Below are 72,089 nucleotides of genomic sequence, written 5' to 3' on the forward strand. Positions count from 1 at the left end.
CAGGTTGATGTGTCTAGACTCAAAGAACCGCCATGCTATTCTCAGATCAGATCTTGGCACTTGGAGTGACTGTTGTCTATTTTGGGATCTTCTTAGATTGCTGTTGTATCACACTGCCTCACATAGGCTTTGAAATCCTTCTTTCTCTGTCACTGTCACCCCACCACCGGTGGATTAGAATCCATAAATATAAACATGATGGCAGTGACAGTTACCAAGTCACAATTATGTCCACAAGAGATTTTGATAGGACTGACCTGGAATAGCACCTAACTCATTGAGTTCATGGTCTTCAAAAGTGTTGTATAGCCTGAAAAGTCTGCTTTTCTTGCATTGTGTGTTAATGACAAAAATAATTCTACCCTCCCCCGTGTGTGTGTGTGTGTGTGTGTGAGAGAGAGAGAGAGAGAGAGAGAGAGAGATAGAGAGAGAGAGAGAAAGAGAGAGAGAGAGAGAGAGAGAGAAGTTGAGTAACACTCCTCCGGCTAGACTCTGACATCAAAGTGCTTCTCCTATCATGCCTCTTAAAAACAAAATTATATTCCCCTCTCAGGCACACAGTAATCTTTTCATTTCTATTACAATGTGCCATTAATTTGCTTACCTTATTGCATTGTAGCTTTGAAGAAACATAGAAGTGGAAAACACTTGAATTCACAATAACCCCTGCCAGGGAGGATTTGCTCCTCCAAATATTTCAGCCATTTCCTCCCGGCTAGCTTACCACCTTGCCCAGGTCCTGCAAGGAGAAGATAGCAATCCAAGCCCTCCCACCTTAGGCACCAACCATATCTTTCAGCTGATAGATAATTCACCTGATCTTATACTTTCTTGTGCACTTAAGAGATTCTCAGTGTGATTTGAAGTATTGCAGGATTTTATAGGGGTGCTAAATTAAATTTTTGTAATGGTGGGGGAACTAAAACCATTTCCCATTTCCTAATGTCAGTTTTATCTCCTCTTCCCCAACCTCAAGAAAACAAAACAAACAAACAAACAAAAAAAAAAAAAAAACCTTAAAATGCTATTGTACTTGCTAAGCAGCCACATTCCCTGCTTGTAGCCTGGGTTTGTGATATTGGAGCAATGACTGTGTGTAGGAAGCACAGACTGTGTGAAAGCAGGTAAGTACAAGAATATGTTTACTTTCAGAGAGAACTGTGACCTGCAGCCCATCCTCTTTGATATGCACTGGAGATGTATATAAAGATACTAGGGTCTAGTTTAGTAGGCTTAATCTCACCCTCAGAGGCTGACCTGTCAGTGGTATCTTTTTCTATAAGATACTGCCTTCAAATATGGTTATTTCTATCAGCCTTATCTCTTGTCTCCTCTGTCCAATCCCTATTCCTTCTGTGCCTTGAATTCTAGATTCCTCCCATGCTAGCCAGGCATTTTTATGGTGTACACCTGTTAGACTATTTTGCCACAGAGGTCATTTAAATATTATCTTGCCTTGACTTCCCTGAATACAAGGTGAGGCTAAGGCTCAATACACATAGTTTATTTGGGAGGGGATGTTGGCAAGCAATACTGAGAAAGAGGGGGTTAGTCAGAGAAGGGAGGAAAGCCCATAAAGTATGTGTTAATGAGCTGATTACTGTTGTGGGCAATGGGGCTCCATTGCTCTGGGGATCCCCTGAGAAATCATGTGGAACATGCCTCAAAATCCTTCCATTGCTGTTAGGGATGCTGAGGTAAACATCCACCCATAGTCATCCTTTACTAGAGGGTTGCACAAGGAAGTATTAACACTTACCAAGTCTTTGGGCTTTCCCACAGAATAAGCATAAAGGGACTGGAGGAAAAAACTCAAAGTAGGGCAGAGAGAATCTTTTGAAATGGGAGCTACAAACTTGCTGCAAAGGGTCCACCTTGGCATCATAGCATTTAGGTGAACTGGGCAAACATCAGAAGAGACTACTTACTGAAAGGCTTGACTCATACAGAGAAACATCAGTAAAACACCAAAAATCACCTTAGTAATTTAGAGGCTATGACAATCAAGAAAAATATGTCTTCCCATTTGTAATCTTTGTAACTAGGAGGAGCATGAATATTCTAAGAGAGCCTGTTGTTCCTAGGCTCCTCAATCATTACCATTCAGGAATTCAGGACAATGAGCAGTGCTGTTGCAGTGTTTAATGCTTTTTTCTTTTCTTTCTTCTTTTCTTTTTCCTTTCTTCCTTTCTTTCTTTCTTTCTTTTTGTTCTTTGGTTTTTTTTTTTTTTTTTTTTTTGTTTTTTTTTGGTTTTTTTCTTATTATTTTTTTTCTTATTTTACATATCAATCCCAATTTCCTCTCCTTCCCATCCTCCCATACCCCAGATCCCCCCTCCCATCCCATTTCCCAACTCAATCCACAGGGAGGATGAAGCCATCTAGAGGGGATCATCAATCATCAAAATCTGTCAAGTCATTTGGAGTAGGGACTAGGCCCTCCCTCCTGCCGCTAGGCTAAGAAAGTATCCCTCCATGTGGAATGCGCTCCCAAAGTCCTTTTGTGCACCAATGATACATCTTGGTTCCAATGTCAGAAGTCCATTAGACTGCCCAGTTCTTCTAATTGAAACTCATGTTCAGGGGGCCTGGGTCGGTCCAATGCTGGTTTATCAGCTATCAGTCTGGGGGTCCATGAGCTCCCTCTTGTTCAGGTCAGCTGTCTCTATGGGTTTCTGTTAGGAGCAGTTTTTTTACCCCTGCTGGTCTGGTCCCACTGCTGCGCCAGCCCCAAATAATACACAGAGATTCTGTATTTGAAATAATGCTGTTGGCCTGTTTCTAATGATTCTTATTGGCTGGTTCTCTCTTAATGATTAACCCATTTCTATTAATCTAAGTATTTCCACATGGTCTTATCTTACCAGAGAGAGTGGCTGGCATTCTTGTCTCTCTGTCCTCCATCTTGGATCTCCTCCCAACTATTTCCTCTTTCCTCCTTCTCTTCTTGTCCCACCTATCTTGCTTTCCTATTGGCCAACAGTGCTTTATTCATTAACCAATAAGAGAAACATATTTACAGAATGACATCTCCCATCAGCTCCTCTTTTCTGTCTAAAATAAAAAGAAGGGCTTTAACCTTAACATAGTAAAATATATAACAAAACAGTTATCAAATAAGAACCACAGTTAACAATGTTCAGTCCATTAACATTTAGCAAGATGTAAAGAAAATATCCTATAATCTATCCTATCTTTGTGAGTCTAAAGTCTTATATGCAACTTATCTTTAATCCTAACTAAGGAAAACTATAACCATAACTATTTGTCTTCAACTCCATCAAAGACCACAGAAGGATAATATATAAACTCTAGAAATGACAGAGACAACTCACTGCCTGGTCAGTCACCTGAAGTTCTTCTGTAATGCTCCATCTTCAGCCCATAGGACATAGTGTGTCTGGCAGACTCCTCAGCAAAGCAGGAAACTTTAAACTGTCCACTTGTATTGGCAGTTTGTCAGTCACTTTTCTTTGTGTCCTGCAGAAAGTGTGGCAGACTATTCCATGATGCAGGAATCCTGTAACAATGTCCATCTTATATCAGCAGTCACTTTCCTGTGGGTCCTGCATGTCCAGTTTATACAACACAAAGCCAAACCGTCTAGACAAGAGTAGTATCTTGCCCAGATGGCTAGTTTTACCATATTGGAAGTAAATTCCATGTTTCTTCAATGTCCATCTTCCTTTCTGATGCAGGTGGTATTGCCAGGAGCAATTGCGCCTCACTGTTAGAAAAAACCCTAAACCATTTTAAATGTCATATTCTGTAGGTCTTTGAAAGATTTGAAGATCTCCTATTTATCTCAAATGCATCTCTGTGTATCTAGAAATCCTAACTAACTTAACTCTAAGTTTTGACTATCATAGGTAACTATATATAATCTGTGCTACATTACATTTCTAAATGAGCTCTATAAACACAATACCCAAAAGAGAGGAGAAAGATACATATCACAAAATTGACCTTAAATTGTATCAATAAATGAATATCCATTTTAAAACAAAGTATTCATTTCTATACCATAATCCCCTTTTTACCTTTAAAAAGAGATTGGCTGTGGTCATTAACCATTTATAACCAACCCCACATAAGTGAAAACAAACATTTATAAACGATATTTGGTAATATGGGTGTTGTTCTTTCCAAACTGCTTCCTTCTGGTAGGGGGGGGACTGTCATGGGGATCCTAAGAACTCACAGAAATCTTGGCTGTAGTCTGCAAGGTTGGCTTGTCCCAACTGTTTTGAATGTTGGATCACCTGGGATGCTGTTTCAGGGGTCTGGCTTGATCAAACCACATTATTCTGGAAGGAATCCACAGCTTTTCATTTTCTGTGGAAAGAAAAATAGAAATCTTTTCCCCCAGTAATCTGTCCTTTGATTTAAAATTTGGAGTCAAAGCATTTTTAAAATATATAAATTGAATTAATCCAGCAACATTTAAAGATAACAGAACAGCATATAGTATCCAAAGTTTCTCTGTGCTTTTGATCTTTACATGGCTTTTTTATTACTCTCTTTCTTCTACTTCTATTTTTTCCTATTTTGAGACAGGGTTTCTCTGTGTAACTTTTATCTGTCCTGGAATTAACTCTGTATACCAGGTTTACTTTGAAATCACAGAAATCCACTTGCCTCTGCCTCCCGAGTGCTGGAATTACAGGTGTGTGCCACCACACCCAGCTACTCTCTTTTTATCATTATTTCTTAAACCATTTTATCCTGTTTCATTTTCTTTTCCAAGCTATGTATATTTTAAAATACACTGTAAAGCTTTTGAGGTTTTTCTTAAACTGAATCTGTCTTTACTGTAAATCTTTATCTTTTTCTGGCCATGAGTCTTTTTATCTGGTAAACAACAACATTGCTAAAATGAAAGCCACAGCTGTATTAGCAAAGCTCTATCAAAGATGGCAGCAGGTACCTTTACCACCAGAACTGAGAGCTATGCTCACTGCCTTGCTCTACACTGCCATCCAGCAGAATGTTGCCAGCTTGGATATGTGGTCACTGCCATTGCCAGTTCTTATACACACCATTCAGTTGTTAACAGAGCTCTTTAAAAGCCTTTTGGTTTTTTATACTTATGCTGAGTCAGGAAATCTCTCTTAAAGGAGCCGCGCAAATCTCTGCTTGTCTTTATCAAAGCAGAGCCCAACTGCCCAACTGAGAAAAATGCTGCTACCAAGGAGCCTTGCTTATCTCTGTTCTTTTGTTTCTAAAACCATTTTTTAAACTTTTGCTAAGTTTTAAGTGGAAGTTTTTCAGTCCATGTTGGACGTCATGTTATGAGTATTGTTTCTCCCCCCTCACAGGTCAGGTCCCACTGCCACATCAGCCCAAATAACACACAGAGACTCTGTATTTGATATAAAGCTGTTGGCCTGTTACAGTTTCTTATCGGCTAGCTCTGTCTTAAATATTAACCCCTTTCTATTAATCTAAGTATTTCCACATGGTCTTATCTTACCAGAGAGAGGGGCTGGGGTTCTTCTCTCTACAGTCTCTCCATGGTGACCCCTCCCTACTACTTCCTTGAACCCTCCTTGTGTCCTAGTCCTGCCTATCTTGCTTTCCTCTTGACCAAAAGTGCTTTATTCATTAACCAATAAGAGAAACATATTTACAGAATGACATCTCCCATCAGGTTTCTGTAGCCTGGTCTTGACCCCTTTACTCATCACTCCTCTCTCTCTGCAACTGGATTCCAGGAGTTGGGCTCAGTGTTTAGCTGTGGGTGTGTGCTTCTGTTTCCATCAGCTACTAGATAAGGGCTCTAGGATGGCATATAAGGTAGTTATCAATCTCATTATCAGGGAAGGTTGCCTCTCCACTGTTGCTCAGATTGTTAGTCCTTCTAGGTCTCTGGACATTTCTCTAGAGTCAGTTTTTTTCTTCAAACCTATAATGGCTCCCTCTATTATGGCTTCCCTTTTCTTGCTCTCACCTATTTGTCTCCTGAATCAGTTTCCTCATCCCACATGTTCTTCTCTCCTCCCCTTCTCTTTCTCCTTGGCTAAGATCAAATATAGTATCTGTTCTTATCAGTGTTTTTGGTTCTTTTGAGATAGTATTTCTCTGTGTTGCCCTGCATGTCCTGGAACTCTCTCAGGTTTGCTTCAAACTCAGAAATCTGGCATGTGCAACTGTCCACCTATGCTTTTTCATTAGATTCTAAAATACCAGATTTTATAGGAAGTACTTTGAGTTTTGACAGTACATAAACTGACTATGTTTTGATCAAAAAGTCCATCTGGAATGTACACCTCCTATGCTATTTACAGGCTCTGTTCCCACAGTATCAGCAGATTAACTCCAGGCTTAAAAAGTATGCTAAATAGTTCACCTGCATATCTCTGAAATAAACTGGGTTTGCTAAGCTTTCACTAAGCTTATTTCACAGAAAATTCATTTCTCAAAGAGTTAAAAACAAACTAATAAAGAATTAAGAACATGGGATTCAAACAGAGGTGTCACATGTCCTTTGAGCATAACTCTATCTTTGGGGTGCAGTGGTTGGGAAATTGCAAAATGGCTTGTTAATATAACTCAGGTTAAATCCAGTACTGCTTTACATCAGGAAATTTGAGGGAGAGCTTTGATCTCCTTCCTATTAAAATAAAGTAATGCATTATCCTGACCTCGAAAAAGTAGTCTTAATTAGGGGCCTTGAATAACATAATTGACCTTGACATTGCCTTCAGCTGAGGGCACCAAACTGTTATCAAATGACTTATCAGGAAGCAAGACATGCTTCCATAAGGACTATTTATTTAATAAGTCTACATTTTAGAATTTCAAGCTTCTAGAATCCTTATATAAGGACAAATACCAGCTCTAGAGTAACAAGAAAGAAACAAGTAAACAAACAAAACAAAACAACAACAACAAAAAAACAGCTTCACATGTGAATGAAATGTATGCTGAGAACATACTTTGATATAACATCAAATCTTTGTTTAAATGCAAAGTTTTTGACACAGATTTTTTTGTCTCATAAAAAAAAATATTTGATTGAGAAACATTGCTTCAGTGTGCTGCTCCAGGCCCTGTGCAAGGTAAGAATAACTGCATGAGAAGTCAAAAGGTCTCATTCTTGCCTCCAACTACCATGCTAGTCAGTATGGTCTTAGAAAAAAATTACATCTGATCATTTCTCATATGATCATAAATTTCTCAATGATTTATTTATTGCCTGATAAGTTCAATGTGATAGTATCTTACCTCCCACCTAGAAATGTGTCTCCTCTTTTGCCTAAAACTCAAATTATTTTCAATCTTTCTTTCCTAGGTGAAGTATGGACGAAACATGAGGATGGTAAATATGTCTTTGTAGTTCCCCTCAATGGTTTCATTATCTTCCCAATAGCTTCAGGCCATGTTGCCATTCTAGAAAAACTACTGACTCACCAAATTTGTTTTTCTTTTGAAATGTCCAGTCCACTATCTCATAGCAAGAAAGAATTAAGAAATGTTATGGTTTGAGTATGAAATGGCCCCTCTTATGCTACTATTTAGAACAATGAATTCCCTTGCTATCTGGGGACATTGTAAAGCCTTTGGAAGCTAGAATTTAGCTGAAGGAAGGCAGTGACAGGATGTATGTCTTTGAAGGGCATATTGGCCTCTTGGTCTGCTCTTCTTTCAATTTCTCATTTGCTATGATGTGAGCAGTTCATACTGTGCCCAAACCAAAGTTTTAAAAATTGTTCCAGTAGGAATTTTGGTCACAGTAGTGATATAAAGGAATTAATCCAGCCAATTACTCCCTGCCAGTTGCATCTACATTCACTCGGGGCTGTAAAGTTGAGGCTTCACTCTCCTAGTATGGAACTTCTAGAAACACCCAAGGCTTAGAAGTTTTAGAGTGCTTGTCAAGAATGACTCCTACTACTGGAGTAGAACACTGGGTATAGGCACATTACAGAAACTCAAGGCTCAGTCTTGGCACAGACTATAGAGACTTTTGGGAGAGAGCCAGGGAGACATACAGGTCTTCTGTACATGTTACAGGATAGATGTGTACTGTCAATGAGAGAACCCACTAAAAAAGGAGCTGGGATCCCGAAAAGAATGACTCACCAGGCAGAGCTGTAAAGGTAGCTGAGAAGTTAATAGCTCATGTTGCTCTTACAGAAGACCCACAGAAGACTCATGAGGGTCTAAGCAATCCACATCACAAACACTTGTGATTTTATCTCCAGGGAATCCGATGCCTTTGACTTCTGCAGACACCTGAAGTCAAATGCATACATGCACACATGCACATGCATACTTTTAGAAAAATACAGCTTTTAAATGTAGGAATTCATGGGAAATTAGGAGAGATGTAAAGCGGCAACATAATGTTTGTACTGCCAGGTCCAAATGAGACCTGGTAAAATAGCATTTGACTCTTAACCATAGGCCCCATTCTGCTCTTCAACTCCTTTCCAATGTCTATCAATAGTCATCAAGCTGGATCATGCATTATTTTTCCAAATCCTTGCCTTCTAATAAGTGATTTTCTCTCAATACTTTATTATTTGCATCAAATCACTACTACCATGGTTTTTGTACTGTCTTCCTAGATACACATGCTTTAACCCTTAACTCTGCCTTCAATACCTCAAAATCAATGCCAGATATTCCTTGCATTTCTCAGACAGGTAAAGATATGGGGACTGATTCATTATCCCTGGCTTTCCTTTCTGTGCATTCAACCTGGTACCTCCTGTTGCATAACAAAGAGATGGAAGACAAACCTCTGAGGATGGAGAACGAAATGGGCATATAAATGAAAGAGGGAATCAGTTGTCCTTCTACCCAGAAGGAGTTATTGCCTCTGGGCTCCAAGAACAAGAGGGAGTTTGACAGGACAAGAAGAAAGAAGCTCTTAGGTAGAGAGATGTAGTGGACTTGCTGAATATGGAGTAGAATGTGAGATTCCAGGAAGAAGTCATATTAGCCACTTCCTGACCTGTCCTATCTGGCTGTTTTGCTGAAGAGCACTGACACCCAAGGACCCAAGCAGAGTCCTTGATTTATCATGCATGATATGAAATTGCAGAAAATAATTTTCTTGAAAAAGAGAAAGTTTGAGAAAGAAACTTGCTATCAGACTAATTTGATAGAATCTAGTGTATTAGCTGGTGACAGGGATATCTACATGACTATCTGGACTCCTAACCTCCTGTTGTTGACACTGAATGTAACACACACAGACATTTCCCAATCCACTCCCCCACCCCTGTGCCCACTTCCTTCTTCCAGAGCAGCCTCTCTCCTTGCTTTGATAGTTTTCTCTTAATGATAGGTGGGGCCATCTTTCTGAGTTTAACTTCTCTCCACCAGGAGGTAGAGATTTATCTTGACAAACCATTTAGAATAGCTAGGGAAATATTAATAGAACGTGACTGTGAGTCCCGCTGCACTGAAGAGAAACTCTGAGAAGCAGGAACGCTTATGTTACAGATTAGAGGCAGCTGGGGGGAAGCGTGCTTCTTGGTAGCAGGCACCCAGCGCAGATCTCACTATCCAGGAATCTCTAATTACTAATACAGTACATGAACAGTATGATATGTCCTTACAATTGCAGATGCCTTTTCAAAGATAATCTTTAATAGTTTATTTGACAACCTGTAAAATTATAGAAAATTATTAGTCTTGGGAATTACAAAAATCCCTGTAGTACAGTCAAACAATAAAATTATAATTACCTGTGGGTAATTGAAATTTAACTGTTTTTTTATTGTATATTACACATCAATAGCAACATAAGTTCAAGGGTTTTTTTTTCTTCTTTCTTTTTTGTTACAGAACCTGAGAAAATGGACAGCATTGTTGGGAGCTTGTGAGTTTCTGTCACAGTACTGAGCTTGAACAATTTCGATTAAAGCCCCATGTTTGAGACTGTCATTAGACCCACATTAAATTACATATCTGGAATGTTAAAACATAAAGAGTACAGTGGCTTTTCTCAGCTACCTAAGGTAGGTAGTTAAGGGCCTGATTATCTTTAAAGGTCTATTTTTCCCCTCCACTGAAAGTCATTGTTTCTTTCATTAAACATAAAACACATTTAAGAACACTAAACTGTGCCGACAGGAATATTAGGATGGCATATTCCAAAGTACCTTTGTTCTGCATTCATTGCCCACAGTCTTTTCTGCATTGTCTAATGTGGTTTTATTATTTAGCTTTCACTCAGGTGAACTGAACAGGGTTGGCATTTCTGAGGACTTTTAATTCCCTGGGCTTTGGATAAAGTGGGTACTTATTTTCCCATCAACCACCTCTTCTACCATCCTCTAAGAAAGACAGAATCTAAAAACTCCCCAACATGTAAGTACCTTCAAACCAAAGCTAGTCACTAACATTTTGACTAGACTCCATGGCTCTGAATGACAGAGAATTCAAAGCAAGATGCTCAAGTTCCTTCTCACTAGACCCCATGGCTCTGAGTTAGAAAGAACTCAAGTACCTCCTACCTTAAAAGAAGCATCAGGTTTTTGGCAGGGGACTAACTAACTGAGTGTAGAAAAATTAATGGGTCTGCACATGACTTTAAAAAGGTCAATGGTGAAAGGAATGCCTTATTTTATTTTTACAGAAACCACTTCTACCTTTGTGGCCTGCTCCCCAATCCCAGACCCCTCCATCTCTGTTATTTTATGTCTTGCAACATTGCTGCAAAGACATTGGAGAACCATGGACCTCAGGACAGCCCTTTGAAGCCTGTATCCAGAGGTAACAGCTTCAGGCCAAGTGGTCTGACCTAGTTCCATCTCTGTGGTTTGGAGAGCAATGGGAATTTAAATCTGCTTTTATTTCACCCAGCACTGTCTGATATTCACCTCTTTGTCTGGAAATAAAGAAATAGGGTCAAAGAATGTGGGATGTTCAGAACAGATACAAGAAATTAGCCAGCAGGCTGGTATCAGCCTTTCTTCTGTAAATAGTTTGAGAGTCCATTGTAGGAGGAAGGAGACCTTCATCTTCTGTGGCCATCACTAGGAGTTCATGACACCAAAGGCAGAGGGGGTTGGGGGCATTGCTTCCAGGCTTTCCTTAAGTAAATTAAGGGAACCAAGAGGAATAAGATGGAGAAAAATGAAGTTCAAAACTAGCAGCATCAGCTCACTTCTTATGTTTTGTCATTTAAACATGCAATGGAAAATACTAAATTAACAAATAAACACAATACACACACATACCACACCACACACATATTCACCCCCTGCACACACCTCACACATCCACACCAAACATCCACACCATACACATATACTATTTCACAAACACACACACACGCACACATACACACCACACATACATACTAAACATGTATACCACACATATACATACTATACACCACACACACAGACACGCACACACCACACACATATACCAAACACATATACTCACATATACATACTATACACACCACACACATATACCACACATATACATACACCCCACACACATACACACCGTACACACATACACACCACACACACAGAGACACACACACCATACACACATACCACAAAATACACTGTTGCTTTTGAAATAGGAATTCATCTAGATTTCCCACCTGACTTGGACTGAATTGTATTCTTTCCACATCTACAACTGAAGTCCTAATTTCAAATGTGATAGTATTTAGAATTTGGCCTGTAAGTGTTAATTAGGGTTGCATGAGTTCATGAGGGTGGAGTACTAATTCTAGGTTCATGCTTTCATAAGATATTGTTCTAACTGCTATCATGGATGGGTATGGAGAAGAATTGGTGTGAGAACACAGTGAGGGGACAGCCATCCATAAGCCTGAAGCCCTCCCAGGACCCAACTGGAACCCTGAACTCAGATGGCCATGCTTGAGAAGTATGAGAGAACAAGTTGCTGTTCTAGTAGTTCACTCCATACTATTCTCTTTGTTTTAGTTTTAATGACAAGTTCTTCTTGTGTATCCCAGGTTGTGTCTCAAACCTCTTGACTTGATATAATTATTAGTATTTCAGGCATGTGCCACCACAAATGTCTAGCTCTATATTATTTAGTTATAGAAGCATGAGTTGTACCATCCAACAAGAACAAGAAAAGTTATAACTTCATCAATTTTCAGGAAAAATTTTGGAAGCTTGTTAAACAGAGGTGTGTGTGTGTGTGTGTGTGTGTGTGTATGTGTGTGTGTGTGTGTGTGTGTGTGTGTGTGTGTGTGTGTGTGTGTGTGATAGTCTCACTGTATAGCACTAGATGGCCTGAAACTTGATATGTATACCAGGCTGACCTTGATCTCAAACAAATTCCCCTGCCTCTGCTTGAAAGTGCTGGAATAAAAGATTTGTGACACTGTATCTTGGTAGCAGGCAGCCATCCTGAAATTAGTTCTATATGATTTTTAACGAAGTTCCTAAAACACCACATTTTATCTTATATACAAAAGTAAATAAGAAAACATGTAAACCAGCAAATCCATGCTGCAAAGTGATGAAAGCTAATGTGCAAATGTAATTGACCTTATATGGTCAGTAGGTCAATGTGGATGATACCTGCATACAGTCTGGGAGTACCTCTTGCATTCAGAGTTCCCTGAACTCACAATTCTGTAAAATGCTAACTTTTATTATTAGTTAAAGTTCCTCATTAATCATCCTTTTATTTACTGTTGCTTTGGGGATTGTTTCTGTTTATTTGTCTGTTGTTTGGTTTGAGGTTTGCAGGCAGTTCTGACTGTGCAGCCCAGGCTGTCTTGGAATTCAGACAAGTTCTGGCATTGTAGGTGTGCACCAACATATCTTTATGCCACCAACTGACACTTTTTCCTCTGTGCTCTGCAGTCTCTGCTGTTCACAATCTTCTTACACCTCTGCACTTCTTCCTTTCCCTTCCTGTTCATGAATGCTCTGAGCTTGCTTTTGCCTACTCTGTCTTTATAAAAATTAATCTCTTTACAGCTGGAAGGTAGCTGTGCATGCTTTAATCCTGGCACTCAGGAGACAGGAGCAGATGGATCTCTGTGAGTTCAAGGCCTACCTTGTCTACAGAATGAGTTCCAGGACAGCCAAGACTATGCAGAGAAGCCCTGTCTTGAAAAACAAAAGACAAACAAAATCACTTTGTTCTCTTCTGCATTCCTGGAAAGGCCTCACCACAAATAAGCTAAAGTACACCTCTCTCAGAGGAGGCACGAGGCTTCTCCTTGCCTTTCTTCTCCTCATAACATTTACCAACATTTAGAAGAAAGATGGTCTAGCACTGACCACACTATAGGTTTGTTGAATAGGCAGAATTAAATGAAGAACATTCCAGAATGAGAATTCGGTATGATGACCAAAGGAACCCCAATTTACTGCAACCTCCAGGGTCATTAACTGGCATGGAGTCTATAGGAGGTGGTGGTGGAGAGGAAAGTGAGTCACTGATGAAATATTCTGACTTTATGTAGACATTTGTCAGTTCTCATTTGTAAAACAGAAACAGGTGATCTGTGCAGCGTTAAATATTCTGCATTGGGTCCAACAGTTCAGCATTGCATTGAAGAGATAAATGTGGAAACTATCAAATCCATAATAAGGCAAAACCTGGTTTCCACCAATTTAATCTCTATTAAAAGCCTCATAAACCACATTTTGGTAAAGAGGACTAATATCTAACTCACAGCTATGCCCAGCTTATAACTCAATTGGCATATGTTTCTTCATATTCCTCTTTAAAAAGTCAATGGTTTATGAAATTATCCAAATATCTGAATCCCTCCCTAGCCAGAAAGTTACTGAATGCTGAAGAATTTAAATTGCATACATTCCACAGTCTCCTTAGGCTCTTTCCTTCCCCCAATCACAAGCTTTAGTTTTTAAGAAAAGAAATACTCATAAAGCTCCATGGATTTTGGCTCCATGCCCCGATTTTAATTCAAGCTGTTGAAAGGTGAAGCTTAAAAATAGCCAAATGCTAGTCCCCACACAGTCTCCAAACCTTCTTCATTGCTCTCTACTTCAAAAGGTGTGAACATGGGGGCCTTTCCTTCTCAAGCAGGGGCCCACTTGTGGGGTCTGTGCAAGGGAAGGTTGGGAAGGTTCTGTGCTTCCAAAATGAAACTTTAGAAGGATGCTGTTTCCTGAAATCTCTTCCATAACCCATCTTGGGCACAGATGTTGGCCTCAGATATGTGTCTAAGAGTCAAAGGTCCCTTGAGGGTTCTGGAGATCTTCAGCATGTACAATGTCAACCCTGAGGTTCAGCTGACAGCCCTTTCACTGAATCTTATGGAAGGTTTAAACAGTAACATAAACAAGGCAAATTTCCACTCTGGCTTCCTAATAGAGTTCCACGGCTCATTGTCAACTTTTAAACAGCCATCACCTTCCCACACTCCCCGTCTGTCATTTGGGACTCTCTCAGAGGTTTGCACAGAATCTCCCTGTGTCCATATTTTATAGGTAGTAAATTCCCAGAGTCAAGGTTATCGTATGTATGTATGGATTTCTCTTGGGTATGGAGGGGTCCTCACACTGTTGTCCATGTCCCGCGTGCTTTTAGGCATTCTTAGCTGAAATCAGATGCCCACTTGAAAAAATTTCTCACATCACTTCCAGTGCTAACAGTCCAGGTTTTAGTTATGTCCCAAACAATTTTTGCAGTGAAAAAGTGAAACTTCTGTTCTAGCTAATTCAGTCTTCAGCACATTTGCTACTATGTTTTAGAAGCCAGAGGCGATTTACAAGGGAACTTGCAAAGCCATTTTGCCTGAACAAATTCTCCATCTGGTGATTCAGTACACATGATCTCACATTCTTAAAGGAAGAAATCAAATGGTCTTAGAAGGACACATTTCAGTGCGTACCTGTCAAGGCACCTTGCTCTGCTCCCAGAATAAGACACTGTAGAGTTACACTGTATGCCACATTGGAGCACCATTCCCCACTGAACACTACCTTGGAGAACTGTTCCCCACTAAACACCCCCTTAGAGCACAATTCTTCAATGAATACCATCTTGGAACACTATTCTTCACTGAATACTACCTTGGAGAATTATTCTCCACAAAACACTACCTTGGAGCACCTTTCCCCACTACCCCTATGCTTTTGGTGGTCTTGGGTCAGTGAAGTTGGGAGTTGGGGAACAAACAGCACATACACTGACACTAGTTGTCTATTGGAGGAATTTGAGGAAACACAATGCAGACAAGAGTGAGGGCATTCGTTATACACGTGAACCACAAATGAAACAGTAGTGTTCATTAGTTGTTATGCGGTGCTTAAGAATAGTGCTAAGATATCTCGTATGCACAGTTTCTTCTGGGATACATAAGGGTGCATGGAGAACAATGATATGTCAAGTATATCAGGTTCTATGTAGATTGGGCAACCAGAAGCTGAAAAACTTCCTGAATTTCCCACAAACTCCTACGTCCTTGGCTCTATCGTCTGCCTAGTCATGAGGCCCCCTTGATGGTCTTCTAGCTTCCTGGTGGACTCAGCTTTGATCCTGTTAACTTCTGTGTTTCCCTCCATTTCCCAAAGCCAGATATGCTATCCAATTAGGCCTACTTTCTTCACTCATTTTTTGTCTCTTCCTCTTCCCCCAGAGATGCTATCTACTCTTCAAGTGTGGTTTGCTGTCTAGCCATCTTGTATATAGAAGAAAAGGGTAGCCTGGTCCCTGCTCTTTCTTAGATACTGCTCTTTCAAGGTCACATTCTGCATCTCACTCAGCCAGTTTCTTTGTGTTCCACTCTTTAACATATAATTTTCTGTTGATGACCCATGGTGCTATTTGACTTTGGATCTTACCTTCTTTTTTTTTTTTTTTTTTTTTTTTTTTTTTTTAAAATCTACCTCTTACACTATTAGCACTGGGAGAGAGTTTCTGTGTCAGACTAGTGTGGAAAGAGCCGGGAAAGAGGCAAGAGAAATGGACTGCATTATGCAAGAGTATGGCTTTCACAGGGCACAGAGAGATGGGAATGAAATGTCTCACACAACTTTACTGAAGGAAATAGTTCAAGGCTAAATTATATTCACTGTGCATCTATGTGTTCATTTGTTCACATACACTTACCTGGAATAGAGAACATGATTTTTCAGTTTCTTTCTTTTGCAACATTGCTTATGTGCAGGGGATCCTAGACTTAATTCTGTGATCTTACAACCTAGATGCTAATATTCCCTTCTCTGAGCCACAGATAAATGACTCTTACTCATTTTATCTCTCATACAGGGCACTGATCTGAGTGAGGCACAACTTGATAGATTTGAGGCTTTCACTTAGGGGGCTATAAAACAGTCATCCATCCATCGATTCAATCACTCACTCACTCAATCAATCAATCAACCAATTAATCATTTAACTGGTATTTATTGAGCAAGATCCTAGCACATGGCAGGTATATCGGTATATCCAGTGCTCAGGAGATAGCAGTGACTACAACACAGCTCTTGGACACAGGCAACTTACTTATTAGAGGAGTGTGCTGAGGGAACATATGAGTGTTTTCATGGGCTGATGGTTCCATGAAGACAAATCAGATAAGAAAAAGAGAAAGACATTGAGGAAAAGATGTATCTCATTTGCTATAGAGGCAGGAAAAGCCTGCATCACTAACATATCACCAAGTGAGTAAAGCACGAGTGGGCCACATGGCCCTCTTAAACAGAGGGACCACATTAAAGACCTTCTTCCAGTAGAGGAATGCTTGTTAAAGTAAAGAAAATGGAGTGAGGTCTGTGTCCTATGTGTATCCATAGAACTCATATTTTGCATAACAAAATGATGCATAACTATATGATTGTGAGAACTTGCAGAGTGCCTTTATTTCTGCTTTGTGTGTATTACCTGAAGTAAGGAATATGATGACTTGTTTCACCCCCACACCCTAGTATTTCATCTATATATACTACATCAGAAGTACACCATAAATAGTAATCAAATGAGTGAATGAATGTCAAATAAACTGCCCAATAAAATGAGATAATGCACATAAATCTTTTAGATTCATGTCAGACATATACAACACATTGACTAGATTTCAAGGACAATATAGTGCTGGTGATACAGGTAGTAATGATGATGTTAGAACCCAGGAGAAGCAGCACTTTTTCCTGAAGACGTAAACTGCTCTAGTCTGGGAGTCAGCATAGCCTGTTCTGCAAGGAGATCACTTCAATGGTTCCTGATTAAAAAACTTGTGCTCTTTGAAACTATAATTGCAGAAGCAAACACATCTGTAAAACCCCTGTCCTCTATTAGTACCCACTGCGGAGAGGTACAATGACACACACAGACAGAAAAATCCATGGACGCCCAAGCCCATTGTATGTAATGATGTGGTAGTGGCATATAACCCAGCATATCCACCATTACACTTTAAATAATGTCTATGCCACTTATAGCACTCAGTGTAGCATAAATGTTATATATGTGTGTGCAATACTCAGAAGATAACCTTCAGGAGTCACCTCCCCACCCCTGCCTGGTCTCCATGGGCTCTGAAATACCCATCGTCTGTGACTCACTGAGATTTCACTTTACCTTCTTGTTTCCATAGCCATACTCTAGAATATATCTCAGTACTTGATGACAACACAGTTGTCACTAGTTAAATATTTATTAATAAGTCAATGAATGCTCTTTTGTCTGATAAGTTTATGAAATTTTCCAATCCTGATAAATCTCCAGAAAAAAATTTTGTTTTAAATAAAATCTTCAGTAACTTTTTTTCTAGCAAAAAAGATACATAAAGATATACAAGTGGAGTGAAAGAAGACCAACTGAATTAAACAATCAGATGAAAATAATTTATTTTACACCATTGTCTAGTAGAGGACCACTAGATCCTCCTCTGGGTCAATCTAATTAAGCCTATCCACCAAGGATTTTGATTATACTGTGGCAAGGAAGGCCATGACATCTAAAAGGCACAAAACTGAAGAGCATAGCAAATGTAATAATCAACATTCAAAATTGTTCTGACAAGATGGAATTCTGAACAAATACCAATAAGATGGAATTTAATAGTGGTAAATACAATGTCCTGCATAATAGTTCAAGTAATTAATTGTACAAGTACAGGAAGGAAACACTTGGCTCAAGAATCCGCATGTAAAAGATCTGGAGGATTTAGGGGACCATAACTTGAATAAGACCAACCAGTATGAGGGAGGCAGCTGCTTTGAGAAATCACACTCATAGCTGGCATTAGTATGAGCTCTTCTTTTATGACAGCCAGTAGGAGTCTCTCTAAACTCTGTAGATGAGACCACATCTGGGATATTCTGTTCAGTGTGTTCAGTCCTAGGTGCTGTATTTTAAGGGGCACTTAATCCAGAGGAGGAAAACTAAGAAAGGGAACAAATATAAAACAAGTCATGGTTGAAAGACTCTAAATTCCCAAATACTAGCATTTTAAATTCTGCAAGATATCAAGAGAACTACTTATTTATTTATTTAGTGATCCTGGAACTCAGTCAAATCTGGAACAAGTCTTTAAGAACTTTGACAACAAATGTTTGAATCCATAACATAAGAGAGGAAGGAAACTGTTATGTGCATGGGGGAGTATGTGTGACTGGAGGAGCTTGACAGCAGAATTAACCATGTGAATGAAGGGACTCATGAAGCATTTCCCAATGAAGGTTGTAGAAAGAACATTAGAGCAAATCACTAAATTAGGAACAGTTAGAGAAACTTAGCAATGCTTCTTGCTTTTGTACACTAAATATAGCAGTCCCCCGCCCCCCCCCCACTAACCATCCAGCAACCCTCAACTCAAAGATCCAAATGAATGCTCAAGTCAGTGGTACTCTGCATGTGCAACCAGGGGGCCTTAGCAGTAACTCATTTTCTACAGAACTTGACTCACAGTTTCCAAATACAGTTAGCTCTTATTCAGGAGACTAGTAAAAAACTGTGAAGGAGTGGGTGCCTGTGTCATGCCACCCACATGGTGGTCAGAGAACAACTCTCGGTTCTCTTTTTTTGTGGGATTGGAACTTAGACTCAAGTTGTCAGGCTTGTATGGCATGGAGGAGAGGAAGATTTGGAGGCAGGGATTGGGGAAAAAAGAGAGGGAAGACAGAGGGAGGGAAGTGGGAAGGGAGACAAAGAGAGAAGTAGGGAGATAGGGAGGGAAGGAGGGAAGGAGGGAGGAAGTGGGAAATGAGGGAGAGAATACTTGCTAAGGACAGGGTGGACTTCATGCATAAACTGTCACCAATTCAAGCTAATCCCCAGATGAACCGCCTCTTCACCTTAACTGAAACATAACATAACAGTCATTTCATTTTCTACTATTCATGAAATTCCCAGTATACTCAATAACGTCAAAGCTAGATGTCTCCATATAAAACGTTGTCTCTTCCTATTGACTTTACATAGCAGCAGCCAGAATCATGCTAACTCTTAGTTTCACAGTTTTTCTGCCATTTGAATTAGTAATTCATCTCAAATGACATATCATGTGCTCCAGACAAAGGCTGAAATGAATTCTGATGATGTCCCCTTCCTATTGAAGAGCAGGGTGATGTACTGAGTCTGCTGTACCTGTTTCTCTGCATAGCCTGTTACGTTTACTAGAATTGCCGGTCCATAGTAGAAACAGTGAACACATGCTTTTTGTTTGGTGGAGAGAAGAAAACTGAAAAGCTGTTGTGATGAGTTCGTTCATCTGGATCTCCCTCATTTTTAAGAAATTTCCCTCCAGCTCTGCCTCATCTGGGAAGCTGACTGATCTTGTAGTAACATCTGAATTGTGAATGTGCTAACATCCGACTCTAACATATCTTATGTACAGCACAGCTTTTCTAGTCAAACCTGAAGCTGTACATACTGACCACAAAGGTGCCGCAGGGTGGCACCTGCTCTTCATGGTAGCTGTGACTTGTCTTGTTTCTCCTTTGGTTTCTTACACATTTCACATAGTCCTTGTTGGGATGTGGAAAAGGTCAGAGACACCTCTCCTTCTACATTAGCTCCAAGTGGTTTTCATTTTTTAAAATTCTGAATTAAGCTATGTATAAAAACAGCAGTGTATGTGGACCTTCCAACATGAACAACAAAACATTTTATGCACAAGTGAACATCAAGAAATGTTTTCAAAGAAATAAAAATGACACAAATTGTAAAGCGGCTAATGACTTTTAATCAAGTATTCTCTCAAAAGTCATTTTCTGTTCTCCTATCTTTTAAAATAGATTTCTAGAATTATTTGTTTTATTTATGTGCATGGACCACATGCATGTCAGGTGTCTTTGGAGGGTAGAGAACATTAGGTCATTTGGAATTCAAGTTACAGATGGTTGTGAGCCACCATGTCAGTGCTGAGAACTGAGCCTGGGTCCTTTGCAAGAGCAGCAAGTGCTTTTAACCACTGAGCCATCTCTCAGCCCTGCCTTTGTTTCTTTTTTCATCACACTTTTCTCAGGATGTGTACATTCTAGTCTCAATGTCACTAGTGAATAGAACTAGGCAAGGTCGTATGTTCCTACTGACTGTCAGGACATTGGTTCTGAAAGGATCAAGAGTTATTCTCTATTATATATTCAATACTATAGTACCCAGGACACTGGCACTGTGAGTTTTTTGTTCAAGTTCTAAGAAGGAGATCATAAAACCATCAAAATAATACTCTACCAGGAAGACATCAAAAGGCCCTGCTCCATTGTCCCAGCAGTTCTAGTCACAGAGGGTTTTCTCTTCCTTGTGGTGTCCTTTAGACTTTATATAACAATTTCAGTCTTCCCAGAGTTTACATATAAAATAATGCTTTGAAAATTTTTGACTCAGAAACAAATCCCAGTTTATTTTATTCTTAAAGGCTGACATATTACCAAGATCCAAGATTCAAGCTTTTGATCCATTGTTTGAGTTTTAGAACACTTCAGAGCTCATCTCCATATCATGACATAATTATTATTTGATATTTTTCTTAAAATCCTGCCTTAGTTTATCTGTAATCAATAGCATTTTAACAATTCAGGAGTCCAGTTCTGTGAGTGCTGTAGAAGAGGAATCTCTTTCCAGGATCTTCTACATCATAGCCTGTGCTATTCTCTTCGATGTACCCACTTCATGTCATCTGTGCCCTGCTCTTCACTGTGCCAGCCACAGGCCATCAGTGCCCTGATCTTTGCTATGGCTACCTCACGTCATCTGTGTCCTGCTTTTTGCTTTGCTCATTTCATGTCATCGATGTCCTGTTCTGTGCAATGCTTACCTCATGTCATCTGTGACTTGCTCTTCAATGTGCCCAATTAATGTCATTTGTCAAGTTCCCATGCGTACATGGATTTTTCAATAAACAGTGAATTTTGCTTCAAAAATATATATGGCTGCTCCTATAGGAATATAGTTTGTTTCAATGGCTACAAACTCTTAATATCTACCTGACAAACCCCACTCTTGACTTGCTCTAGTTACTCCATTTTTAAATTTTTAATATTTTGAGAAAGGGTTTCTCTGTGTAGCTTTGTAGACCAGGCTGGCCTCAAACTCACAGAGATCTGCTTGACTCTGCCTTCTCAAGTGCTGGGATCAATGGCATGTGCCATCACCACCAGGCTCTGATTACTCTTTCTAACATCTAATTTTATAATATTTGTCAGGGTTTTCAAATTCCAAGTAATATTTTAGATTCTTAAATTATGTGGAAGTTTCTGGATATTTTAGTTATAATGAATGTTTTATTCTCCTGTGATGGTAGAATGTTACATAATTAGCTTTTATTTTAAATTTAATATTTATTAAAATTAAATCAATAGATTAATATTTTGTTAATATAATATCCAAATGTTTCAGTTTTCATTTATTGCCAATAAAATTTTGTTTTATATTTCTGTCTTACAGCTAGGTGAATATTATATAATAAAATAATATTAATTTGGGGGAAAACTGCCTCCAGACAACTAGTTTTATTCTTTCATTAAAACATTCTCATAAACTTACTGTATTCTGTTTAACTTTCTATAAAGAGATTTGGAGCTTTACCTTCTCTAATCTTTCACTTCATATGTTGTTCATTGTCTTGTATGGTTTCTGAACACCTGAAATAATATACTGTAGACACTAGGAGTGCTTTCTTTCTAATTTAGCTTGAATTCATCTAATTTTTTCCTTTGAATATGTCATCTATAGACTTTTATTACTTAGCATGTGCCAAATTAAGGCAAAACTATATAGGTTTTGGGAGGTTATTTTCTTCAGTTCACTAGTAGGAGTTTTATCTTATCAAATAACATAATCTATATGGATCCAATGATTTTTCAATGTCAAAATAATTTAATTATACAATATATTAATATGTTACTGAACCATCCTTGAACTCCTTTAATCAATCATTTTTCTCACCACATATCTTTAATATACTATTACATAAGCATTATGTTACACACATAATTTTCTGTTGTTTATATACAAGTCAAGGAGAGATATGCTTGTTTTGCAATCAACAAAATTGATTGTTTTGTGTTCTTAAACTTATGAGTGAGTATTTGCTTATCTTTAAATCAAATGTTCATCCCTCTCTTCCAGCTGTCTACTGAACCAAAACAATACATTTCTTTAAATTCCCTTTGAAGTGAGACTCTCTTATATTACTTTGGCATTATGCACATGTGCCTATGGGAACCCAGCAAACACTAAAACAGATAGTATTATAAGAATGATACTAGAAAGCTGAGCTGAGGTCTTAAATACATAGGATGTATGCAAATTAGTGATAAAAATATCTAAATGAAAAATAATATAATTGAATACGTAATTATCAGAAGAACAGAAGAAAAGGACATGGTGATGACTAAAAACAAAGGTATTCAAAATCATTAGTAATAAAGCAAGTGAAAACGGATTTATGAATGAGCTATCACTTCATAGACATGAGATTTAAAACAACAGAATTGCATCCTTAAAAGCTTTTGTTGTCTCAACATATTTTTCATAGTCTTATATTTTACCATCTAGCAGCACATTGCTGTGAAACTCCTTGAAGACACATGTTCTGGAATGTTGATGGTAGAGTTTATGTCTGTTGGTAGAAAATGGAAGACTACAGAGAGGAGAATGACATAAAAAGTGTAATGGAGTCACACTACAAAATTCTATGCAGCAGATATCCAGTGGACACACATACACAAAGCAAAGGGAGCAAATTTTTAAATCCCCAAAGATGAATGAAAATGATGAGTACTTACTAAGTAAACTAAAGCATATCCACACAAAACAGCAGATAGTATACTCTGTCAAATGGAATTTCAGCTCATGTATTAAATATATTGTTGAATTTATGATGTAAGGAGGGTGTCCATGGAGACAAACACAGAGTGGTGAGGTAACTTACCAACAATTTGTCATCTATTTAGACAGACTCATGAACCTTGAGAGTGCCATTGAGCATTGTGTTTGACTGAACCTTCTGCATCTTAGATCAAAATATAAAAATAAAAAAATATGGGCTAGACATACATCTCTTAGACAACAAGACTTCAGCAACAAGGAGATGAAGGTGTCCACGACTCAGACCCACTGTGGGCTGCAGCCATGTCAATTCTTTGTGTCTCAGATTTCTATTTTATCCCAGTAAAACTGTTCTCTTCTGATGGGAGATGTCATTCTATAAATATGTTTCTTTTATTGGTTAATGAATAAAGCACTGTTGGCCAATAGGAAAACAAGATAGGCAGGACTAGGAGACAAGGAGGAGAGAGGAAGTGGTAGGAAGAAGATCCAAGATGGTGGACTGAGAGAGAAGAACACCAACCCCTCTCTCCAGTAAGATGAGACCACGTGGAAATACTTAGATTAATAGAAATGGGTTAATAAATAAGACAGAGCTAGCCAATAAGAAACTAGTAACTGGTCAACAAATAACAACAGAAGGCCTCTGTGTGTTATTTGGAGCTGGTGCATCTCTGGGACCAGACCAGAGAGAAAAACTATTCATAACATAATGGCAAAAAAAAAAAAAAAAAAAAAAAAAAAAAAAAAAAAAAACAGAGACAAGCAAGGCTTCTTGGTAACAGCATTTTTCTTGGTAGGACTCTATTTTGCTAGAGACAAGGAGAGACTTGTGTGGCTCCTTTAAGGGAGTTTTCCTGACTCAGCATAAGCATAAGCGGCAAAAAACCCTTCAAGGCTTCAAAGAGCTCTGCGAACAACTGAATGGTATGTAGGAGAGGTAGCAATGGCAGTGACCACATCTCCAAGCCGGCAACATGCTGCTGGTTGGCAGCATAGACCAAGGTAGTGAGCACAGCTCTCAATTCTGGCTGTAAATGTACTTGCCGCCATCTTGGGTAGACCTCCGCTAATACAGCTGTGGCTTTCATTTTAACAATATTGTTGTTTACCAAATAAAGACTCCTGGCCAGAAAAAGATAAAGATTTACAGTAAAGACAGATCCAGATTAAGAAAAACCTCTAAAGGTTTACAGTGTGTTTTAAAATATAGGTAGGCTTAGGAGAGAAAAAGTAACAGGATAACATGGTTTTAAAAAGACAGGGAGTAGCTGGGTGTGGTGGCACAAGCCTGTAATTCCAGCACAGGGGGAACAGAGGCAAGCAGATCTCTGTGATTTCAAAGTAAACCTGGTATACAGAGTTAATTCCAGGACAGATAAAAGTTACACAGAGAAACCCTGTCTCAAAATATGAAAAAATAGAAGTAGAAGAAAGAGAGTAATAAAAAAGCCATGTAAAGATCAAAAGCACAGAGAAACTTTGGATACTATACTGTTGTCTGTAAATTGTTTGACTTCTAAATTTAATTCTAAGGACAGGTTACTTGGGAAAAGGATTTCTATTTTTATTTCTACAGAAAATGAAAAGCTGTGTGAATTTCTTCCAGAATAATGTGGAATGATCAAGCCAGACCCCCAGAAACAGTGTCCCAGGTGATCCAATATCCAAAACAGCTGGGGCAAGGCACCCTTGCAGACCATTACAGCCAAGATTTCTGTGAGTTCTTAGGATCATCAAGACAGCGCCCCCTACCAGCAGGAAGTAGTTTGGAAAGAACAAGGCCCAAGTTCCCAAATATGGTTTATAAATGTTTGTTTTCATTTAAATGGGGTTGGTTATAAATGATTAATGAGCACAACCAATCTTTTTAAAGGTAAAAAGGGAATTATGGTATAGATATGAATAATTTGTTTTAAAATGGATTTTCATTTATTGATACAATTTAAGGTCAATTTTGTGATATGTATATTTCTCTTCTTATTTAGATATTGTGTCTATATAGCTCATTTATAAATGTAATGTATAATTTAACACAGATTACAGATAGTTCTCTATGATAGTCAAAATTTAGAGTTAAGTTAGTTAGGTTTTCTAAATATACAACAATATATTTGAGATAAATAGGCATTCTTCAACCTTTCAAAGACCTACAGAATATGGCATTTAAAACAGTTTAGGATTTTTCTTGACAGTGAGACATAACTGCTCCTGGCAACATCACCTGTGTCAGAAAGGAAGATGTACATTAAAGAAACTCATTATGGAGTTTCCTTTCAATATGGCAAGTCTAGACATTTGGGCAAGATACTGCTCTTGTCTGGACTGTTTAACTTTATGATGTATAAACTGGACATGCAGGACTCACAGGAAAGTGACTGTTGATACAAGATAGGCATTGCTACAGGGTTCCTGCTTCATGAAAAAATCTTCCAGACAGTCTGCAGGACACAGAGAAAAGTGACTGACAAACTGCCAATACAGGTGGACAGTTTAAAATTTCCTGCTTTGATGATGAGTCTGCCATATATACTATGTCCTATAGGCTGAAGATGGAACATTACAGAAGAACTTCAGGTGACTGACCAGGCAGTGAGTTGTCTCTGTCATTTCTAGAGTTTATATATTATCCTTCTGTGGTCTTTGAAGGAGTTGAGGACAGATAGTTATAGTTATAGTTTTCCTTAGTCAGGATTAAAGATAAATTACATATAAGACTTTAGACTCACAAAGATAGAACAGATGACAAAATATTTAAATCTTTCTAAATGTTAATGGCCTAAACATTGTTGACTGTGGTTCTTATTTGATAACTGTTGTGTGATATATTTTGCTATGCTAAGGTTAAAACCCTTCTTTTTATTTTAGACAGGAAAGAGGAGTGATGAGAGATGTCATTCTGTAAATATGTTTCTATTATTGGTTAATGAATAAAGCACTGTTGGCCAATGGGAAAGCAAGATAGGCAGGATTAGGAGACAAGGAAGAGAGAGGAAGTAGTAGGAAGGAGATCCAAGATGGAGGACAGAGAGAGAAGAATGCCAGCCCCTGTCTCCGGTAAGATGAGACTATGTGGAAGTACTTAGATTAATAGAAATGGGTTAATAATTAAGACAGAGCCAGTCAATAATAAACATTAGAAACAGGCCAAAAACATTATGTCTAATACAGAGTCTCTGTGTATTATTTGGGGCTGGTATGGCTGTGGGACCAGACCGGTGAGGGAAAAACCTTACTCATAACACTCTTCTTTGCTACATAGACAAACAGTATTCTCTGCAATTCCCACCCACCTCCTACCTTCAAAAACCTGTGTCAGACTGACATTTCAGGAAATAAAGGGAACTTATAGCTAAGGCTAGCAAATGCTGTAGGCAACATATTTTAGTCATTACAGACCTGATGTGGTATGAGTATTTTCATTTTGTGACAAATGTGTTGTTTCTAATAGATTTTTCAAAAAGGCATTCCTTTTATATACTTTGTGCCTGTGTGCAGTGTCCTAAGAGACAGTTTGTACAGTTACATTTGATCAATGTAAACTTTTAGATTTCATTTGTATTCCTTGATTTTTAATAATAATAATGTATGTCTGTATGAGAGTGTCAGATCCTCTGGAACTGGAGTTACAGACAGTTGTGACCTATCATTTGAGTGCTGGGAACTGACCTAGGTTCTCTGGAAGAGCAGTCAGTTTACTTAAATACTGAGCCATCTCTCCTGTGCCTCTTTCCCTTGTCTTTATGAGTTTCTTCCATTCATCCATCTTTTCCCCCTTTAGTCTCCCTTTTTTTTTTCTTATTCTTTTTGTTCCTTTTCCCCACCTCTCCACATACTTCATTCTTGGATCAAAAATTTAAAAGAAAAAAAGGAGAGGAATTGGCTTGTTTGGCTCTAAGCAAAGCATTCAAGTTGGAATCTGATAAGAAAGGTTACTATGGTACTTGGTACTTGCATCCAGCCTTCTTCAATAATGCAATGAACAATGATGCTAAGGTTTAAAACAGGATACTTCGTGGCCTTTTGTTACATGGATTTAACTTCACTGAGTACTTCAAGTGAGAAAGTCTTGTGGAGTATAGAGAAAATAAAGGCATAATAGGCAGAAACTGCAAGCAACACAGATGCTGCTCAACTGAGGAATGGATAAAGAAAATGTGGTACATTTACACAGTGGAATAGTACTCAGCAGAAAAAAATAATGGAATCTTGAAATTCACAGGCAAATGGGTGGAACTAGAAGAGACCATCCTGAGTGAGGTAACCCAGTCACAAAAAGTACACAGTATGTACTCACTCATATATGGATATTAGACATATAGCAAAAAAATCACCAGACTACAATTCACACCTCCAGAGGAGCTAGGAAACAAGGAGGACCCTAAGAGGGACATAACTGATCCCCCAGAAAAGGAGAAAGGGACAAGATCTCCTGAGCAAATTGGGAGAACGGGGGGGGGGAGGGGAGAGGGATTTATGAGAGAGGAGAGAAGAGGAGGTGGGATGAGGACATAAGGGAGCAGGAAGAATAGGGGAGAGCAAGAAAAGAGATTTCTTAATAGAGGAAGCAATTATAGGTTTAAAAAGAAATCTGGAAATAGGGAAATGTCCAGAGACCTATAAGGATGTCCTCAACTAAGAATCTAAGCAATAGTGGAGAGGCTACTTTAAATGTCCTTCCCCTATAATGGGATTGATGACTACCTTATATGCTATCCTAGAACCTTCATCCAGTAGCTGATGGAAGCAGAAGCATAGACCACAGCTAAAAAGTGAGCCGAATTCCTGGATTTCAGATGCAGAGAGGGAGGAATGATAACCAAAGGGGTCAAGACCAGACTATAGAAACTCAAGAAACAGATGACCTGAACAAGGGGGAGCTCATAGATCCCAGAATGACACCTGGGACACCAGCATAGAACTGAACCAAGCCCCCTGAAGTTGGGTGTCAGTTAGGAGGCCTGGCCAGTCTATGGGGTCTCTGGTAGTGTAAAAAGTATTTATTCCTAGTGTACAAATGGGCTTTGGGAATCAATTACCCATAGAGAGATACTGTCTCAGCATAGACACAAGGTGCAGGGCCTAGGCCCTGCCCCAAATGATGTTATAGACTTTGAAGATTTCCCCATGGGGAAATCTTCCCCTCACCCTCCCTGGGGAACAAAAGAGGGATGGTATGGGGGGGGTGTCAATGGGGAACCTGATAGGGGATGGGAGGAAGAAGGAACTGGTATTGGTATGTAAAATAAGATTGTTTCTAATTTAAATAAAAAAATAACAAAAACAACAACAAAAACAACCAATGTGTAGAAAAACTAAAAATCAATGACATACAAGAATAAACGAAAGAAATAATAAAGGCATATGATGAACTCTTTAAAATTCAGCACTCTATTAAAAAACACCCACCATGTAATTAAGCTGTTTCATTTTATTTTCATTCCTATTCACATTGTTGGAATATTCTCCCTTCAGCCAGTGGGACTACATGGTTGGGTGGGTGATGGTGTGTCCTCCAGCCTTTCTTTGCTGCCCACTTCACTTACATGAAAATAAATCAATGATTATTTCTATCTTTGTGTTCAGAAAGATAATGAATTGTTCACTGACTACTCAGTTACCCCTCTGCCTCCATTCTCTTGGTGGGTGTTAAAATGTTAGGCTTGCCTCCTGTAAATGGTATTACTAAATCACAGCAAAAGCTCATTTCCAAGAGCTTGTTGGTTAGTTGTAAAGACAGCCCCAGGGTTCTCTCTGAGCTCCAGAAAAGACATGGTGAGAGAGGTTTCACAGCTAGTTGCTTTTTCTCTCTAAAATATACTGTTGTTATTTAAACTAAATTTGTTTAGTTATATATGTACGTATTTGCATCAAAAGAGATCCTCATGTTAAAAATCTATCTACATGTTCATTTCATCTGACTGCTCAGTGCATAGCTTTAAGTAGTCTATTGAGAGAAGTTAAAAAGACTTTTTCCCCTCTGAATATTCAAAGCAAAACCATTTCCAAGTTAGGACTTCTCAGACCATCTATTTGACAAGACATATTTCAAGAATCCCCTTCAGTGGTTGTGCATATAATTCAGTAACTATGCCTCCACCTTGTTAACCTAGACCACACCTCCAGCTCTTCAGATAAAACTCTGTCTTCCCAATAAACAGCCAAAATTTCTTCATTTCTTCAGGTCAACTTCATTCTTGTCTATTTATTCTTTGTTAGCCTACTCTTATCTAACAACTTTTGAAAATGCTTGCCTTCCTTCTTCATTCCTTCCTTTTTTTCCTTCCTTCCTTTCTTCGTCCCTCCCTCCCTACCCTCTTCCTTTCTTCCTTTCTTCCTTTCTTCCTTCCTTCCTTCCTTCCTCTCTTTTTCCTTTAAATGAAGCAATTAGACCAGTTTTCTCTTTACCATATAGCCCTTGGATGGAGTGTTATAAAATGTCTCTGATCATTTTATAAGTTCATTCATGTACTACAAAGTGCAAAAAAAAAAAAAAAAAAAAAAAAATCTGTCAACTCTTATTTGTTTTTTGTTTTGTTTTTGTTTTTGTTTTTTTTAACAAGCAAAAAACTAGTACCTATGGAAGAGCAGAGAAACTGGAGGTTTTGGACAAAAACCAAACTTATAATTAAAAATTTTGTGTGGGCATTGTTTTAGTTCTTAGAATATTGGTTCCAATAAAAATTCATATTCTTACAAATTTGAGCATCTACATTATAAAATAGGGACTGATCAGTTTCACCAACAATATCCCTCTGGGTATCCCCTCTTAATTTTTCCCCTTATAAACTCTTGTGATTAAAAGAATATTGGTTCTGAGACATATCAAATATACACAGAGACCACAATAGAGAAAAGTACTAAAACTCAATTATCCTTTCAAAAATACAATGAAGTATTTAGTTCAGGACGAGCTTTCTTCAAATGTTTGCACTGGCTCCTGAGAACCTCAGGACAGACTACCAGGGCTCACTGCAAATGCTTGTGAACCACCATGTGCTTGCTGGGAATTGAACTCAGAACCTCTAGGAGTGCTTTTAAACTCTGAGCCATGTCACTACTATGATGATGATGATGATGATGATGATGATATGATGATGGGGTGCATGTATGTGTGTCTGTGTGGGTATCTATGTATATGTTCCTACTCCTGGTTCATATCACTGGTTCTTATTTCCAATAGCCAGTGTCAGTAAGTCTTTAACCTGTAGCCAAGGTTTTCAGTAGGTCCTCAGTAAGCTTCATTGTACACAGAGGCTTCCACTTTCCTTTAGTTTGATAGCACGTTGGGGTAGCTCTTACTCCCTGTGGATGGACATCCATACAACAGTATTACAAGCAACATTCTAACCCCATTGCTTCAAAGTTTTCCCCTGGAATGATAATTAGTATGACCTCAAAGTTTATCAAGTCACTATGTTCTCAGGTTTTCACTAAGTATTTGTGAACTATTCTTTTTAAAGTTGTTTTATATTGTTTCTATATAGATCACTTGCTATATTTTAATGTGTTTTTAGGGTCTATCTCCATTTGTACTTCACCATCACTCGTCATTTTAACTGGCCAGTGTCCCATGGTAAATTTGTTATGGATTTCCTCTTTGGTTTCTCCTCTAGTGAATACATTTCTAAGGAGAATATATATATATAGTTTGTTACTCTCTGCACAATCTAGGCTTTTAATACACTCACAAATATGTGATTACATTTCCACAGTCAATTTCAGACATTATCATCTCAAGAAGAAACTTACTTGTTGGTTGTCTTTTACCCTTTGGGGGTCTACCACCCAGCTCTGAAATAAACATACTGAGGCTTATTCTCACTTATGAATGCCTTAGCCTTATTTATAATGCCTTAGTTAGCTTGTCTTGTATCTAGCCATCTTTTCTAATTTAAACTATCCTGTTTGCCTCTGGGACTTTTGCCTTTCTTTATTCTATATCTTTTTTACCTTCTTACCCTGTGGATGTCTGTGTGTCTGGGTGACTGGCCCTTGGCATTATCCTCTCCTTTTCTCTCATTTCTCCCCTTCTCTCAAGCCAAGACTTCTATTTAGTCTTCATACTGGCAGCGCCACCTATAGCACTCATGCCTAGCTACTGACAATCAGCTCTTTATTAGGCCAATCAGATATTTTAAACAGTTCAAGTAACAGAGTTAAACAAATGCTACACCAAAGAATGCAACACATCTTTGCATCATTAAACAATTCTTTTTCATAAATTCATATAACACATCTTAAAGTAATATTCCACAACACCTACCAAGTAGCTATCCAAGTCGTATGCCTTCCCATCCCTCTGAAGAAACCACTGCACCCCTTTTGCCCTTCAGGTGAACTGAAATATATATGTGTAGTTTTCAACTGGTTTGTTTGTATACATTTTAAAGATCTGCCATGTGGTAGCACATACTAGTACTCCATTTATTTTTATTGTCTAATAATGCTCCATTGTATGAACATATCATTTTATTTCTCTGTAAATTGATGATGTTTTTATTGTTTCTAATTTTCTGCTATGAGGAGTAATGTCACTATCAACACTCATTTTTAAGTTTCCATGTGAATAAGTTTGTACTTCTCGGGTAAATACAACACTTGGGAGGAATTACTGCAGGGTCATATAGTAAGATTGTTCAATAATTTGAGGAGCTTCTAGGTTGTTTGTACCATTATTCAATTTTATCTCTCCAATTGTATATGTGTTCTGGCTTTTCCGCAGCTTTAACCCATTTTATTGTAAGTTGGTGTATTGTCTAGCCATCCTAATTAATGTGAAGTGGAATCGCATTGTAGATTTGAATCTCATTGTAGTCTCTCTGATAATTAATGCTGTTTAACATCTTTTCATATGCTTGTTGTCCATTTGCAAAGGTACCTGAGAGAAATATCCATCTATTGCAGTGGTTTTAAGGCTATCTGAAAACACAGATACTTACATTATGATTCACAACACTGATCAAAAATATAATTAAGAAATAGTAACAAAAACAGTGTTATGGTTGAGGGTCACTACAAAAAGAGGACCTATATTAAAGGGTCACAGCACTAAGAAGGCTGAGAACCACTAATATGCTGGAAAGATGACTCAGTGGTTAAGAATATGTGCTGCTCTAGTGGAAGATGTACATTTGGTTCTAAGAACCCACAGTGGGCACCTGAAAATCCCTATAACTGATGCTCCAGGGAATCAAAGCCTCAAGTGGCCTCTGAAGACACAACATATATATGTATAAACTACACAAGCAACAAAAATAAATTTTTAAATTATATCCATTTGAAGTCACTTTTCATTCTGTGTTTATTATAAAATTGTGATGGTATTTTACTTTTTTTCTTCTTCCTTTTTTATTTAAATTTGAAATTTTACATATCAATCCCAATTCACTACCTTCTCATCTTCCCCTATCACTCCCACCAAACCCCACCCATCCCCTTTTTGTTCCTCAGGGAGGGTGAGCCCCACCATAGGGAGTCTTCAAAGTCTCTCCCATGTGTCTAAGCTAAGAAAGTATCCCTCTATGTGGAATGGGCTCTCAAAGTCCATTCATACACTAGGGATAAATACTGATCCATTGCTAGAGATTCCTTCATTGAGGATTCTCTGTTTCGTTCTGTACCCCACTTTTTAATTGGATTATTTTGTGTTTTGGTAACTAGCTTCTTGAGTTCTTTGTATATTTTGGAGATCAGCCCTTTGTCAGATGTGGAGTTGGTGAATATCTTTTCCCATTATGTGGGCTGCTGTTTTGTTTTGTTGATGGTTTTCTTTCGCTTACAGAAGCTTTTCAATTTCAGGAGGTCCCATTTATTAACTTTTGATCTCAGTGTCTGTGTTATGTTTAGGAAGCCAAAGGTACAGCCCACTTTCTCTTCTAAGAGGCTGGATTTATGGTAAGGTCTTTGATCCATTTGGACTTAAGTTTTGTGCATGGCTATAGGTACAGATTTATCTTCAGTCTTCTACACAACAATATCCAATTATGCCAGCACCATTTGTGGAAGAAGCTTTCTTTTTTGCATTGTATTAATTTAACTTCTTTGTAAAAAAATCAGGTGTTTGCAGGTATGTGGGTTAATATCATATTTTTCAATTCAATTCCATTGCTCTACCTGTCTATTTTTATGCCGATACAAAACATTTTCCAGACTATAGCACTATAATAGAGTTTAAAGTCAAGGATGGTGATGCCCCCTGAAGTTCCCTTATTGTACAGGGTTGTTTTGGCTAACCTGAAAATCTTTTGTTTTTCCATATAAAGTAAAGGATTGTTCTTTCAAGGTCTGTGAAGAATTGTGCAGGGGTTTTGATGGGCATTGCATTGAATCTATAAATTACTTTTGGCAAGATAGCCATTTTTACTATGTTGATCCTAACTATCTAAGAGCATGGGAGATCTTCCCATTCTCTGGTATCTTTTTTCATTTCTTTCTTTAAAGACTCAAAGTTCTTATTATATAGGTCTTTTGCTTGTTTGGATATTTTATGTTGTTTGTAACAAATATATTTGTTACTCTTGTATCCTGCCACTTTGCTGAAGGTTTTTATCAGCTGTAGGAGTTCCCTGGTAGAGTTTTTCGAGACAGTTATGTAAACTATCATATTGTCTGCAAATAGTGACAGTTTAACTTCTTCCTTTCCAATTTGTATCCCTTGATCTCCTTTTGTTGTCTTATTGCTCTAGATAATGTTTTATGTACAATATTGAATAGATGAAGAGAATAGGCAGCCTTGTCTTGCTCCTGATTTTAGAGGAATCACATTGAGTTTCTTTCTATTTAGTTTAATGTTGGTTGTTGGTTTACTGTATATTGCTTTAGTTATGTTTAGATATGTTCCTAGTATTCCTGATCTCTTCAAGACCTTTATCACAAAGGAGTGTTAGATTTTGTCAATGGCTTTTTTTTTTTTTAGCATCTAGTGAGATGATCATGTGGGTTTGTTTATATGGTGGATTACATTGATTGATTTTTGTATGTTGACTCATCCATGCATTCCCAGGATGAAGCCTACTTGGTCATGGTAGATGATTTGTCAGATGTGTTCTTGAATTTGATTTGCCAATATTTTATTGAGTATTTTTGCATCGATGTTCATGAGGGATATCGGTCTGTAGTTCTCTTTCTTAGTTGTGTCTTTGTATGGCTTTGGTAACAGGGTAATTTCAGCCTCCTAAAAAGATTTTGGCAATGACCCTTCAGCTTCTATTGTGTGGAACATGTTGAGGAGTATTAGTATTAGCCGTTCTTTGAATTTCTGGTAAAATTCTGCACTGATACCATCTGGTTCTGAACTTTTTTGGTTGGGGGACTTTTGATGACTGCTTAAATTTCATTAGGGTAATAGTTGTATCTAAATTGCTTATTTACTCTTGATTTAATTTTGCTAAGTGATACCTATCCAGAAAATTGTCCATTTCTGTTAAGTGTTTGAATTTTGTGTAGTACAAATTTTCAAAGTATCATCTGAAGATTCTCTGTATTTCTTCTGTGTCCATTGTTATCTCTCCCTTTTTATTTCTGATCTTGTTGATTTGCATATTCTCTCTCTGTCCTTTGGTTAGTTTGGATAAAGGTTTGTCTATTTTGTTGATTTTCTCAAAGAACCAACTCTTTGTTACATTGATTCTTTGTATTGTTTTCCTAGTTTCTCCCTCAATGATTTCAGCCCTCAAATTGATTATTTCCTGGCATCTAGTCCTTCAAGGTGAGTTTGATTCATTTTGTTCTAGAGCTTTCAATTGTGCTGTTAATTCTATAGTGTGACTATTCTCTATCGCGGTTAAATAAGGATCAGGATAAACAAATAGACTGAATAGATGTTTATTCAGGGAGAAATAACTTACAACCTAGACAGATGAACACCAGGAAATTCAACCCGAGTCACACCAGAAAAGAGAGCCTTTCCTGGCTCCTCTCCGACCTCCTTCCACAGGTCACTCCGCCCATGGCTCCACCCCCAATGGGCGTGGTCAGTGCCACAGACGGACTATCTCACTACAATTCTCAAGTGTCTTCCTGTGGGCACTTAGGGCTATGAACTTTCCTCTTAGCACTGCTTTCAATGTGTCCCATAAGTTTGGGTATGTTGTATCTTCATTCTCATTCAATTATAGGAAGTTTTTAATTTCTTTCTTCATTTTTCCTTGACCCAGGAATGGTGCAATTAGGTATTGATCAATTTCCATGAGTTGTAGGTTTTCTACAATTTGTGTTGTTGTTGAATTCTAACCTTAGAGCTTGGTGGTCTGATAACATAACATACAGGGGGTATTCCAATTTTTTGTACCTATTGAGGTTTACTATATTACTGAGTATGTGGTTGATTTTGGAGAAGGTTCCAGGTGGTGCTGAGAAAAAGGTATATTCTTTTTGTTTAGGTGGAATGTTCTATAAATGTGTGTTAAACCCAATTGGGTCATAGCTTCTGTTAGTTCCATTGTTTCTTTTTTAAACTTCTGTCTGGTGGACCTGTCTAGTGTTGAGAGTGGAGTGCTGAAATCTCCCACTATAAGTGTATGAGATTTTATGTGAGATTTGAGTTTTAGTAATCTTTCTTTTAAAATGTGGATGCCTTTGTATTTAGGGCATAGATGTTCAGAATTGAGATTTCATCTTGATGGATTTCTCCTGTGATGTATAAGAAATGACCTCCTTCATCTGTTTTGGTTGATTTTAGTTTAAAGTCTAATTTGTTAGATATAAGTATTGCTATACCTGCTTGTTTCTTGGGTCCATTTCATTGGGAAGTCTTTTCCCAACCTGTAACTCTGAGGTGACATTTCTCTTTGAAGTTGATGACTGTTTCTTGTATTCAGCAGAAGGATGAATTCTGTTGTTGTATCCATTCTTTTAGTCTGTGTCTTTTTATAGACAAGTAAAGTCATTAATATTGAGGGATATTAATGACCATTGATTGTTAATTCTTGCTTGTTTGGGATTTGTTTTTTTTTTTTTTTTTTTTTTTTTTTTTGTGGTGGTATTCTGTGTGGATTTGCTCCTATTTTTCTTTTGGCTGTTGCTAAAGTGGGATTATCTATTGCCTATGTTTTTGTGTGTATAGTTAATTCCTTGGGTTGGATTTTTCCTTCCAGAATCTTTGGCAGGGCCGAATTAGTTGATGTGTATTGTTTAAATCTGGTTTTGTCTTGGAATGTCTTGGTTTCTGTATCAGTAGTGATTGAAAGCTTTTCTGGGTATAGTAGTATTGTCTGGCATCCATGATCTCTTAGAGTTGGCAGAATATCTATTCAGGGCCTTCTGGCCTTGAGAGTTTCCATGGAGAAGTCAGGTGTAATTCTGATAGTTTTGCCTTTATATGTTACTTGGCCTTTTTCCTTTGCTGCTATTCTTTCTTTATTCTGTATGTTTGGTGTTTTGATTATTATATGTGGAGGGGACTTTCTTTTGTGGCCCACTCTATTTGTTGTTCTGTAAGCTTCTTGAACTTTCATTAACATGTCTTTCCTTAGGTTGGAAAAGTTTTCTATGATTTTGTTGAATATATTTTCTGTACTTTGAGTTGGGTTTCTTCACCTTCTTCTATACCTATTATTCTTAAGTTTGACCTTTTCATGGTGTCCCATATTTCCTGGATAAAGATTTTCTTTGGGTTAATGAATCTATTTCTCCAAATGTATCTTCAATGCCTGAGATTCTCTCTTCCATCTCTTGTATTTGGTTATACTTGCATCTGTAGTTCCTGATCATTTGCCTAACTTTCCTATTTCCAGCTTTCCCTCAGACTGCATTTCTTTTATTGTCTCTATTTCAGCTTTCAAACCTTGCACTGTTTGTATTGTTTCTTGTCATTTTTGGTTTGTCTTTTCCTCCATTTCTTGAATTTTTCTTCCATTCCTTTAAGGGATTTTCTCATTACTCTTTAAGGGTCTTTATCATTGTCACAAAGTTGTTTTTATGGTTGTTATCATCTGCTTCACTGTTTGGGGATGTTCAGGTCTTGCTGGTGTGGAGTCCCTAGACTCTGGTGGCACCATATTGATCTTCCTGTTGTTGACTGTGTTCTTATACTGTCATCTACCCTTCCATCCCTTCTTTCAATGTGTACTGGTAGGGTCTCTTTTTTTTCTGGTGGGTATGGGGCCAAGGTTCTCTTCCGGTGGGTGCAAGCAGTTCAAATACTCTGATGGCTCTCTTACTCCAGTGAGTGGTGGTGGGACTACTCCCATTGTTGGAGGGTGGACCAAGGATTCTGGCAGACTCTGCATGAGCCACTAGGTCCACTAGGGTGGGCTCCCTTGCATGTAGTCCTCAGTCTTCAGGATGCTCCTAGAAGTATGAGGTTATTTTAAAAGCAGCTGTGGATTCAAGTGATTTATCAGATAAACAATTATATCTTACATTATTATTATTACATATTCTTTTTCTGTGAGATATCACTTTTTGATGCAAAATTTTATTATTTTTGTGAAGCTTAATTCTCTTATGTTTTCAGTGTCATATCTAAGAATACCTTGACAAGTCCAAAGGCAAGATATACTATATTTCTCTTCTAAGAGTTTTATATTTTTAGTGCTTACAATAGTTCTGTAATCTTCATCAAGTCAATTGTTTGGTGAATTTTGTGTGAACCTTCAAATGAGGCAAGAGTCCATCTGTGTCCTTCTTTCCTCCCTTCCTCTCACCTTCCTTCCCTCTTTCCCTCCCTCCCTCTTTTCCTTCCTTTCTTTTTGATACCAGTTTTCTTTGCATCATTTAAAGATTTTTATATTTATTTGTTTTGGGGGATTATTTGCCTCCAGGTATGTCTACATACCATATGTATGCCTAGAGCTCACATAGGCTCAAGAAGGCATTTTATTCTCTGAACTCTGCCATGTGGATGGTGGTAATCAAGCTCAGTTCTTCTGGAACAGCAACCAGTGCTGTTCACTGTTAGACCATATTGCCAAGCCCCCATTTTCAGTTTTGAAAGATGATTTCATTAACTATAAGTTTTTATTGCCAGTTTTGTTTCTGTGCATTCTTTATATTACCCCGCTGCCTTCTGGGCTCCATTGTGTCCATAGGCAACAGGTGTTAATATTGTTGAGGTTCTTTGTAAGTAATGGAGCATTTTTTAAAATTGTTTTCAAGATTTTTATCTTGGCTGGTTTCCCCTGTTCTTACCTGATGTATCTGCTTGTGAATCTCTTCATGTTTATATTACTTGGAACTTGATAAATTCCATGTGTTTTCATTATTATTTGTCAATATTTGGGTAAAGTTTAGACATTATAGTTTCTAAAACTTTTCATTTCTCTTTCTGGTCCTTTTCTGGTGCTCTTATTGGTGTGCTTAACTGTAGTCCACATTTCCTGAAGGCCTCTCCATTTTTCTTCATCCTTTCCCACTCTGGTTTCCTTCTTTCTAGTCTACATCACTTATTCTCTCTTTTGTGAGTTCAAATGTATTATTGTAAATGTATATCTCTTGATTTCTGCATTTTGAAAGAATTGCTGTTCTTTATGGACTATCGTATAACCACACCTTTTTTAACTTCTTGTGTCACAATCCCCATTAGTTCCAGGAAATATTTGTAATGGTTGTACCCAAGCTTTGGCATCTGATTTCAGAGGCAGTTCCAGTTGCTTGCATAAGTTGACAGAACATAGACCACACTTTGTTATTTCTTAGTGTGAAAATTATTTGTTGTTAGAAACTGACCATTTTAGGTTATGTGCTATATATCTCCTAGATACTGTGTTCTGTAGTTGGGTGTTTTTTTTTTTTTTTTTTTTTTTTTTTTTTTTTTTTTTTTTGCTCTTTGGGGTTCTGCTACCCAGCTCCCAAATAAACATATATAAAGTCTTATTCTTATGAATTCCTGGCCTTAGCTTGGCTTGTTTCTAGCCAGATTTTCTTAAGTTATCATGTCTACATTTTGCTGCTGTGCTTTTATCTTTCTCTATTCTATATACCCTTTTTAACCATCTCTGGCTGTGTGGCTGGCCCCTGTAGTTCACCTCCTTCTCCTTCTTTTTCTCCTTGATTTCTTTCCTCCTATATTTCTCCTCCTATTTATTCTCTCTGCCTATTAACTCAGCCTATCCTTTCTCCTGGCTTACTATTGGCTGTTCAGTTCTTTATGGCACCAATCAGATGTTTTAGACAAGCAAAGTAATACAACTTCTCAGAGTTAAACAAATGCAACATAAAAGAATGCAACACATCTTTGCATCATTAAAACAAATATTCCACAGCATAAATGAATATAACACTTCTTAAATATTCTACAGTATGCCTGTCTCCAGGATTGGTTTTCATTCTGTTTCTAGGAGGTTCTTCTCTGCAGACAACTTGGCCTATCTTATTTTATAACCTGAATGTGCTCCCAACTGCCTATCACAGAAGCTTCTATTGTGCTGTTGCCCCCCCCAAATCTTTTTAGAGCATATTTTCTGTGAAATTTTTTAAACTAAATATAGTTTGATCATATACCCCTTTCTTCCATCCCTCAAAACCTTTCTGTGTACCCCTTGTTTTCTCTCAAATTCATGGCCTCTATTTCTCTTATTGTTGATACATGTATATGTATATGTAATTGTGTGCATGTGTAATTCTTTTTCAAAGATTTATTTATTTATTTTATGTATATAAGTGTTCTCTCTGCATGTACAGCTTTATGCCAAAAGGGCATCAGATCCCACTATAGATGGTTGTGAGCCACCATATAGTTGCTGGGACTTGAACTCAGGACCTCAGTGTTAACTGCTGAGCCATATCTCTATCCCTGTACATGTTTTTGTTAATAAATGAATATAACCTGTATATAATATCAGTCTATATACTTGCGAATATAAGATTTTAGTGATGACCACTTAGTATTAAATAACCAACTGGGACTCTTCCCTAAGAAAGACCATTCTCTCACTCTCAACATCCCTTAGTTCCCTTAGTTCTTTGTCTAGGACTGAGGCTCATTGAGATCTTCCCACTCCATATTAGGATGAAATATATATATATATATATATATATGTATATGTATATGTATATGTGTATGTATATGTATGTATGTATATATGTGTGCGTGTGTGTGTATGCACATATGCACATGTGCGTGCGCACACACACACACACACAGTTTAATTTTAGGTAGGTAGATAAAAAAAGTTCCCTATGACATTTTCAGATATCTAATATGCCCCTACTTAAAGCCTATCCTCCCCATTTTTCTCATTATTTCCTTCAGATCACCCATATCCTGCCATTTCACTATCTATTACTACATCCTCTCCATTTTTTTTCAGGCATCCACAGTTAGACCAGGGTATGTTCTCACACCTGAAGCTGGGATCTACAGATAAGAGAGAACACATGGCATTAACAAATAGTCACTTACTATGATTTCTTTTAGTTCAATTCATTTACCTGCAAGTTTCATGATTTAGGTTTGATTTTATTCATACATAGTCACAAAAAAGTCAGTTTCTCTGGAAGGGGGCTTCTTTATTACAGCTTCTTTTTTGGTTTTGTTTGTCTCAAGCAAAACTTAAGGGACAAAGCAATGAAATCTTGGGGTAGGACAAAGATAATCTTCTGAGAAGCCCTTACTCCTGGAGCCAAGAACCCACAAGAAGGTAGCACCAGAAACCCAAAGTTTTTTAGCCTGCCTTTCTTCCTACAGAACCACAAACTAAGGCAAAAGTTATCCAGGTGTTAGTATTCTGAAAAGCCTACCCATGTAGATACTCCATAATACAAGATGACTGTGATTGCAGAGAAGAATCTTGCCCCTTAATGAGAATGGCCTATGCAACAGGAAACACAGGAAGAAATGCTGAACATGCTCCTTCCAGGAAGTAACCCACCTGCTCTGTGGAAAAGAAGCCCATGTTCCTAGGTGTGGTTTGGAGAGGAACCTCTAACTCACTGAGCCAAGAGTGGGGACTCCTGCAATTCCTAAGTTTTTGGTAGCTGTCTACGTCTGTGGTTTGCTTGCAGACCCTTCCCTGTGGGAAATTCTCTAGGAATTTTGTTTCGTTTAATAGCTCCCCTGGTTTCACTGAGGAGTAGGCCATCACAGCCGCTCCTGTTGTCATAATGGAAGTTGGCTCTGCTAGCCCATTTTGATAATTTTTTGTTTCTAGAGGCTCCGGAGCTTAAATGGAAGGCCATTAAGAAGATGAAATAATCACTGAATCACAGAGCCCAGTGAGTGAATCTACCTTGTGATCATGGGGATTAAAACAAACTAGTTCTTGTTTTTCTCCTCCTCCTTCTCTTTTCTTAAGTTTGCCTCTCAAGCCAACCAGATTTTATTCACTAGCTGATTGTTTTGTGGGCAAATTTTTACACTTATTCCAATGACACCAAGAAAGAGTTCACCACCTAAGTTCTCCTGAAGTAATATAGTTACAAAATAGAAAACAATAATGAAAAACAAACAAACAAACTACCTCTGGGTAGTAGGTGGGGCATAAAATCGGTCCAGGCACAAGACTTCATAGATGATTTCAGACTATGCTATCCCAGTAGAGGTTTTTGGAAGTGTAAAGAAATATGGCACATGACAGGGAGCAATTTCTAGACTTCCCCACACTTTCTCTCCTCTAGTTAACTACCCCTCCCACTGCTGCTAGAATTGACTAGCTGTTAGGATCATTGGTTTAGCCTATAGTCTTGTCTTCTCTCTGAATTGACACATTCTTCATAAACTTGTATCCCTGATCTGTCAAATCAGGTGCTTCTTTCTCCTTGTTTAAAAAAAAAAAAAAAAAAAAAAGTCAAACTCAAATGAGATCTGTGTAAGATCTGGTTACAGCCTCACTGGCTATGATTACCCAGTTGCCCAGAGCCCAGCTATAAGAAATAACAACTCTTTTGTTCATATGAAAAGAAACAACAATAGAAAATAGTATATAAAAACCAAGTCCAATTCCTAGTATTGTCAGTAGAGTAAAATATTGAGACGAAACATGAAAAGTATTTAGCCACTGTCCTTTGAAGTCATCTATGCTGGGAGTGTAAGATGTTATGATAATATGTACAGAGTTACCATGGTATAGACAATATGTGGCACCCTTATGACTACCCAGGTCTATCACAAAATCCAATCTTCATAACTCAATAATAGCCAACATTAATTAATTGAATAACTCATTAATGATATCATTCCATAAGTATTCATCCAGTTGCTGCTGTCTCAAAGGACAGGAGGTGAAATATCCTAGAGAAAGCCAAATTATGCTAAACTCCTTTCCCTGAACTACTCAGGCCGAGTCTAGCCTTATCCCCAAAGCATGTGATGCTGGGACAATAATAGTTATGAAGGCCTATATGTGATGTGTCTCATATTTAAAAGTCAAACCAGTTTCAAAAATTGTTACCTTGAAAATCATACCTCAAGGGGATCCTAAACCTCAAGAAACTCAAGCTTCTTGGGTTTCTCTCAAGATTCTTAGGGTTCTCTACTACGTCTTAGGATAGAGGTTTTGTCTTTGGAGCAGACCTGCCCCCTCTTTTCTCTTTGTCTCCTCTCCAATTTACCATGTTGCATAAGGAGTCCTACTTTACTTACTTCCAGTACATGAGATTTGGGTGTTTCATTTGGAGGAGCCACAATGGGATATTTGGGATCCTCCTACTTAACATGCCTGCTGGGAGGGAATTGTGTTTGTTTGTCTTCGTAGAGTCTAATTGTAAGGAGAAACGTATGGCATGAGAAGACTGAAATTGCTCATGATAATCTAAGTCACAAAAGAAGCAGTGGTTCTGAGTGCCCTTGCCCAAAGGAAGCAGTGGTTCTGAGTGCTCCTGGTTGAGACTGCACAGGAGCCATTAGTTCTTCACTGTGGTTCAGTAAGACAGTCTTAGTGATGCGATTTCCTTCCTTCTTCCTTAAAACTTCTTCCCAGTGAGGAGTATTAGAAGCAGTATAGAATTGGAGTTCATCCTGTTTTCCTATGTAAATTTGCTTATTTGAGGCACACTCGTCACATGTACTTTAGACTGGACACAAAAAATTCCCACTTCTCTTACCATTCCCAACTTCGAAATGACTTTCATTAAGAGTTTTATGTTATTTTAATGAACTTCAGCAACTGAAACTTTTTAAATGAAATCTCTGAAGACAAAGTCTGTTTTAATAGTGTTTTGCCTTACTTCACTCCTCAAGGCTTTTCATGGTGGTGCTGTTTAAACATCTGTTAATATTAAAGCAGTTGTGAGCCATAGATTAAGTGAAAAGTTACTTTTAAAATGTAGCACAGTGTAAATATGTATGTATTTTTTGAGTTTCCTGGCTTTGTGAGCAAGGAGTAGCTGCTTTGAATAAACAGAAAGAAAATTGTTTATTGCCTCTGAGCTTCATCCTTTGGGTAAGGAAGCATGTTTGATGGGTTGAGAAGAGTTGAGAAAGGACAAAAGGTGAAGAAGGCTGGCCATCACAAACACAGAGGCATCGACAGAGGAGCCTGACATGATTAGAATGCTTATCCACAGTGGAGAAAGAAGGAGGGTCAGTGGATTGAGTTGTCAGTTAGCTTGGGCCTCTGCTATGCTGAGAAATGAGGATGAAGGAGGTCAGTTCTCCCTAGAGAAAATGGGGAAATAAGATATCATTTTGAATGGCAGTTCTTCTGCAGCTTAATTATGAAGTACTTCCTATGTGTCTAGTATTTACAGGAGTTGTGCTTCACACCATAAGCATGTTGTTATTTAGAAAAAAAAAATCAGAGCCAATGTAGATCCCAGTTGATGAGAGCTGGTTTATGAAGGAAATTGAATCTAGGACTTGAAAGTTAAATAAAATTTAATGAGATAGAGGGGAGATTAAAAGAAGTAATACAAATGGATGAAGTGACTGAAATAAGAATGAGTTTCTGGTAAACAGCTTGAGGAAGGGAAGCAGTTGATGGACTAATACTGTCAGCAGAGGGTGTGGACAGAATATGCTCCTCCGGGGGCCAACAAATTCCTACTAGACAAGATAGTAGCACCATAAGTCATAAGAAAGTGACACGGGGTGCACTGGAAGGAAGATGGGGACAGTTATTACCAACTAACAGCTTCATTTAAGGCTGTGTTGGTTGCTGATCTGGTACAGGAAATGGAAAATAATTAAATGCTTTCAAAATGGTGAGGAGGGTATAATGAATGTAACCATTTAAGAAAATAAACAAAAACACATCTGTATGCCTCATGAAGACCCAAGACTTTGGAGCCTCAGACTTGAGCCAAGAGCCTGTGAGATTAGAAACCAAGGAAATTATTTCCTACCTAATACTTGATCACAATGAATATGGAGAAAAACAGCAGAAAATCTTTGACCCCGTGTATCCATTTATGTCTCTTGTATAGACTTTCTGGTCTGCTCTTCCTGTCTGTGCAACCTTATGGAGAGAGAAGTTAACCGTTCCCCAAGCAACTCATCTCCTCTTTCCAAGTCCCTACCTAAGTGGGTAAGGGGCATGTCAGGTCCTCTTCCAACACAGGGAAACTCTTACCACTGTCACACTTTCAGTAAACAGTTATTAACTTTATGAGATAACTTTAAATTCTCCAGTTCCCTTGGAAGTCCTGAGGGTTTGATGCCTACTTTATAACCATCCCTTTGTTTTCATCTGCATTGCCCCTTTGTCTAACAATATTTGAAGCTATAGATCTTAAACAGTGAAAATTTTGGCTTACTGGTTTTTAGGCCATGTCTTTCCAAACAACCCATCTTGCTCAAGAAGAGGGAAACATTAGCTGATATGTTTCCATAGCCATGTCTAGATCTTAGGTGGCACTCTTGACATTAGTCTGAGATTCCACTAGTAACATTCTGCTACTGTTATTTAAAGCAGGATTAGATTTGCTATTCTGTACAAATTTCTGAGCTGAAAATGCTTCCCAAGTTCAGTTTTATCATTTATATGGGAGCATCAGTGCTGTGGAAGAGCCTCATTAATGTATGTAAAGCAATGTGTCTCCTTATGTACCACAATGTCACAATTACCAGACACTTTGCTGCCCATAAAGCCAGAAAGAACCCTCAGTTGGCAGAATTCTTCTTCTCCAGGAGAATGCTCAAACCTCGTTTTCTGCTTATTTTTCCTCCCAAACCTGAGCCAGGAAATCTGTTTTGCATGGAAAGATAGAAACTGAGAGCCATCATGGAGTGTTAGCCTCTGGAGAGCTGCCTGCCTACAGTATATGGATGAAGCAGCCTGCACTAAGTGCTTATTAGCAGAAAGGGCCACTTGATTGTGGATCATATTTCTGAGGGTATTCTGTGGAAGGGGACCTAGCTAATAATTGCCAGGGGCACCTTTCCCCAGATGGTTGTATACTCAAACTGTTTCTCTGGAATCCCATTTTTAAATTGGTTAAAAATCAGTTCATTAACCATTTTTCCAGAATGAAAATTACCAGAAATCTAGTTGAAAAGATAATTTTTTCCTTTTTGAAGTTGAGAAGTTATGTGCCCTGAATAGAGTTAATTGGCTCAGTTGTATTTAGAATAAATTCAACACAGGGGCTGAAATTTATTTTTTGTTTCTAGAAATCATCAAACTGTGATTAAGCTCTCTTCTGAGCTGGGAAGATTTATATTTTTTTCTTTTGCTCCCTATACTAGTATTACGATGAGTTACAGTTGGAACTGTTATAAACATGAGTTTGGCTGGGTGACGTCAATAGTTTGCCTATATTACATACCTGTTTCCTGTAAAGAATTAACTGTATTCTACAAAGAAGGAACACTTTTCCAATTTCTTGAATTTGTCATCTCAAATACATCTGCTCTGGGGACAAAATATGGAAAGACAACCTCTCAACTGAACGAGTACAGGACTAACAAATAATTCACATTCAAGTTATAAAACCCTCAAACATAGACATTAATCTCAGTCAGGGAATGGTAGAGTATAACTATAATCCTAGCTGGAAGGCTGAGTAAGATGGTAAGATGACTGTTCTGAGTTTGAGGGAGCCAGGGCTCCATATCAAAACCCAGTCTCGAAGCTTCATATGTACTATGACTCTAAGAGAGATGCCTCAAGTTTATCAGACCCAAGAGTCCTTTTGTATAGTAACATTTGAATGAGTACTGCCCAGGAAATTAGAGACATGTTAAGTTTGGGTGAAGGTTTTCTTGATAAGATTGAAGGCATTGCACAAGGAAGGGGGCTGGTGGGGCTATGGATGATGTCAGAGAAATGCACCAGGAAGGGTTTTTGCCCAAAGCTGGTTCTGCAATTAAGCTCATGGCTTCACAAAGGCCACTTCTCACCACCAGGGCTCATGTGAAGCACAGTTCTGACATCTTCACAGAGGCCTTTTGATTTGTAGTGGGAGTAGCAGTGGGATGTGGGCCAGATCTCCATTTCCCTGCACTTATAAGACATTTTCCCCAAGCTGCGGGAGCAGCTCATGAATAGCTGGGAGCCAAATTTGGCCCATTTAAAATATTATTGCATTGTCCACCATAATGATGGTAATAACCTTGTAATAACTGTGCATGAAGCTAGTCCCTGTACAAAATGCACAGCTAGTCAAACTCTTTGCCTGTCCTTAGTGAATACCAAGAAGGACTTCCATTCCCCATCCGGGGGCAGGCACTGTTGGAAAAATAGATGATAGCTTTCTTCCTGACATTCTGGCCTCTGGCCATGAATATTGAGAGCTGTTATCCTCTGAGGCTCCTCATTTCCTTCTCCAAGAGGCTTTAATGCTTACTGCAAGTAGACTACCTTGTAACCCAAGTGACCTTAAATAATCTTGGCAGCCCATTCCATAAAGTATTCCTCAAAAAAGGTCAGATCCAATACCTAATATTGATGTAAGAGGTTCAGCTAATTCCACTGAATATAGCTATCCATCTCCAGATTTCTTTTTTCATATATACAGAAATTTGTGTTCACTCATCTAAACTCTTCTGGCATCTGTCAGAGATGGCTAGTAGTTTTCTTCTGTTTGTTTGTTTGTTTCATTTTTAAACTCAATTTTTTAAAAAGAACTCACAAGCAGATGACTTATCATCTGAATTTTGTAATAAGTGTTAGAATGATTTGGAAACCATTGTGAAATAATACTTAGTAAAAATGTACTTGGAGAGAACAAATGTAAGAGAAAAAAAATGAAAGAAAAGAGAAGGGCAAGACATGAATGACACAGGAGGAAGGAGACAGCTGGCTTCCTAGCCTGGGAATGTTAAGATAAAGTCAACACTGCTCTGTGATACAATAGCTTTTTACAATATATGAAGTAGAAAGAGATGCAACACAACTATGAACAAGTTCATTGGCCTTATTTTGATTTCATGGGCAGGTGACTTGATCCAGTGTTTCCCAACATTATGTTGCTGAGAAGCCCATTCTGCAGTCATTTTGTTTCCATAGTCACTGTCTACACACAGAAGTATGTCTCTTTCCTTCCTTCCATCCTCTCTTACACGTCTGAAATTGAAATTTTTGCAAAGTGTCCACTTTAAAACAGACAGTGCAAGAAAAGTTATGAATTTCTGAAATCTTCTCACCCATTCAAGAAATACAATAGGTGTCAGCTTGGGCATCAGTCCCAAGGTATCTCAGAATTACAAATGGTCCTAGTGTGATGTAATTTCACACACATTAATGCCCCTGCTGTTGCTCCCTAACTTTTGCTGTGTAATAGTCTGTCCTGGCCTTTTAAGCTTGAATAACCTTCCTTGTGCATGAGGGACATTTTATTTTAGAGATTGACTTATCTCAGGGCAGGCCTAGGCCCTATGCAGGTCTTTTGTAGTCTCAGTGTCTTGCTGACCCATAGCATTCTTTTTGCAGAGACAGTCAGTATGTAGCTACTAGTCATCCAATAAAGTGCTGAACTCTAAATTTCCTGATATTCTATTTTTTACTGAGGTGTATCCTAATTACACACATGGTAGCAATATGGCACACCCTGTGTGAGAAGTACGCAGCATCATGCAGAACCTCTAACAGACTCAACGTTTTATTTTGTCCCACATTTCAGCAACGTCCCAAAATGGGGAGGACTGAATAGACACAATTTGAATGGATTTTTTAAGGACCAATGTTTCTGTTTTACATGAAATATATTTTAATTACCTATTTATTTGTGTATGGTAAGAGGACAGTTTTTGACAGTTGGATGTTCCATATGGATCCCAAGGATTTAACACAATTCCTCAGCTTTGGTGGCATGTAACTCTATCCACTGAGCCATCTTATCATTCTGAGATTGTTTTGACTGTGGTCCACTGGCTTTCCCTGTTTTCAGGGCCCTGTTGTCCTGCATGCATTAGTAAACTGCTTTTCTGCTCACCTAGAGTTGCTCTCATTAATAAAAGAATGACTCCACAGAAAAGGGATTCTAAAATTATCCTGTAATTTAAAAATGCAAGTTGGCTTTTTCAGCCTGCAGATAAATTTCTTAAGTATTGAGTTTACTTTATTAAGCATTATACCTGACATCCTCTCATAAATGCTGCATGTGTTTTAACTTATTTTAGTGTAGTGTGGGCTGATTCATAACATTCTCATGTACTCACTGAAGTTGAATATTCTCAGCTGCAGGAATGCTAACCATACCCCCAGATTTCACTCACCTAGAACACCATCACTAAGTTAATATCTCTGGAACTTTCATGTAGTTGGTGTATATTGCAGCCAGCCATGCAGTCATTGTATTACTTCTAAGGAAGTGTAAATATATTCAACAAAGCTGCTATTGGAAACACTTCTTACCTGCCTCATGTGTCACCTTATAGTCAGAGTCATAGGCTGCTCAGGTACATTGGTTTTAGCAGGTGTAGAATACATTGTTTCAGGGTCCACAGATGTAGGTCAGGACCCACCTAATCATGGATTTTGCTCTATGAATCTATGGAGAATAAAGCAACTGTGGAGAACAGACCTGAGATGGCTCTATTTTCTAAAGGCCCACTTTGACTTAGGTCGAAAGTACAGGTGTTAGCCTTAGTACTGGCTATGCACAAGTACTTTTCTCATGTGCAGAACAGTCAACTCAAAAGAAACCCAAGTCAGAGAGAAAGCAGGAGGTCAGTGGCCTTGATCATACCACTCAATCTAAATGTGGGTTGTTTAAAAGAATAAAGGCAGAAATGAAGACATTTGCACAATGGCTGCTCTACTTTACAGATACATGAAGGGTACTAAAATGAGTTAACATGGACAGTTTGGGGGTTCTGGGTTAACACAGCTCACAAAGATTTAAGAGATGATGTCAGTGTTTGGAAAGAGCAGTTAGAAGAGAAAAAAAAAACATAACATTGGAAATCATAATGTACATATACATGTACAGATACACATGCTAAATATGCTAAAGACCGGTTAGGAAACTGAATTAATTGATTGATTGATTGATTGATTAAAATAATGCTCAGACAAAGCAATTTGAGACAAGAGACTTCAAAAAAAACGTCACTTTTATATTGACCATCCTGTCCTTAAGAGTGACTTGTATACCTAGTGCAACTCCTTTGGAGGAAACTAATTTCTCCTTTGCAAGCAGTTATCAACTGGAAATAGCTTCTGGGTCAGGAATGGGATCTGTGTCCACTTCCCTTCTCAGGGTTGGGAGTCTCTGTGAGTCCATATATATGTCAGACCTACTGTGTTTGGAGGCCCTTGTTTCCCTAGTGCTCTCCATCCCTGCTGGCATTTTACCTCCTTTTCCTTAGGGGTTCCTGAGCTCTGAGGGGAGGGATTTGAAGTAGACACCCCATTTGGGACATAGTATTCAGAAGTCACTCACTCTCTGTCCATTGTTCTCTTGTGGAGCTCTGTTTTTGTTTTCATCAACTGCAGGAGGAAACTCCTCTGATGATGGCTGAGGAAGACACTGGTCTCTAAGAATAGCAAAATGTCATTAGGAGTCATTTTATTCCTATATTTCTAGCAGAACAGTAGTATTTGGATTTTCCCTTGATCCATGGTCTATCTAGTCTCAAGCTCTGGGCCACCTGAACAGTGCTGCTGGATATAGATTTCATGTCATGGAATGGCATTTAAACCCAGTCACTTTGTGTCGGTTACTCCCACAAGCTTTATGCCCCTACTGCACCAGTACATCTTGCAGGCAAGTCACCACTGTAGACCGAAGGATTTGTAGTTGGGTTGCTGTTTACTTTTCTCCTCTGATAGTGTGTAAAGTACTTTCTAGCTCTAGTCCCATGAACACTTGTCAATAGGGGTGAAGGCTTTAGGTAGGCATCACCTTGATGTCCTTGTGTTCAACGAATTGTGTATGTGTTCCCATCTACAATAGGGCCTTTAGTGGTTTAAATAAGAACAATCCCCATAGGTTCACTGATCTGGATCAGGATGTATGGGCCTTGTTGGAGAAGTGTGTCACAGGTGGTGGCGTTGAGGTTTCAAATGCCTGTCCCAGGATGATATCCTCATCCTGTATCTGTCTATATCTGTGTGTACCCACCCCCATATGTGGAGTGTAAGTGTGTGTGTGTGTGTGTGTGTGTGTGTGTGTGTGTGTATGTGTGTGTGTGTGTTCACACATGTGTGTTTATCTGTAAATCAGGATGTAGATGTCTCAGCTACTGCTCCAGCACCTGACTTCTGCTCTATGCTCTCCGCCAAGATGATAATAGACTAAACCTCTGAAACTGTAAGTAAACCTCCTACCCTTTCTTTCTTAAGAGTTTCCTTGGTCATAATGTCTCTTTACAGCAACAGAATAGTGACTAAGTTTGGGAGGAGCAACTAACAACCTTGGCAATAGCCTGGGGTGTTCAGGTGTTTGTGTTCATAGGGACCCTTTGGCCAACAACTTGATTAGATACACCCCATTCCCAGAACTAGAGATTTCATTTGGTTGTGAGAGATATCTAGTTAGGGCTTTGTCCCCCCCCCATTATTTGGTGATCCAATTTAGATTTATTTCATATATGTATATATTTTAAGAAGCTTCTACTATGTCAGGTTTCCATGTAATTCCTCAAATGTCTCTTAATTTTAGCGGTCCTTCCCTGTTTTCTTTCCTTTACCCCCTCTTCCTTTCTGTCTCTGTTTTACTCTCCCATTCTAGTCTCCGCCCCCATCTATTCATAACTATCTATTCCATTTCTCCTTCCTAAGGATATCCATCTCTTACCACTACCTAGTCCCTTACTCTATGCCTAACCTCTGTGGTTTTATGGACTGTAGCCTACTTATTAAAGACTTAACAACTAACATCCACATTTAAATGAATACATACTATATTTGCTTTGGGGGGTTCTGGTTACCACACTCAAGATATTTTTCTAGCTCCATTCATTTTCCTGCAGATTTCATATTTTTAAATAATTGCATCATATTCCATTGTGTAAATATACCATATTTTCTTTAACTCTATCCTTTGACAGACATTTAAGCTGTTCATGAATAGAGCAGCAATGAACACAGTCCAGCAAATGTCTCTGTAGTAGTTATGTAGTTATGTAGTGTTCTTTGTGTACATGCCCAAGAGGTGTGTAGCTGGGAACTTGAAGTAGATATATTCCTTTTTTTTTTTTTTTTTTTTTTTTTTTTTTTTTTGAGGAAGCATCATACTGATTTCCATAGTGGCTGGTTGTGTAAGGAAGAAAGCTAATTTTCAAGCAGTCACTTGACTGAAGTGCTCAATCAGTCCACTTTGTAAACCCATCAGGTTAACCTAGGAACAGGCTGGACAGTGACTGACTTTAGTGTTGGAATAATTTTTTTCATTGTAAAACTTTACTAACTTTTTATTTTCTACTTGGTTAAAATTTTAGAGAATGGTTTCTAAATATGCGTGGAACACATGGTTTTTAGGGTGTTTTGTTTGTTTGCTTGCTTCAGGATGAAATGTGAACTGGCATAACTCTGAAGATGGGTGTTTTTAATTGTTTTATTTTTTTATAAATGAACATTCTGACTTACAGACAAGTTGGTGAGAGTATGCAAGCCAAGAAATAGAGCCAAATTTGGGAAGCAGGTAATTTGAATACACAAGTCTCTTTCACTGGACATTCATCACCCCACAGTGAAAGGGCGCAGATTTGCTGCTACGAACAAGAGAATCTTCCTTCCTTCAGTAATTCTGTGAGACACCATGCACACCCTCAAAATTATTTTAGTTGTTAGATGGATGTCCATCAATAAGAAGGCTTGGTTTTGATCTTCCTCCAACTATTAGGTTGTTCTCTTTGCTGACAACCTGAACCATCTCATGCTTTTCAAAGATGTTTTGACCATTTTCAATAAACTTATTATCAAGGAGTCAATGCATACTTACTGGTTAATGTAAAGTAAGATAGGATGGGAGAGCACAGCTAAGACAATTCCTTTCTACTGTGCTCATTGCAAGCATTTTATGTATAAGAAAAAAATTCCTTTTCTCAGAAACACATTCTAGAATTCACCACTGAAAGAAAATCCTATTGCAAAGACTGTGTTAAAATGCTGAACCCAAAAGAATTTGGCATAAATAAGACATGAAGTTGGCTGACATGAGATATCACATTTATTCCATTGTTGGTGAGGACAAACCTGGGCTTCTATTGTCACTGGTGAAAAGTGTCTTGGAAATTCATCTCTGGTGCTTGTTAGATAAAGGATTGCTTTGGTTGGAATAACCTGAGTAAGATTTATACACATCGCTGAAATGAACTCCTGTTTACAGTCTGTCCTTGCTCTCAAGGATTAATAGGGAAGCTTGAGAGACATGTTGGATGCTGTTTAGGAGAAAACTGAAGTTCTGAATATTCCCTTTGACTTGTTCCAGGTGGCCATTCACAGCTAATGTTAAATTCTGAGAAAGAGACTCATCTCCTTTGTGGGAAATTTCTATTTAAGAAATGTTTAATCTAAATGTTTGGGTGTGCATGGCTCAGAGAGAGACAGAGACAGAGATAGACAGACAGAAGGGAGGAAGAAAGAATGAAAATGGGTGGGTAATGAGGTGTGTAGGGATATGAAAGGAGTTGTAGGAAAGAAAAAATGATCAAAATATATTATAAACAAAATTTTAAATAAATAGAAGCCATAACACAAACCAGAAGTTTGATATTGTTTCTATAATGTGAGCTGCTTTACAGCAATAAATAAATAAATAAATAAAAATAAAAATAAAAAAAATATAAACAAAAACCTCCGAGAATCAGATATCTGCCCTTTGTATACTGATTTAAATACACAGAAACGCCACAACTGAGAGGAGAAAGGGCCTTTTCTGGAAAAGCTGAAATTCAACCCACTCCGTGTGGGATTACATTGCACAAGGAGCTTCTTTTGCATGCTCTCACTTGGGGAAAATTCAGCTCTAGCTTGTACTCCTAGGGACTGAGACATTTTCAAGTCCCTTTATGATCCGTGTAGAAATTATCTCTTCTTCCGAGCCATCAAATGCAGTGCGTGGGTACAATGGCTGCCTTCCAGTGAGCTGAAAAGCTCTCATGACTTGGCATACAGTCTTTCCCTGGGCCCTTCAGTAATGGCATTTCACTTAATACAATATGCCCCTAACTGAGTTTTAGTGATTTCAAATGAATTTAGTCTCCTTATCAATATCCTTTATTCGGTAGTGTGTTTGCTCTTCAGTGTGCTGTGCCAATAAATCCCATATGAGTGCTGCTCCCCCACCAGCCTGCCCCAATGTCTGGCTTCTCACAACAAAATCAAACACCAGGCAGCAGAAAAATAGGCTCTTAAAAAACTTGTCTGTATCATAAATGTAAATACTAATAACCTCTAGAGGTTAACAAGGGTATGCTTGGATGATTTGGCCATATTCCTGGATGTTAAGATGCTGGAATACCAAGAGGCCTGAGCTGCAACTTAAGGAGTTCCCTTACAAACAAAATGACTCATCCTAGAAAGAAAGAACCAGGCCCTAAATGTAAAACACAAGTTGCAATTGACAGAAATGTTTCCCAAATGAATACATCAACTGCCTTTCCATTCCAGTTTCATCCCCTTTGTCCATATTTTAGAGTACCTCCTCCCACCCTACCTTCTTTGAGATGATTTTATATTCACAAGCAGTTGTAAGAAAAACACAGCATGATATTTATGGATAGGGAGGTGTCTAGGTGAGTAAATACTGGGGTACACATATGAGAACCTGAGTTCTGATTGCCAGAAATCCTGAGAAGACAGACAAGCATGGCCACCAACTATAATCCTAGCACTTGGGAGGTAAACCTGAAATCTCCTGGCAAGCTGTCTAGCTTTACTAGCCTAGCCAAAACACATGTAGTCCTACCAGTGAACATGAATGCATATACAGAGTACACAGGCCAACATCTCACACATACACACTGTAAAAGAAAGTATTGAAAACCCCATGCACCACTCCCCCAGTTTGCCCCAATGATAGACTTTTAAAATGAATCACACTTTGACAACCTGTATTTTCACATTAATTTAATCAAGAGATAAATTTTCTATAAATATATGAATCCCTCATCTCTTTTCAACATTTTCAAGAACATTATTCTCTTGAAACCATAAGATTAATCTTTTTAGTCCATATAGTTCTCTAACAGTTCATTCATATTCTTATACAGTTAAGCAATCTCTTCCATTTTATTGCTAACTAGTATTCCATGACATGACATGTTTTTTTAGTCCCTCATCTAAGAAAGGACAGTAAGAACATGTCTGATGTAGGACTAACACAAATAAAAGCAGAGTAAACATTGTGTATTGACTTTGTGAGAACATGTTTATACTTCCATGGGACAAAGTCCATGGTGTTTTAAGAAGTGTCAACTACATTTCTTGGTTTTGTTGCCCTTCTACAATCCCACCATAGATGTAACAGTGGGTAATGCAGTTTCTCCTCACTATTTCCTGCATCATCAACTATTGTCATGTTCTTAAATTTTATTATTACTGTGTGAATGTATACATCATGCATGATGTACTTGCTACAGCAAAATTATGTTTATATAGACTCTAGAAATTGAACTCAGTTTTTCAGGCTTGAGGATGAAGTGCTTTTACCAGCTGAGCCATCTCATTAGGCTTATTTGTATGGTTTGTGATAGTATCTCATTGTGCTTTGACTTGCATTTTCCTACTGACTAATGAATATCTTTCCATGTGCATATCTGTTTTTGGCTGTTTATTTATATTAATTTTTTTATTTTAATATTGAGTTTTCAACTGCCTTCAAATACTCTAGAAAGTTGTGATCTAGAGTTTAGTATTTTGTAGATATTTTCTCCTATTCACTGATGGTTAATCTTGTTTAGTCAAATGGATAGGATGTAGAGTCACCTAGAAGACAAGTCTGAATATGAGTCTGAAGAATTATGTAGGTTAGAGTACCTTCTGGGCATGTCTGTTAGGCGTTACCTAGAATGGATTAAGTAGAAAATTCTCCCTAAATGCAAACTTTCCATTCTATTGTCAGGATCAGGAGAAAACTGTTTGTAACTGAAATGAATTATGACCAGCTACCTCAAGCTTCTGGCTCTTCCATTTTTTCACCTTGATAGATTGCACACATAAACTGTGAAAGAAAATAAATCCTTCACCCAGATTGCTTTAATCAGATTATTTTTATCAAAGCAATAAGAAAAGTAACTAAGATAGAAAATTGGTACCAGGAGCAGGGTTGTTTCTGTTATAAACCTGATAGTGTGGTTCTTTCTTTAAGAGACAGAATTTGGAGTATCTTTAATTTACTTTGGTTCTAAAGGAGAATAACCCAGAAAAAAATGTCACCTCATTAAGAAATCTTTCATGTAGCATCATTGCAGTTAGTGCCGTCCATTTACAGGAAATGCTGAAGGTAATGAATGTGTTTGATGAGACATAGTATCAAAAGGAAACATTACTTTCCCACAAAAATAATTGAAAAGGTTTCAAATAATAAAAGGTAAAGGCAGTGCCAATGACACAGCAACAGCTCTGAGAAAAACAATAGCTTACTTCCATTTCAGTGGTTTACAAACAATTCAAGACTCTCACTGGAAGAAGAAAAATCTTGATACAGTGATCTATTTTTTGTATGTTAAACATTAATAATTTCAAATATGTATGTGTTCTCAAATATTTCCTTTATCCCACTATAATCCACCTGTGTCTTCTAAGAATTGGCTTTTCAAGGGGGCAATTCCAGGCTAAAGCCAGCTTTAATTTGTTGACTTTCACATGCCACCCAAATGTTTCTTAATTAGAACAAAAAGTCTAGAAGAAGTTACTCATCCAAGTATATATTTTTTCTTTTTTCTTTTCTTTTCTTTTTTTTCTGAGACAGAATTTCTTGTGCAGCTTTGGAGCCTATCTTTGAACTATCTCTTATAGACCAAGCTGGTCTTAAACTCACAGAGATCCTCCTGTCTCTGTCTCCCAAATACACGAATTAAAGTTGTATGCCACCACAACCTGGCTCAATTATTATTTCCTTTTCCAAATAAATTTCTACTTTTCCCTTTAAAAAGGTATAACTAAATGGTAGAATTCATTATTTATAAGAATAATGTTCTAGTTATCAGATTTGCTCTTTGTTTTTTGTTTGATTTATCTGTTAGTGTTAACATTTCCAGTAAAAAGTAAAGTAGAGCAATCAGAGAATCAGGCCTGGTTCCAAAAAACCTTGATCTTGTCTATCAAGCATTTGAGATCTAATGACAACACAGAAGTTTAGATGAGCTATACCATTGCACATGTCTGCCATGGGTAATTCTGTTTATCTAATCCTCGTGACCCACATTTCTTATGTGTAATTGATGATACTAGCTATGGTTACCTACATTTAAACTATCACATGCAATCTCTTGTTTCTTCCCCTAACTCTCAGCTTTTTATATTCTCCATATCATATTCATGGTTATGTCATCTCTCCTGCAAACTCTATCTTTGCCTCCTCCCTGCCACTGTTTCAATATTTTTGTTTAATACTCTGCATTTTAATATGCACACTTTTCTGCTTCAAAAAACCCAAACCAGATCACATGGCAAGATTCTCCTTTAGTCTTTATTACCACATGTGACCAAAAATATACCCATTTGACATCTTCCTTATGTTTCTTTTTTCAAGTGTAAACAAACATTTATTCTACATTTACAAATATTTTTATAAGGAATACTATTTTTTATGTAATGTTGTAGTCCATTCTTCTTTTTTCACAACTATATATTCTGTTAATCTCCCTACTTTATTATAATCCTTCCTTCCCTACTTTCTTCCATTTTTCCTTCCCTTCTTTCCTTTGTTTGTGAGACAAGATCTTACTCTGTAGGCAGGTTACAATGTCAAACTCACTGTGCAGACCAGGCTGGCCTTGACTCAAAGCAATCTTCCTGCTTCCATCTCCTAGAAGGTAGGATAAAGCCTTATCCTTTAGCCATCTTATTGTAGCTTTTCAGGAATTGTTGTTTTAACCCTATTTTATCTATCCATTCTTCTGTTGAACATTGGTTTTGTTTCCATTCCACCATTCATAAAAATATAGCTGTAATTGATGGCATATGTCACTTTGGGCCTGCTAGGTTCATCTGGCAATGGCTGAGCCAAACTTACTAATTTTCTCTTTTTACTTTTATTGAATCCCCATGCTCTCTTCTCTAACATCATCCCTGAATTAGAACTTTTAGTCAACAATCCACCCAAACTGCTCCTTTCTCAAATTTTCATCTACTTTCTACATATCTCATTTTAAAATTACACTGACACTGTTGGAATTGACAAGAATAGAAAATTATACTCAAGTATAATTTGTCTTAGTGAGCACTTATAATTAAAGGAAACTGGAAAGCCTCAGAATCTGCTCTGGAATAATAGTGTCTCTACCTTTTCATGATTTCCCTCCCTTAATCATATGGAGGGACTCTCTCTAAAATTTCCTTCTCCACTGAAAGGAGATCTTCTAAAAGAAAGTTAACATTTTAAAATAATGAGAACATGTGACTAAATCAGTTTGCAAGGCAGACAGAGCCTTAGTCCAATTCAAAAGCATAATGGAGTCTCGTGGAGAAAGACATCACCAGGTGATTCTGACCAATTTATAGCCTGAAGCACTCCACTCAGATTTGTCATTTTGTGGACTGATGTCTGATTTTCATCAATTTTATTTGATCAAGCTCATTTATAGTTCCAGGACAGTCAAGGCTATACAGAAATACCCTGTCTCAAAAAAAAAAAAAAAACCAAAAAAAAAAAAAAACATAACTAGATGTAAAATAATTATGTGAATATTTAGTGCTGCATACATAGTAGGGTGTGCAGAATACAACTTTCTGTTATACTGACCTCTAGAAGATTACATGTATAAAGCAAACTGGGCTGTGGATATAGGTCAGAAAATTGGTGTGCTTGTTTAGCATATATGAGGTCATGAGTTTCCAGCGCCATTTAAAACAGTTGGGTTGTGAATGTGTATAATCTCATAATTTGGGTTGTGGAGGCAGGAGGATTCCAAATTTCAGATAATGCTCAATAATGTAGTAAGTTTGAGGTCAGGCTGGTAAATGTAAAACTGTGTCTCAAGGACTGGAAAAAAGAAGGATAGAAAGAAAGGAAGAAAGAAAGGACAGAGGGAGACAGACAGAGAGAGAGAGAGAGAGAGAGAGAGAGAGAGAGAGAGAGAGAGAGAGAGAGAGAGAGAGAGAGCGAAGACAGGTAAAAGAAAATTCCCAAAATTACAATGTAATTTTTTTTACAGAACTAGAAAAAAATAAAACAAACAAACAAAAACCAGAAAAACCAAAAACTAAAACAAAAGAAACCATGCCAAGACTTATATAGAAACATGAACTATCACAATCCATTAAAGTGGTTCTAAGTAGAAAGAACACTGTCCGAATCGTATTATATGACCTCAACGTATACTATACAGCCATAGTGACACTGATACCTAGATTAATGGAAGATATTAGAAGATCCAAAGGTAACCTAGCATAGCTATGGAAACCTGGTTTTTGACAAGTGCATCAAATAAATGTATGGGAATATGTCAATTCATTCAATAAATGGTGCTGGTAAAATTGGGTATCCATTGCAAGAGAACGAAATTAGATCCACTAACTCTCATTCCATACAATAAACAATTCAAACTGGACAAAAGGTCATAATTTAAAAACAAAACAAAACAAAAAAATAATGGTGACATTGGTTAAAGCAATTTGGGGGATATACTTCAAATGCAGGTTTAGGTAAGAAATCTGAAGAAACTCCTAACAGCATAGAAGTTAGCTGTAAGAATTGACAAATGTATTTACATTAAATTAAAAAAAATTACATAGCAAAAATTATCAACATACTGAAAGGACAGACTAAAGAATTGGAAAATATTTGCCAAATATATGTGGGATGAAGTATTAATACATAAAGAAACGTTTTTTGTTTGTTTGTTTTTTCAAGACAGGATTTCTCTCTGTCTTTGGAGGCTGTCCTGTAACTAGCTCTGTAGACCAGGCTCGTCTCAAACTCACAGAGATCTGTCTGCCTCTGCCTCCTGAGTGCTAGGATTAAAGGCATACACCACCACCGCCAGGCAATAATACATAAAGAAATGGTTTAAATTCCTTTTTAAGAAGATTAGAAAGTTAAACATACTGTTCATAAACCAAAACTGCCTATCAGTAAATGGGTAAACGAACTGAACAGACAGTTCTCAGAGAATGACAAGGAATCAATAAATGTCTTTAAAAGTGTTCATCATCCATATCCATCAGCAAATAAAATCTACTTAGGGATTCTATTTGACCCCAGTCACAATGGCTCTCATCAAGAAAGCAAATAACAACAAATGGTGGCAAAGATATGGTGAAAGATGTTCTGATGTTGGGAATGTAACTTGTGCAGTCCTTATGGAAAGTACTGTGAAAGCTTCTTGGGAAGCTAAAAGTATATCTAGTGCACAGCCAGCCTCACCAACCTGAACACAGACCCAACATCACTGTATTGTGGTACAGAGACTGACACTTGCACATCGATGGTTTTGTTATTTTTATTGTTTTAGTTAAATTTTTTTTCATACAATGTATTTTGATCATGGTTTTCTTTCCCCCATCTCTTCACATCCTCCTCACCTCTCTACTCACCCAAGCTTATATTCCCAACACCCCCTTAAAACAAACAAAAAGCAACCAAAGGCCCCCAAACAAACAAAACCCCACAAGAACACTAAAACAAACCACACTTTAGGGCAGGCCTTATGGCCAGAAATATGTCGCCAACATAAAACAAAATCAGTGTCATTTCTATGGACTTTTTCTTTCATTTTGCTTTATTTGGGCATATCTGTGTTTATTTAAGCTTTTAAAAAAGTAATAGCAAGGAAATGGAATCAGGCTAGGTATATACCAAGTAGAAAGTGGCTAACACAGTACACATGCAGTGTGGAGTTCTATTACTCTTCAAAGAAAAACAACTTCAGAAAAATGCACGCAACTGGAAAATATTGCATCAAGCAAAGTAACCAAGTTCTAGGAAGAGGAATGTCACAAGTTGTCTCTCAAGTGTATATCCCTCAAGTGTTAATATGTGTATTTACATTTAAATGAGAGTAAGCATGAATAAACATGTAAATTTACATTTACATGGAGTAAGACAGGAAAATAGAGAGGGATTTGTGAGACAGAACACACAGTCTTTAAGGAAGTGAGGGAGGAAGACAACAAAATACATGAGGTGTGTATGAGACGGGAGGAGGCTGGGCTGAGAGTGGAAGGCTCCAGTAGGGGAAAGGGGAAACGGGATGGGAGAGGAGCAGAGAGAGTCACATTCTAACAGAACATGGGTGGTTCTCAATCTGTTATTACACTGTTATTTATCTTAAATTGAAAACATGAAAAATCAACCATGTTTGAGGGAACTCTGGTCCGTTTATAGCTATATATAATGACACCCTCCAGTAGGTTTGAATTAGAAAACAAGGAAAGCCTGGAAAAATTAAGCTTTTCCTTTCAACATATTAGGCATTGGTTAGGATTACAAAATGGACAGCTGAGTATAGAAAAATTTATACCAGGAACAAGCTGGTCAGCAGTGTGTTAGCGACAATTTCCTTTTGGTAGCTAGATTATCAGAGGGATAAACTGTTGTCAGCAGTAATGAACTGAAGATCATATGTCTCCACACAGAGAAGTATGGACTATGTGTGCACATGCACGCGCACACACCTATGTGTATGGGTAGATTTATCTGCATGTGGAAAAATAGAACGTTTGTAATGTTAAAACAACTAAACTTTATTTTTTAAGCTTTAAATTTGTTTTTAAAGCCGGAAACTGTGGTGCATCCCTTTACTCCCAGCCCTTGGGAGGTAGAAGCAAGTGGATCTCCTTGAGTTTGAGGACAGCCTGGTTTACATAGCAAACTCCAGGTCATCCATTGATTCATTGTAAGGCCCTGCTTCAAAATAAAATGAACAAGCAAAACAAAACAAATTCTTTCATGTGGTTGAATTGGCTAAGCAATGAACATAAAAAATACAAATTTATTCCCACACCCACACCCCCTACACACACACTGACTTTCAGTTGACCAGCTTTGAATTTGTCTTCACAAAGTTCAAGCTAAATGTGATATCGAAGTACAGTTCCCTCTTCTACAGCAGTGCAAAGAAGCACAGACTATATATTTGATGCTTGATAAAAATATAGTAAATCAGTTCTTACGTAAGCCAGTTACAGTGAAGAAAAACAACACAGCCACAATTTTAAAGTGACAATATTTGGCGAGCCAGTGATAATTTGCTTGAGTTATGGCTATAAGTAATAGATTTAGAGTATTATGAAAATATATGCTTTGTTAAGTGCTGTGAATTATGCTGAATAATTCTGAACATAACTTTTACTGAACTAATGAATCAAAGTGGAGCTTCCCACACTCACTAGCATCAGTGTTAGGAAAAAATGTGTGCAGAAACTCAGATGTAGGATGCACTCAGTACCACTGGGGAGGGAATGATTGTCAGGCATGTTCAGTTTAATGGACAAAGAGCCTCCATTTGGCAGTTCAAGACCATTTCTAATTTGGTAAAGAGCCTAAAAACATGATTTGGAAGAGTTAACTCACTGGGCTGGGCCTGGAGTGCTATTTAAAAAGAATGTATAATCTGCCTTAGTGCTAAGTTAGGCCAAATATGAAAGTGCAGAGGACTGAATGGGGGAGTAGCATCCTGTGTGCTTTTGTACTTTATACTCCTTTCCTCCTAATCCAGAAAATATGAAGGAGAACACCTTTAAAAACAGAAACTGATCATCCTTGCTCACTTTGGAAGAATAAAAAAAAAAATATGTCCAGGACTAGTTGAAAATAACAGTTTAATCATAGGGATTTGAAAAGAAAAATACAAAAATAAAAAACATCTCTAACTATTTTACTAAATGAAACAATATAGACATTTATGCACACTGTAAAACACATATGAGCAAACACATGCACATTTATGTATACCGACTTCATTTTTTTTAAAAGAAAAAAAAAAGAAGAAATGAAAGAGGATATTCTATTCCCCATTAAAGAATGGATAGTGTTTTCCCCATACTATGGTATCCCTCATCCCATTCTAATCTTTATTTTATTTTATTGCTATGTGTGTGGTGTGTTTGGGGTGCATAAGCCACGGCATCCCCCTCTGGCACTCTGTACCATACCACTTTGAGACAATGTCTCTCTCTGATGATAAGCTCACAGTGTAGGTGAGGCTAGCCAGTCAAAGAGCTTCTGGGACCCTGCCTCTGCACCACAATTTTGGAGTCACTGTGCCCAGTTTTTTAAGTGAGTGCTGGCATTTAAACTTAGGTTCTCATGCTTAAAGAGCAAATGCTCTTATCTGTTCAGCCATCAACTCAAACCCCAAGATTTTTATATTTGTTTTTGTTTTATCTGGCAGAAATACTATATAATAGTATACTACCATGACTTAAATTTCACACCAGTTATTTCACTATAACAATGCAATATACCCTACAAATCAGAGCCTCAATTATTGTTTTGTGGATCAGCAAAACTTAAACAATGAAGCAGGTATTAACCATTCAAGTATATTTTAAAGACATCCATATCTACACCATATCTGTAGTGGTTACATTATGAAAAATGTCTAAGCATTAAGCAAGCAATACCTCCACTATTAAAGAAATTGGTTACTTTGTGTAGCATATGACTGTTATTTGAATGGTTGTCATTTTTTCTTACTTTTCTCTTTTTCATTAGGATAATATTTAAGTATTCATCTGCATATTTTCTTTGTACATTCATCATCACTACTCAGTGATGTATTAAAAACCAGTCTCTGGTAAACTAAAGGTGGACTGTCAGTGCAGAACATTTTTTTCACTCTTTTTTTTTTTTTTTTTTTTTTTTTTGATGCATGTAGGGTTTTGCTGTTTTTTTTCTGGTACTGTGTATTGGATACAAGATCTTGTCAATGCTATATAAGTGTGCCACCACTGAGCTATGTTCCCAGCCCTTATCTCACCTGTTATTTTGACACAAGGCATCATTAACTTGAAGAAAGCAGCATTGGCAGCCACTTTGTAGAGCCCAACCAGTCCTTACCCTTAATATTGAAGGGAATGAAATTCTCCCAGTTCCCCCTTGGGTGTGTGTTAGGATTCAGGCATCTGTAGTGGCCTGCACTTGGGGTTCTGATAGGATACACCCTCAGCCGCTGCCACTAAGAGCACCACTTATTCACTATGTTCCCTTTTTAAAAGGGCCCTATCCACCCTTCCCTTCACCATTCCTTTCTCTTTTCCCACTCTCTACTTCTCTGTCTTTCTGTCTCTCCCTTTCTATCTCTGCCTGCCAATCCAATTCAAGTTCTCCTGTCCTCAGAGACTGGCCTCCCCCTCCCCTCTCCCCTTTTCTCACTCCCTTTCCCCTAATTAAAAAAAAAATATGAACTTTGTCATATGTTGTCTTTCTTCCAGGGCACTTAATAAGTTACAATAGTATGAGCTATAATTTGTCTGAAGTGCCCAAGACTCGTATCATAAGGGCTTAAACCCCATCCTGTGACACCTTTGAGAGGTGACAGTACCTATAGGACAAAGGTAGGTAATGGGGCAGGTTCCTATAGACATATGGAACTAGCTTTTTTTCTTACTGAAACTTGTTTGCATGGTTCCCAGTATATGGTTCAATTTTGTCTTCAAAGCTTCTATACAGTAGTACAGTTTTATGCACATCAGCCAGGCTGACCTCTCCACAGGTCCAAAGCAACAGACAAAAGCCTCTGAAACTCTGAGCCAAATATTTCCTTATTTTATGTTATTTCTCTCTGGCATTTTGTCACCATGATAGAAAACTGCCCCACACTGTCTTTACTTTCCATAGGTAGGCTCTGTCTTTGAGATAAATGGAAAGCATATTTCTATTCTACAAACAATTGGATGTTCCTATACATTCTTTGTTATGTACCAATCTTTTTTGTTAATTTTAGCATGTCTAGAGTTCACTTTAAATACATTGTTACTATTTAATCTGTCTAATCTCACCTCTCTTTTAATTAGTTAAATTATTACTTTGAATAGTATTGTTTCTATAGATGTTTACTGGATCATAACCTATGTCTTTTAATTTGGGCATAAATAAAATCCTGACTTTAATATTTGCCTGGGTCAACTTCAACACTTCTCTCTAGTATATTCTTAGTGATGCTTTCCTGTTTCTTCTTGTAGGTATCAAATATTTTATTGGTTTTTTCCAAGATAAATTATACATTAACATTTTAAAGAACCATTCTTTAAATCATGTTGTCCATCAATAAAAGTGACAGTATCTCTATATCAGAATTTTTTTTTTTTTTTTGGTGCAGTAACTACAGCCACAGTTCTTCATCCAGTGTTCACTATGGGGGCTGCTGGGTACACCACACACACATGCTGCTCCTTCCTCCTTCCATGGTGCTTTTATTATTCTAAAGTTGTAACCTTTAATAACTCTATCATGGGTGTGCTGGATGATGTATGTCAACTTGACACAAGCTAGAGTGATCAGACAAGAGAGAGCTTCAACTGAGAAAATGTCTCCATAAAATCAGACTTACACAAGCCTACAGGGCACTTTTGTAATTAGTGATTCAAAAGAGAGTACTTAGTCCATGTGGGTCTTCTTTGAGCTGATTGGTGGTCTTGGGGTTATTAAGAAAACAGGCTGAACAGCCATTAGTAGCAAGCCAGTGAGCATCTCTCCTTCTTGGTATTTGCATCAGCTCCTGCCACCAGGTTCCAGCCCCTCTTGCAGTCCTATTCTGACTTTCTTTGAAGATGAATTGGGTCATGAAAGCATAAGCTAAACAAAACCTTTCCCTTCCAAGTTGCATTGGTCATCACAGGAAGACTAAACCTAAGACACTATGTTAGGTTCTATAAACAAAACAAGATAACGATTTTAAATTGATTTGAGAAAATGAATATTCTTTAAATGTTACTTCTGAATGTATACTCAAACACATTTTCTACTTTTAATGCCTTGAAATTCTAAGAAACTGGTCTAGGTGCACATACCACATGGTACATTTTTAATTAAGTACGATTATGCTCATAAATCAAATTTTGGGAAAACTTGATACTCTGGATATTGTTATTTTTTGTTTTTTTTTTAATTTTTTATTATTAATTTATTTTATTTTATATAACAAAGTCCAATTAAATGAAAACAAACATTTTATACACAATATTTGGGAATTTGGGCGTTGTTTTTTCCAAACAACTTCCTGCTGGTAAGGGGCACTGTCATTGGTGATTCGAAGAAGATTCAGAAATCCTGGCTGTAGTCTGTAAGGCTGCTTTGTCCAGCTGTTTTGAATGTAGGATCACCTTGTACTCTGTTTCAGGCAGTCTGGCGTGTTCAAACCACATTAGTCTGGAAGGAATCCACATCTTTTCATTTTCTGTGGAAACAAAAATAGAAATCCTTTTCCCCAGTAACATGTCCTTCAACTTAAATTTTGGAGTCAAAGCATTTTTTTTTAATTTCATTTATTATTTTACATGTCGATCCCAGTTCCCTCTCCCTCGCTCCCTCCATCCCTCCCTCTCTCCTTCCCTCCCTTTTACCCTCTCTGCCCTCTCACATGCACTAAACCCCCCTCCCCTCCCACCCCCCCACCCTAATGCCATATGTAGGGGAATGCCATCCAGTTGGGGTCATGTAGATCTGACAGGTCATGTGAAGTAGGGACTAGGGCTTCTCTCCTGTCTCTAGATTAAAGCAGTTATCCCTCCATGGGGGATATGTTTGCAAAGTCCTTTTGTGCACCAGGGATACATCCTGGCTCCACTGTCTGAGGTCTCTTAGACTGCTCAGTCCTTCTGGCCGAGACCCATATTCAGGGGGGCCTGAGTCAGTCCCATGCTGGCTTCCCAGCTATCAGTCTAGTGGCCGTTAGCTCCTCCTTGTTCGGATAAGATGTCTGTATGTGTTTCTGCCGCATGGTTTTGTCCTCTCCATCTGCATCTGGGTTCTAGTTCGACTCAGTGTTTATGTATGGATGTTTGATCCTGTTTTCAACAGGCATTAGTTGAGGGCTCCATGGAGAAGTTTAGTTGTTGATCTCACTCTCCGGGAAGGGCATTTATGATAGCCTTTCCACGGAAGCTCAAATTGTTAGTTGGGAGCAGTCTTGTAGTTCTCTAGACCTTTCTTTGTGTTCAATTTTATCTTCAAACCAATATTGGCTCCCTCTTTTATGTTCTCTCTCTCTGTCTCTGTCTCTCTTTCCTATCTTCTATTCCTAACCAGGCTCAATCTTCCTGTTCGCACATGTTTTCCTTTCCTCCCCCTCATTTTCTCCTACTTCTCTCTCCATTTGCTGTCCCCCCCCACTTCACCTGAGCTCTGGGGGACTTGTCCCTTCCCAGTTCTGTGAGGGACTTTATATGAATATCTTAGAATACACCTTGTATCCTAGTTCCTCTGGTGATGTGAATTATGGGCTGGAGATCTTTTGCTCTAGGTCTAAAATCCATATATGCGTGAGTACATACTGTGTTCCTCTTTTTGTGACTGGGTTACCTCATTCAGGATGGTTTCTTAAGTGCCATCCACTTGCCTGCGAATTTCAAGATACCATTATTTTTTTCTGTAGAGCAGTATTCCATTGTGTAGATGTGCCACATCTTCATTAACCATTCTTCAATTGTGGGGCATCTAGGTTGCTTCCAGGTTCTTGCTATTACAAATAGTGCTGCTATGAACATAGTTGAACAGATGTCTTTGTTGCATGGATGTGAATCCTTTGGGTATATGCCTAAGAGGGGGGATTGCCGGGTCCTGTGGTAAACTAATTCCCATTTTCCTGAGGAAACGCCATACTGATCTCCAAAATGGCTGTATGAGTTTGCACTCCCACCAGCAGTGGAGGAGTGTTCCACTTTCTCCACATCTTCTCCAACTTAAGTCATCACTGATGTTTCTAATTGTAGCCATTCTGGCAGGAGTAAGATGGTATCTCAAAGTTGTTTTGATTTGCATTTCCCTGATAGCTAAGGATGTGGAGCATTTTCTTAAGTGTCTTTCAGCCTTTTTGATTTCCTCTATTGAGAATTCCTTCTTCAGTTCTGTACCCCATTTTTAATAGGGTTATTTGGTGTTTTGTTGACTAGTTTCTTGAGTTGTTTGTATATTTTGGAGATCAGCCCTTTGTTGGATATAGGATTGGTGAATATCTTTTCCCAGTCTGTGGACTGCCATTTGGTCTTGTCGACTGTGTCCTTTGCCTTACAGAAGCTTCTAAGTTTGAAGAGGTCCCATTTATTAATTGTTTCTCTCAGTCTCTGTACCCCTGGAGTTATGTTCAAGAAGCGGTCTCCTATACCAATTTGTTCAAGGGTACCTCCTACTTGCTCTTCTAAGAGGTTCAATGTGACTGGATTGATGTTAAGGTCGTTGATCCATTTGGACTTGAGTTTTGTACATGGCGACAGACCTGGGTCTATCTGCAGTCGTCTACACACCCTCATCCAATTGTGCCAGCACCATTTGTTGAAGATGCTGTCCTTGCCCCATTGTATAATTTTAGCTGTTTTGTCGAAAATCAGGTGTTCATAGGTGCGTGGATTAATATCAGGATTTTCAATTCGATTCCATTGGTCTACCTGTCTATTTTATGTCAATACCAGGCTGTTTTCAAAACTGTAGCTCTGTAGTAGAGCTTAAAGTCAGGAATGGTGATGCCTCCTGAAGTTCTTTTAGTGTATAGGGTTGTTTTGGCTATCCTGGATCTTTTGTTTTTCCATATAAAGTTGATTATTATCCTTTCAAGGTCGGTGAAGAATTGTGGTGGGATTTTAATGGGGATTGCATTGAATCTGTAGATTGCTTTTGGTAAGATTGCCATTTTTACTATGTTTATCCTACCTATCCAAGAGCATGGGAGATCTTTCCATTTTCTGGTATCTTCTTTAATTTCTTTCTTTAGAGTCACAAAGTTCTTATTATAACGGTCTTTTACTTGTTTGGTAAGCGTTACACCAAGATACTTCATGTTGCTTGTGGCTATTGTAAAGGGTGAAGTTTCTCTGATTTCTTTCTCTGTCTTTTTGTCGTCTGAAAAAAGTAGGGCTACTGAATTTTTTGAGTTTATCTTGTATCCTGCTAGATTGCTGAAGGTATTTATCAGCTGTAGGAGTTCCCTGGTAGAGTTTATTGGCTCGCTTATGTAAACTATCATATCATCTGCAAATAGAGACAGTTTGACTTCTTCCTTTCCAATTTGGATCCCCTTGATCTCCTTTTGTTGTCTTATAGCATTAGCTAGAACTTCTAGTACGATATTGAAGAGATATGGAGAGAGAGGACAGCCTTGTCTTGTTCCTGATTTTAGAGGAATTGGCTTAAGTTTCTCTCCATTCAGTTTGATGTTGGCAGTTGGTTTACTGTATATTGCTCTTATTATGTTTAGGTATGTTCCTGTTATCCCTGACCTCTCCAAGACCTTTATCATGAAAATGTGTTGAATTTTGTCGAAGGCTTTTTCCGAATCTAGGGAGATAATCATATGGTTATTCTTTTTCTGTTTGTTTATATGGTGGATCACGTTGATAGATTTTCCTATGTTAAACCATTCCTGCATTCCAGGGATGAAGCCTACGTGGTCATGGTGGATGATTTCTCTGAAGTATTCTTGAATTCGGTTTGCCAGTATTTTATTGAGTATTTTTGCATCGATGTTCATCAGGGATATTGGTTTATAGTTTTCTTTCTTAGTTGTGTCTTTGTGAGGTTTGGGTACCAAAGTTATTGTGGCCTTATAAAAAGAGTTTGGCAATGAACCTTCTGTTTCTATCTTGTGGAACAGTTTGAGGAGTAGTGGTATTAGTTCTTCCTTGAATGTCCGGTAGAATTCTGCGCTGAATCCATCTGGCCCTGGACTTTTTTTGGTTGGAAGGCTTTCGATGACTGCTTCTATTTCATTGTGGGTTATAGGTCTATTTAAGTTGTTTGTCTGTTCTTGATTTAATTTTGGTAAGTGATAGTTATCCAGAAACTTGTCCATTTCCTTTGAATTTTCAATTTTTGTGGAATACAGGTTTTCAAAGTATGACCTGAAAATTGTCTGGATTTCCTCTGTGTCTGTTGTTATGTTCCCCATTTCGTTTCTGATTTTGTTAATTTGCATGTTCTGTCTCTGCTTTTTTGTTAATTTGGATAAAGGTTTGTCTATCTTGTTGATTTTCTCGAAAAACCAACTCTTCGTTGCATTGCTTTTTTGTATTGTTTTCCTAGTTTCTATTTTGTTGATTACAGCCCTCAAGTTGATTATTTCCTGGTGTCTACTCCTGCAGGGTGAATTCGCTTCTCTCTGTTCTAAGGCTTTCAGTTGTGCTGTTAATTCTCTTCTGTGACTATCCTCTGTTTTCTTCATATCGGCACTTAGTGCAATGAACTTCCCTCGTAGCACTGCTTTCAAGGTGTCCCATAAGTTCAGGTATGTTGTATCCTCATTCTCGTTGAATATTAGAAAGTCCTTAATTTCTTTTTGTATTTCTTCTTTGACCCAGGAGTGGTACAATTGCATATTGTTCAGTTTCCATGAGTTTGCAGGTTTTCTGCTATTTGTGTTGTTGTTGAATTCCAATTTTAAAGCATGGTGGTCTGATAAGATACAGGGGTCTATTCCTATTCTGTTGTATCTGTTAAGGTTTGTTATGTCACCTAGTATGTGGTCGATTTTAGAGAAGGTTCCATGTGGATCAGAGAAGAAGGTATATTCTTTTGTCTTTGGATGGAATGTTCTATAGATGTCTGTTAACCCCAGTTGAGACATAACTTCTGTTAATTCTTTTGTTTCTTTGTTGAGTTTCTGATTTGTGGTCCTGTCTAGTGTTGAGAGTGGTGTATTAAAGTCTCCCACTATAAGTGTGTGAGGTTGTATATGAGCTTTGAGTTTTAGTAGTGTTTCTTTTACGAATGTGGGTGATTTTGTATTAGGGGCATAGATGTTCAGAACTGAGACTTTGTGTTGATGGATTTCTCCTGCGATGAATATGAAATGACAGTCTTCATCTCTTTTGATTAATTTTGTTTTGAAGTCTAACTTGTTAGATATTAGGATAGCTACGCCTGCTTGCTTCTTATTTCCATTTTATTGGAAAATCTTTTCCCAACCCTTTACCCTGAGGTAATGTCTATCTTTGAAGCTTAGATGTGTTTCTTGTATGCAGCAGAAGGATGGATTCTGTCTTCGTATCCATTCTGTTAGCCTGTGTCTTTTTATAGGTGAATTACGACCATTAATGTTGAGGGTGAGTAAGGACCATTGATTGTTGATGCTTGTTTGATTTAGGTTTGTTGTTGGCAGTGGTATTGTGAGTATATTAGTTCTGCTTCACCCTTGGTTTCTGGTGTAGTTGGATTATCTGTTGCCTACATTTTTGTGGGTGTAGTTACCTTCCTTGGGTTGGAGTTTTCCTTCCAATACTTTCTGTAGGGCTGGATTTTTAGATACGTATTGGGAAACTCTGGTTTTGTCATTAAATATCTTGTTCTCTCCATCTATAGTGATTGAGAGTTTTGCTGGATATAGTAGCCTAGGCTGGCGTCCATGTTCTCTTAATACTTTTAGAACATCTATCCAGGACCTTCTGGCCTTCAGGGATTCCATGGAGAAGTCAGGTGTAATTTTGGTAGGTCTGCCTTTATATGTTACCTGTCCTTTTTCCTTTGCTGCTCTTAATATTCTTTCTTTATTCTTTATGCTAGGTGTTTTGATTAATATATGTCGAGTGGTCTTTTTTCTTTGGTCCAGCCCATTTGGGGTTCCGTATGCTTCTTGTACTTTCATGGGCATGTCCTTCTTCAGATTTGGAAAGTTTTCCTCAATGATTTTGTTGAATATGTTTTCGCCAGACCTTTGAGCTGGGCTTCCTCACCTCCCTCTATTCCTATTCTTAGGTTTGGCCTTTTCATGGTGTCCCACATTTCCTGGATGTTTTGTGTTAAGGATTTGTTGGATTTATGGTTTTCTTTGGTCGATGAATCTATTTCTTCTAGTTTATCTTCTGCGCCTGAGATTCTCTCTTCCATCTCTTGAATTCTATTGGTTATGCTTGGGTCCGTAGTTGCCAATTTTTTGCCCAGCTTTTCAATTTCCAGCATTCCTTCAGTTTGTGTTGCCTTTATTTTCTCAATTTCAGTTTTCAAGTCTTGAACCATTTCCTTCACCTGGTTAATTTTTTTTCTTGGCTTTCTGTAAATTTGTTCATTTCTTCCACTTTTTTGTTTGTTTTTTCCTCCATTTCTTTAAGGGATTTTCTCACATCTTCTTTGAGGGCCTCTATCATTTTTATGATGGTAATTTTTAAGTCGTACCCTTCTGCTTCCTCTGCTTTGTTGTTGTGTTCCATTCTAGTTGGTGTAGATTCCCTAGATTCTGGTGCTGTCATGCTTGTCTTTCTGTTGTTAGGTGTTCTCTTGTATTGCCTTCTTCCCATAGCTTCTTACTGTAGGTGTTGGTGGGGTCTCCCCCTCTCTCTATGGTACTTCCCCAATGG

The sequence above is a fragment of the Phodopus roborovskii genome, unplaced genomic scaffold, assembly GCF_943737965.1.
Source record: "Phodopus roborovskii unplaced genomic scaffold, PHOROB, whole genome shotgun sequence".
NCBI lineage: Eukaryota > Metazoa > Chordata > Mammalia > Rodentia > Cricetidae > Phodopus > Phodopus roborovskii.